The following is a 58,167-nucleotide window of genomic DNA, read 5'->3' as shown; positions in this document are numbered from 1 at the left end:
GAGGAATATATTCGGAAATAAGAGAAAGACAGACATTGGAGAACAAAATAGCTTCAAATAGTGGCCTGAGTGATGAGGGTCACACAGACCATGGCTCAGATTCATGAGGTGGGTGTTTGTTAACAGTCTGAATGGCCCAGGGGAAGAAACTGTTACTGGGTCTGGAGGTGTGGGACCTGATTGACCTGAGGCGCTGACCAGAGAAGCGGGTAAACAGATGGTAAGCTGTGTAAGGGCTTACCTATGATTTTCCTAGTTTTCCTGAGACAGGAGGATCTGGCAATGGTCTCCAGGGTGTCAGAGGGCAACCAATAATTTTTTTGGGTGGTGTTGATTACCCTCTGTACAGCCGTCCTGTTGTCAGTAGTGGACTCTGTCTATCAAACACCCAGTGTGGAGGAGATGCTCTCCACAGAGGAGCAGTGAAGGCCAGCAGCAGCTTCTGGTCCACGTAATTCTTCCTCAGGACACGGAGGAAGTGCAGCCGCTGCTGGGCCTTTACCAGGGCGTTGGTGTTGTGGGTCCAGGTGAGATCAGGGGAGATGTGGGTGCCCAGAAACCTGAAGGTGGAGATAGATTCAACCCATTCCCCATTTATAATTAGAGGGGAGTGGACCTGTCTGTGTCTTTCCATTATGAGTTCTTTTGTTTTAAGGATGTTCAGCTTTAGGTTGTTTTCGGAGCACCAGCGGGAAAAGTTCTCTACCTCCGCCCTGTACGCTGTCTTATCTCCATCAGAGATGAGTTTAACCACGTTGGTGTAATTAGCATACTTGACAATGACGAGAGTTGGCTTGGTTGGTGTGCAGTTATAGGTGTACGGGGCGTGGGATCTGGTGCTGGATGACAGTCGAGGAGAGAGGTTGGGGGTTGGACTGATTGAGGCTGGTTTGTGAGGAAATCTTTGATCCAGGAGCAGGTAATAGGTGGTCCAGTTTGGTGGTGAGGATGTCTAGTATTATGGTGTTGGTGGTAAACGCTGAGCTGTAGTCCACGAAGAGCATCGTCAAGTAACTCTTCCTGTTCTGCAGATCATTTAGTGCTCTGTGAAAGGTGATGGTGTTAACAAAGAACTTATTTTAAATGGCATCTTTAAGCACTTTGTTTCTAATAGCCTGTTACAAAAAGACAGAATTTGTTCCCATTTCTTTTGTTGAATGTTTGAAAAATGTCAAAGAAAATGCAGTTTGACAAGCATGAAAAACTATTTTTACAACAACAATTTTATTCCAAAACAGCTATTGTCTGAGAACCTGGCATACTCAGCATGGTGTGCAGTGTGTCCTTAAAAAAGTAGCGGACAAAGGAAGTGTCAGGCCTAAAAAACTGCTGTAAAACACCCAAAAGAAGTGAAAATAAATAACCAATCGAGTAAGAGTTTTAATTCTCTCACTCTGTCTGTTAGAGACACGTTTTAATGGTTGCAGAGTTGTTACAAAAGAAGAAGATGTGGTTTTGTGGGTGAGTCTGCATGCAAAAAGATTCATCTTGCTGATTTTCTTCTTGATTGGAAAGTGTAGAGCTGTGAAGGTGTGTGTGTGTGTGTGTTTTGTCTGTCTGTGGGTGTTTGAGTATGTTTGTGAGTGTTATGCTGGTGGAGTTTCAAAAGTGATAGTTGTTATTAACTACATGCTGAGTGTTTTCCATTTATGTTCCAGTGCATTTAAAAAAACACCAACGTGTGCACAGTGTGACATTTTAAAGAAGAAGAAAAACCTGACTCTTAGTGACAATGTCTTGTACGTACATTGTAGTTACAATATTTATAATTTCATTGTTAAAAGAAAGCATGGCCCCTGTCAGTTCTGAGGTTTTACGTCCCAGGATAACAACATTTTGATCCTTAGCAGGTCTCAAAATTAGACAAACCAAATGTCAGGTGAGCTACAACAACAGTCTTCTCATGAGTGGAAATTCTCCCCAATGCTCAGTTGAATTGTAAAACAAAAAAATCCAAGGGCTGCATCTCAGACTCTACAGGCCTCGGTTAGTATGTTATATGTTAAAGTTCATCACAGTACAATTAGGAAAAGTCTGAACTAGTATGGCTGGTTTGGAAGGACTGCAGGGTGACAGCCGCTTCTCTCGAAAGAGAACCTGGCAGCACAGCTTAGGTTTGTACCTGAATAAGTTACAAGACGTCTGGAACAATGTCCTTTGGACAGACAAGACCAAAGTGGAGCTGTTCGATCATAATGCACAGCACCACGTTTGGAGAAAACAGAACACAGCATATCAGCACAAACACCTCAAACACTGTTGCTTGGTGGTGGAGGGGTGATGATTTGGACTTCTTTTGCAACCATGGGGCACTGGGGATATTGCAGTCATTGAATTGGCCATTAACTCAGTATAGCAAAGTATTCTAGAGTCAAATGTAAGGTCATCTGTCTGAAAACTAAGTATTGGCTGAAACACAATCAGGCAGAAACCACGAGGATTTCCCAACCACAGCAGGAAATCTACAACTGCATGGCTGAACAAGAAAAGAATCAAGGTGCTGCAGTGGCCTGGCCAAACTCTAGACCTCAACTTGATTGTGATGCTGTGGTGGGACCTTAAGAGAGTTGTGCATAAGCAAATGCCCAAACCTCAGTGAACTGAAGTTACGTTGCAAAGAAGAGCGAGCCAAATTTCTTCCACAGAGATTTACGAGACTGATCAAGTGGCACAGAAAATGATAATTGGTCGAAGAGGTTCTATAAGCTATTAAATATCAGCGTGTACTCTGTTTTTCTGCATTTTGGCCTAATTTTAAATGAAACCAAACAAATAAAGTGAGAAATCTGATCTTTGCTGTGTTACCACTGAAATGAAACTAATTTAAAAACCTTTAAGAACATTAAAAGTGACAGAGGGCGTACTTTCTTTCTGCCATGACAGCAATTGTATAATTACAGTCATTCAGTTTTGTATGGTAAATGTTTTAATGCACTCATTTGTTCTTACGCAATCTGATTTCTAATAACCTAAAACCACAAACAACATTTAATATGCTGAGAGCGAGATACAGTCTTTTGTGCTCCATAAAAAACAGAACCCAACCCTGTCACTAGGTGTCAGTGTGTGACAGAGCATTGCTGTGCTGTTCCCCTGCCTCAGTGAAACCTCTGGAGTTGATCTGGCACAGACGGGGAGATCACAGGATCTTAAATAACTGAAAGGTAGCTTGCTGGCAGCAGCCTGTTCAGACAGACACATGGACAAAGATTTTAGAGTGAGAAGTCGTTCTACGATCTGTCTCAGGGCACTAACTGAAGTCATGAGATTACTCTTAAACAGCTCAGCAGAGCTAAAAAAGAGTGTGTGTCACTGCAAAAAACCAAAACAAAAAACAGCTGACTGGAAAAGGAATCAGCAGGAAAAGCGAAGGTTATCAAATGATACGACCAAATATCCCCAAACAAAACATTGAGCAGATAAAGAACTTTCACATTCAGCAGTTCCAGTCGGCCTTGCTGCCGAGCAAATCTGTAACTCTAGACCATCTTTACTGCACTACGCTGGCAGCTGTGGCAGCACGAGGCAGCTGTTAGTGCTTCATTTGATGACTTGGGTCACTTTTTTCCACCGGTGGCATGTTTTAACATAAAATAAAAAGTTCCCAAAAACCAGGCTGCAGTGATCACCACTATGACAATCAACAACCTGAACGTCTAACACACACCATCAATTCGCTGATGAGTTAGATGAAGTACGTGTTTATTGCTTATTTGGTGTTAAACAGCTACAACGATAACCACACGACATCGTTCATATACAAGAATACAGGAGTATAAATATAGAGTATTTGTACTACAGGGTCAAAAAACACAAGACACACATTCAAAAAGTCATTCGCTCACACATCCGTGCAAACCGGCGACCTCACAGTGCGGTTTGCACTTTACACACATTCAGTCACTCATTCACAAATCCAAATGGAAGACCAGTTCTGCCTCAAAAACAGGGCTCAGTCCCCCACGTGAAGTCTCTTTAGTGTTCAGAGTGTCGCCTGCACTCGAGGTCCTACTTCTGCTCTCCAGAGCCGACGCCGTCGTTCTTCATTTGGAATAAACAGGAGTAGAAGGGAGGGGTTCGAAAATGGACTAATCCTTCAGGAGACAGCTCGTCTTTGTCCCAGTTTGACCCTCACTTAAAGGGGACGTATTATCCTTTATAAATACTATTACAGCGGTGGGCCAAAGTTTTAAAAAATGAGTTCAATTTAGGTACAAGTGATTAATTCAGATTGTTTCAAACACTATGTTTAAGATTATGATGTCACAGAAAGGGGATATTTTAGGTCCACAAACCTGTTTGTTCTCTGGCAACCAATCAAAGGAAAGCTGGCTTAACTGGAGGGTAAAAATAAGGATGAACTGACCCCCCGTATCTGACCTGAAAATCAGTCCAAGAATTTAGACATGGAGTAAGAAAGGAGCGTAACGCTGTTCAAAATAATGAAATGCATGTTACCGGTGCCAACAGTAGCAGGTTAACTATTAAAGTTTCCTGTGTTACCTTGGAAATATCCTGCATGACCCGTGAACATGTTAAAACACAACTGAAATCACCAACGTCTTCCACAGTCTGTAGAGGAACTTTGTCACACAGTCGTAATACGCAGTTTTTTTGGCACAAGATGAGAAGAACTTTGTCTTCTGTAGCAAATACAGAGCAGGAGGGAAGGGGAGGGTCCAGGGGAAATGCAGTGCTGACACTCAACACCACAAGGGTGAAGCAGAGTCCATCAGTCATCCTGTCCCTGATTTCATTTGTTTATAATGAAAGATGTTAAACACGCTACACGCAGCACCTTCCACGTGACAGCACTGATGTTTAGACAGCACAACGAATGAGACACAAAGTCATGCGGGTGTGCAGCGCTTCACTCTCCTCCCATTGTTTCTTCTGCCAGTGAATCCACTGAGTCTTAAAGCTGCGCATGGCGAGAGTTCGCGCCACGACGCATCCTCGTCACACGCTGTTGAGGAGCAGGATGGACGTGGCGGAGGTGGGAGATGTGATTTCGGGGTTAATGTAGTGGGGGTCTCGCTCATCAGCGGGATCCTCATCTCGTTCTTGCGCTACATTCAAGGTCAGCTTGTTCAGACCGCTCTCCACTGTCGCCTCTGCTCCTTCTGCTCTGTTGCCTGGAAAACACGCAGGAAGAAAAGTGCAAGGAAAGGTTCAATTAAATCAGGGAAATTATCCGACATAGAGTTTTAGACAAAAGTTAACCAGCAACTTCTACATTACGAGTCCTTCACAAGGACTCCTACTTTTATTTTAAACCTGTAACATCCTCTGCCAAAATAATTCCTCAGTCATTAGATTTGCTTTTGTTTGTCAGGAAACGTGCTCAGGATCAGGTTGCACATCAGTGCTCAGTGGGACACACACCTCTCTCCTGGTCGCAGTCTGGAGAGGAGGCGCCGCTGCACTGGCTGCGAGGGCCCAGGAGAGGCGAGGCGTGCCCGGAACTGCACACTGAGTCTGGGCTGTGAGAGCCAGAGGGGCTCGCTAGCTCCAGGACACCGGTGGGGCAAGAGGAGGACAGGATGGAAGAGGAAGAGGGACAGGAGGAGAGATAGGAGGATGAGGAGGGGGTGTGGAGCAAGGAGGACGAGTAAGGTTGAGGCATGTCGACGGGGGTGGAGGCAGAGGTGGAAGGCGAGGAAGAGGTTGCTTGGGGCGAGGAGGTGGAGTGCGAGTCGGCCTCCTCCTCTGAGCTGCTGTGACTGCCCTCTTCGTCGATAGACACTGACACCACTGAAACACACACACACACACACACACACACACACACACACACACACACACACACACACACACACACACACACGGGGATGTGAGCTTGAAGACACACACATGCAAACGGCTCAACAAAAACAAAGAAATGATAACGCGGCTCGATGACGCGGGTGACTGCCCATCTCCGAGTGGGCGTGGCACTCACTCGACAAACCGTCCGACTCCATCTTGAAGTTGGCGATGTCGTCGCTGCCGCCGTCGCCTTCTGCTCCAACTCCCTGCTCCCTGGTGCCCATGGCGAGGGAACGTCGCTGGGCGTGGATCTCCTCTGAGATGCTCTCCAGGTTGCGCAGCGCCGTGCGGTACTCCGCTTTGGCAACCACAAGTTTGGCCTGAAGCTCGTCCACATGACGCTTTATTTGCTGTGAGAAATAAAACAGTGTTTCTCAGCAAAGACACCTTGTAATAAAACACAGATATATAGATTATGTTTACTCCTTCGAGTCTATGAGTAGGTGATACATACCTCCAGATGTAGGTAATACTTCGCTTTGAGTTCAAAATACGGTCTGCAGGGGGAGAAGAAGAAGAAAAAAGTGAGAGGGGGAGGAGAGAAATTTAGCCCGCTGGAAGAACAACCCTCCTCCGTGTGCAGTCACATTCCACGTCTCTATGGAGGGAGCGCAACCCAGTACTGTCAGCCAACACACAAAACATCTGGACTTCATCAGGTTACAGAAATTTCGCTTCCCCCACTTCTCGAGCGCCACTTTAGCTCAGTGGGTGAGCAGGCAACCACTTGCACCATGGCCAGAGTGCAGTGGCCTGGGCTTGAATCTGACCTACGGCCCTTTTCTGTGTGTCTTCGCACTCTGTCTCCTCTGTTTCCGGTCTATCTTCACTGCTAATCTATCCAGCAAAGGCAAAAACCCCAACACGCTCGCATAAAAGGTTCAGGCGGCGGCAAACTTATGAGCAGCATTTCCCAAAATCCGATCACAAACCTCGATTTGTTGATGGAGCGTTTCAGTTTCTTCTCGAGCTGCCTCATGTGGCCTATGCAGGAATTGTGGTTGGCTGCTGTTTTCTTGTGCTCTGCTTCGCTGCACGTTCTCGCCTGCTCAGCCTCCATCACCTGAAACGACCGAGAAAAAAAACGCCTGAGGCTAAACCGCTCGTTCAGGATGGAATTTTTGGGCTGTGCTGCATTTATATACTTACTCTCTGTGTGGCGTGGTTAAGCATTTCCTGCCAGGCGGAGTCAAACTGCCGGGTGTCCTCCTCGAGCAGCCTCTCCTCGGCCAGGGCGATGGTCTCCTTGGCTGCCCGCAGGATCTCCACCGACCGCTGGAATTCCTGAGTGGCCTTCTGCGCTTCAATCTGAGCCTGGAGTTCAGGGAAGGACAAGCAGCGGTCAGAACTTATTAAGTCAGACTGGAAACCAAATGTTCCACCTAAAAATACAATTCAGGAGGTAAATATTACTGCTAACATTTCACACATTTCTGATGTGAAACAGCTCACTGCCTGCTCCATATTTTCCCTAATAGAGTACCTTTGCTTGGCTCACTGGTCAAAATAACGCTCATTTATCATCTACTGGTTCTCGGTGCAGTCTAAAAAAAAAAAAAAAAAAGAGCTGCTTATGCTTCTTTCCCTACTTGCTTTAAGCCAGCTTCATCCTGATTGGTTGCCCTTGAAAAACAAAACCAAAAGATTTGAAGAGCTGTGTTCACAGCCAAAGCATGGACTGTGTATAAAAGATGGACAACGGCACACCTCCACATGCCCTCTCATGCATAAGTGCCTTAACTTTAGCCGGTAACTGGGAAAAAAACCCTCTTGGTTCTTCTTAGATTCAGCAGGAAGGCTAAAGCAGCGTATTGTTATTGGTTAATGATCTGTCAATAATAAAACATTAGCCAATGGGTGTGCAGAGTCCCAGTGTCTTTGAGCCAGAGCTGTGTGCCCAAGATGACCATGTTAGAGATATGACATCATTAAGATTAGAAAAATCTACACAAAACTGATCTTGAAACCTGAAACTTGGCTCATAGCTGAAACTTTATCCAGAGTAGAAGAATGACAAAAACTAGAGAAAAGCAAAACAGGTCCCTTATAAATCATAGTGACAAATGACTTAAAATTGCTTTCATGAAGTAAAAGTTCACTAAGTTCTTACATGGTATGAATGAACCAGGAGTCTTTGTGTTGCCTGTGTGTTTAATTTAGGACCCATACCCGCCCTCGGCCTCCCTCCCCTCACACCTCTAACCCTGAACCTGGTTCTGCTTGAGATTTCTTCCTCTGAAAAGGGAGTTTTTCCTTCCCACTGATACCAAAGGCTTACTCATAAGGAGCTTGTCTGACTGTTGGGGTTTTCGCTGTATTATTGTTGGGTCTTTATCTTACAATATAAAGCAACCCGAGGCGACTGTTGTTGTGATTTGACGCTATATAAATAAAACTGAATTGAATCGAATTGGTTGAGTCCTTATGACACCCAAACAGGCCAACATTCATAGAAAAAGACAACTGAGCCTTGATCCAATAGACAAACAGAATCTTTGTCACTGAGGAAATCTGACACACTGTCAGTGGGCTCCTCCTGCCCACAGTCACAGTTAACAGGAGGGTTATTCTCATCACGTTGGACATATTTGGACCCACTCAGACAGGCATAACTCCAAGGTCATTGCACTGGCTGAATGCTAACACGAAGTAGTTACAGTAACTCCAATTCAATGTCCTTGAAAGAGAGAATAATAATAATCAGGGAGAAACTTTCCCTCTGGTGATTAGTATTTAACAAGTGTATTATTAACAGTACAGCAGTTCAGAGGGACATATTTCATGCTGCCTGTCTGTCGGGTTTACAATGGAACCAAACCTGCTCGTCTACTTTGTGTTTTTATCTCAAAGTGTTTTCAATGGACGATTGTTTCTACTAAATGGTCCTTTTAAACTAAGAAGTAAAGCTGTGTATTCATGTTAACACTTATTATTATGTTAACATGAATGCACAGCTCAACGTCTCAAACATCTATTCTTTAAAATCCAAGAGCGATTTCTCTACCAGCGTTTTCCATAAACAGATGCAGACGCAGAGGAAAGCAAAACCCAAGCTGAAACACATGAATTGGTCTGTATGAATGTAATCCTGCTGACATGACGTCAAGGATAAGAAACTTATGTCACTTTTAACACATAGCCTACACATTGAAGCCTATACTTGGATTTACATTATAGAAACAGTGAAAACAATTATTTTTCTTACTTATTGTGAAGCTGAAATGTAACACAGTAACACTAAAGTCACTGTGTAATATACACCATTACAACAAGAGCACCGGGTCACCTACATGCTCAGCCATGAGGTGAAGCTCCCGGTTTACAGTTTTTGTGCTTTTGTTAATAACAGAGGAAGTTTGGAGCGCTACAGTTATGGAGTCAGCAGCTCGTTGGCCATGCTTAGCTGAAACAATAATACCACTCACAGCTGATGGTTGAATATCTCGGAGGAAAGAAATTTCACTGTTGATTTCTTGCAACAGTGGCATCCTGTTACAGTGCCACACTCAAATTCAGAGAGCACATTAAAACAAGACAGACTGCATGGCTTTGTGCTTGACTTCAATCCTGTGGCAATGAGACTGAAACCACCTGAATTCAAAGGCAATATAGTGCCATCAAAATAGTCTGTCTATGATAGATAGGTACAAGTACAGTACCTGCTAACACTTTTCTGGAGGGGCTTTTTGCCTTTGATTAATAGGTCACCAGTGAGAGGTAGACAGGAAAGAGGGGCAAAGAGAGTAGGGGAAGGCATGCAGCAAAGGGCAGCAAGTTGGACTTGATCCCAGGGCCACTGCAACATATAGCCTGCTCAAGCAGTGAGCTGAACTGACACCAACCTTCTAGCAAGTATACACCTGTATACTTTGAGTGACTGAAAACAATGTGGACAACAGCAGTGTTAATGAGCTACAAAAAAAGTTGGAGTATAACCAGGAGATTTTCTCTGTCCTTGTCCCTGATAGCAACGCACTTCACGTTACTAAGGTCAGTGTAGTCACACAAGCTGTTAACCCGTGTAACGTCGGCCATGTTTAAGATAAACCCAGCAGTGATCAGAGGTCTGCTCCAACTCACAAAAAATGTAGAAAATACAAAATCTTTGGCATCAATTGTCGTGACAGTGTTGTTGCTAAGGCCTGTGAAAGGTGACGAGAGAGAGAAAAGAGGCGGAAGATAACAGCTTTTTATTGCGCGCGATCTGCTATTTCAACAAAGTGGTAAAGATGAATCCTTCCTCTTTGTCTCTCATCGTGACCCATTTCCCAGGCTCTAAGAGCAGGGAGGTTGAGGGGGGAAACAGAAGGAGGGTAATAGATATTTAATGAGGCAAAAACAAGAAGAAAAACAGAAAAAAGGAACTGAAACATTAAAACAACATCCATCAAGATGAAGACAGAAAGAGACACAAAAATACCAGAACTTCCCAATCAGAGCAGCTTTTCTCGTTGCTGGCTTGGTGGTGTTTCCATGAAGTGTCAGTGCTGTGTGAATTTCTGCCTTTTGCAAAAAGCCTGACGAAAAGTCTTTGTCACCCTCGTGAATAACGTGTCAACGCTTGAGAACACAATTTGCCATTATCTTCATGGCACAAAAGCACACTGAGCTTCAGACACCACGCACATAATGAATGGGCTTTGTTATCAGTTAATTAAGTTGATGTCATAGAGACCAAATCATGTGACCCTCAGAACCAAACAATATGATGTTCTTTGGATCTGAAATAGCCTGGCAGGCTGTGATATGCACCATGGCTGCGTGTGTGTGTGTGTGTGTGTGTGTGTGTGTGTGTGTGTGTGTGTGTGTGTGTGTGTGTGTGTGTGTGTGTGAGAGACTCATTCATGTGTCAGACACAGTCACCCCGTCTGATGTCTAAGTCTCTCTAAAGACATCCTATTTACAATTTCAAACGGGTGAGATGGTTGCAGGGCTGGGAAAGGTGGAGAAAGGTGACTAATACCCAATGTGGTGAGGGTGGGATATGCAGGGCGTGGACACAGACAGCCAGACAGGCAGCGGTGCAGAAGTGAATGCTGGGTAAAAGGGACAAAAGAGAGGACAGTGCAGGAAAATACCCCCCACCCACCCCAATCGTTGTTGGAATGTAAGGGGGAAAACATGGGGGGCGGTGTTTGAGGGGATGTAACTGGCTTATGGGTGGGGGTAGATGGAATATGTGTGTGTCTGTGGTGGAGGGTCAGCGAGGTCATGCATGAGTCCTTTTAAAGTAGGTCGTGTATTAAATATTAAATATTTGTCTATAAATCATAACCAGACAATACGCCAGTTTAAACCCGAGACCGTTATCGGCTTTGCTCTGTTTAAATCACCCAAACACACGCGCGCACACACACACACACGCACACACACACACACACACACGCACGCACGCACACAAGCAAAGGATTTTGATCCTTTCGTGCAAATGCCGGTCCCATCAAAATTCAAAACCTGCAGTAATCCCTGGCTCTCACGTGTTAATACCAGAAGCAGATGCCACCTGCAGGTATTTTGTCACAGCGCAACAGAGATAAGCAACATACACACACATACGTACATTCACACACACACGTGTACAAAATCTATTTCAGTTTGACATGCAAATGTCAGCCTTCTGATGCATGACTCATAAGCTCCTGCATTGGCTAGGATGGAGGGGTGGAAGCTTCAACAGCCTGGAGCAATAAATGAGATGAGCCACTGCAGAGGGAGAAGCACAGACTTGGTGTCCTAACCTTTAGGTTGTGTTGCCCTGCTTTGTGTCTCCCTGCAGCAGTGCTGCAAGCATGACAAGTACTCCCAGATCCAGCAAAAAGAAACAAGTCAGGCCATGCAAAATGTCGCAAGTCTATCACCACGCAGAGACTGCGTGTGCGTGCGTGCATGCGTGAGACACTAGCTTAAGATGCAGAGCTGTGACTGAGTTTAAATATAGGCGTCATGTGACCGTACTCCCTTTAAGTAGATAGAAGCGGCTCTGTTTAAACTTCTCATTGTTAATCCTCAGTAATCCTGCCCTCACACTGTCTGCTGACCTTGGAGTCACTCCCGCTCACTCTTGTGAATGTGTGTGTGTGCATGTGTGTGTACCTGTCTTGCCACTTTGCGGGCCTCCCAGTAGGGTTTGGAGTCATCCACGGCTCGCCCGATCTTCTTCACCTGCTCATCCAGTTTAACTGTTGCCTCAACCAGCACTGCTCGGAACCTCTGACGGAAGTCCTTCACACACACACACAAACACACACACTTAGAAATGAGGAGAGGAACTTATCGGGTCACACTATTAGGTTGGACATGGTAGACTGTTCAAAGCACCACTGTGTCTTCAGTGCAGCGTTACAGAACAACAACTGTGGTTATTATTTATATCTGTGTAATATCAGGCCTTATTGTGGTGTGAGATTTCCTGTTGCCCCCATTAGTCATACCCATATACAAGAGCATGGTTTACCCATGTAACACACAACTGTAGAGTGTGTAAACTATATTTTGTTTTCTTTGTTTTATGCAGTGGGTGTGTCAGCTCTCATTGTTGCTGAGCAGCATTGCTTATGTTTTTTGGTGGTGACCCACTGAATGAGTATGAGTAAGGATGAAGCATTACTGCAGGAGGGCCCAATATCCGTGTGCATTTATGCAGCTACTTTTGTGTGTCTGTGTATGCTTTAATTTGCTGAAGAGGGGTTTAAAAGCAGCTGCATCCTCTTCACAGAGCACAGATCGACATAAATGAGCGGTTAAAGAGGGAGAAGGGAGAGGGCGCTACAGGAAACACACTTCCTGTGACATCATCGCATTTCCTACGTCCTGTTCCTGCAAAGACGGGTGACACGTCACAGAATCTACAAGGTAAACTCTGTGAGCACGCTGCTGGCCTTACATACTGCTCAGGAAACTAAATAGGGGCCCGATTGTTGGAACTGGGCACGACCATACACAAATATAATGTTTGTGCATTCAAATGCCAAATGTTCAAAACTAGTTTAATCAAACAAATTCAAGATTTATTGTAAACAAATGGAATAACTGCGGTGTGAGAAAGTCTTGAGTCACCCCTTATTTCTTTATATTTTACTAAGAAAGTGGGAAACGTGCAGAGGTTACTGAAACATCAGCAAACATCATACAAGACAACAAAAGAATGAGGTAATGTCAAAGACAAATCTACTGAGAATAAAACTTATTGGATGACTCACTTTTTTTGTTTGAGTCACCTATTCCACGCTGCACCGTTACACTGAAACCTGGGGTTTCCCCACCTGTCAACACCTACTTTAAGCCCTGCTATGACCACCTTTACTCATCATCACAGTCTGAACTCCCTTACATAAGCATACTGGCCATTTCTTTGAGTCGTCTTCAGGAATAGTTCTCCAGGCTTGTTGAAGGACATTCAAAGCTCTTCTTTGGACGTTTCTGCCTTTTGTTTGGTTCTCTGTGAGCATGATCGCACACTGCTTCAATAATGTTGAGGTCCAGGCTCAGGGGAGGCCAATCCATGACTGATAGTGTTCTTTCATTGTGCGCTTTTCTATTCAGGCATGTTTATAATGCACTATCAGTGTGTTTGGTATCACTGTCATACTGAAAAATGAAGCTGCTGATCACACACTGTCCACTTTTCTTGGTGGTAGTTTTCTGCATTCAGGGCCCAAACATTTCAACTTAACTGTAATTTATTTATATAGCTTCAAATCACAACAAGAGTTGCCTTAAGGCGCTTTATATTGTAAAGTAAAAACCCTACAATAATACAGAGAAATCCCCAACAATCATATGACCCCCTATAAATGACTGCTTGGTGGGAAGTAAAAACTCCCTTTTAACAGGAAGAAACCACCAGCAGAACCAGGCTCAGGGTTGCCATCTGCAATGACTTGTTGGGGTTGAGTGGACCAATACAGGACAAACACACGCCGTGGAAGAATTTGGATTTGGATTCATGTCTCCATCAGTCCTGTTGTCACTTATTTTCAGTGGCAGCAGGGCCAGATGCATCTCTCAGGTCCTGTTTCAAGGCTTTTCTGGATTTAAAAAAAATTCCTGAAAGATACTGCGTTTAACTCAAAGTTCGTCTGGGTGGATGCTCCCCATAAGCAAAAGACCAGAATACTCTAGAGACATTCAAGAGGTGTGTACCCAAGATGATATCCCTTCAGTGACATCATACAGAGCCAAGAGTAGAAAAAGCTTAATTTAACTTTTCCATACAATAACTGCATTATTTCAATTCACCACAGCAAATGTTATATGTATGACAAAAAAATAAGGACATGTATATTAAGCTCGTTAAGGCAGCTCAGCTCATCAGGAGCTGACAGATTCAATTGTTCCTCTGGGACAATAATAAAGAAGACTTAGTTATCGCTTCATAATAAAGGTTAAAATTTAAAATTCTGTTTATTTTCTATGGGAGGCTCATGATGGCACGCATCACAAGGGCACAGTCCCACATCTGCCAGACATAGAAGAGATTTAACGTTGTGTTGGCAGGCAGAGTCAACTGTGGATTTAAACTCTCCGCCCCAACTTACTCATCCTCTGAATCTACCGTACATCATTTTTAATCAGCTCCAGGCTGCAGGAGGACCCCCTGCAGCCTGCCAGGGGCTCCTTCCATAGTCCTTAGCTCCTCCTTAGCTTTTTTTTTGTTGCCTCCAGATGCATCCATGTTTCTTCTTCTGTTTGCTTGTGTATTCACATCGATCACCCTACTTATAATGCTGTTTCCTGTAAACACTGCCAAAGCTGTGAAAAAGCTGAGCTTTCCAAAAAGCACCAAGAAACAATACGTTAAAAAATAAAATCAGGATACATATATATATATATATATATATATATATATATATATATATATAAGTTAAAATTCAGCTGGAAAACATGGATTAAAACATGGATTACAGGAAAATCTCTCCTCCTGTCCCTCTCTGTCTCTGTGCGTGCTGTTACGGTCATTCCAGCTGTGGTTTGCTGGGTTTGGATGTGAGCGCAGGGCTAATGAGAAACAGAAGAGGCCTACTTTCAGGAAAACAAAAAACTGAGGCCTCGCTCTGGAATGTTTTCACTTTTCCTCAACAGTGACCCAGCTAGCACACACTTGAGCCGAAGCTGCCCCTTCTGTGTGCCGTCTGCCCTCCTGCAGTTGTTCGCTTCACTTTACATCCTTTATTCCTCCATAATGTGTCTGATTCCTGTTTCTGTTCAGACTCCTAAATGAACGTGAGTGTTATGAGCAAATAGATGAATTTCACCAACCGCTCCACGGCAGTGTTTCCGACTAAGACCACAGCTGCACTAGGAGTTTATAAAGTGCAGGGAGGGACAGTTCCTGCTTCAGTTTTTCCACCTCTTCCCACTGATGCACATTTAGTAGTTTTCCATCTTTCGAAAGCTTTCCGTTTAGACTGTTTTAAAACAATGGCACCTTTGCTAGGCAAATCCCTGACACTACAGTGGCAGAGAGACAAATCTCACAGCGCTGACACGATTTCTCACCACTTTAGAGTTTTAAAAAAAGTGAGACTTAGTGACTGCTGGGTGGGTGCCAGAGCTCGGCTTACGCCCTGCTCTCGGTGTTTGAGGGGCAATAATTCTGATGCCAGCAGTGTGTGTTGTTGGGTCTCACCTCCAGCTCACTCTCCCAGCGGTTAATGTCGTCTGTAGACTGGTTCAACTTCTCCAGCTCTCCCTGTTTACAGAAAACACACCAGTGATGGAAAACACACACACAGAGAGGGAGAAAGGGAGGAGTGTGATTAAATAAGACTGGCAATCCTCAGGCTGTGACTCGTGTTAACCAAATTATTGAACTTACAGCTCTCAGTAGGTCATTTTGGAGACAGTCAAAATATGACACACACACAAACACACACAAACGCTCTGACATTTTTTAACCTACTGTCACTCCACATCTGGAATCATTGTCCTAACCCCACCTTACCTGTATCCTGGGGTCCACTTCTTCCTCCTCGTCAGCACCCTGCAGGTCATCCTCACAGGTATTCCCATTTCGCTCCATTGTCGGAATTTCTGGGAGATTTCTGGTAACCAAACGAGGGTCTTCGGCGCAAACTAAGCGCGACCCCGGGGTGCTGAACAGCACAGGAGCGATCCAAACACGCTCTAACCTTTAGCGCGGTGCATAGCTGGGCTTTTTAAAAGCGGGCAGCGAGTTTAAAGAGACGTCCACCCGCGGGAAGAGCGGACACGCGAACTACAGCGGACCACAACCTCGCGGAGGACGAGCTGCGAACGAAGAAAGCGTTTAACTACAGCGAGACCTACGGCTACTTCCGTTTGGGACATTCAAAATAAAAGCGGCGCGTAACGTTTACGTCTGCAAGCCGGACCTGAAAGGGGGAGGGGCCAGGCACGTGTCTTATTACAAAGCTGTTAGCTTAAAAGTGGCGCTGCGCGTGAGTTTATGTTTGATGGATACTTGCTCTCAGATTATTTATCTGGACATTATATTTTAGTTACTTATAATCTTACTGCACAAGCTTTTTAAACCAGATACAACAGATGAAAGTACCGATAAACGTATTATCGATTTTACCGATAAACAATCACATGCATGATCTGTTGATGTATGCTCAGTCATCCAGGTAAGGACATCCCTCAAGGTTGATTTTGTGTATCTGGACTTAACGTTTTCAGTGGGAGAAACATTTTGTCACTTATACAAGTGACTTCGTCTGTCTCAGCTGACTACAGGTTTGCCCAGCCTTATAAACAGTCCATTTACACAATGACTGAAACTCCCACACTGAATGAACAGTGGCCTTTGACGCCAGTTTCTTGATCATTGCAAACTGTCATGACCATTGATCTGCAACCACCGATCAATGGCTGTATCCCAATTCAGGGTCTGCAGCCTAAAAGTACGCAGCCTTAACGGCCCACAAGGGCCGCGTACTCAAAGACCGCTAAGGCCGGAAGTGCGATGCTTGTAAAATGGGACGGTCTAGCCTCCGTCGCGCTGCCCAGGTTGCCTAGCAACCATGATACTAACAGCTGGAAACGTTTCATACAGCTTTGTTTGACAGAAATGAAGGAGAAAATCTTTTGTTCATTTGTTTGTTTGTTTCTACATGAGCTTTGATCATTCTCTGTAAGATTAAGGTCAGCTATTGGACGGCGTATATTTTAAAGTAAAGGCTTTAAAACCAAGTTAGTACAAACGTCACATAACTTTGCCGACATGTGGCCAACAGTAATGTTTTAGTGTTCTTCGTTATTAAACATTTGCACATAAATAAGTGACATAATATTCAGTATTTACTTAAAGTTTACTCTTCGGGCGCCCCTCATCCGCCGTTTTTTTTCCGGCAAAATTATCCACACCCAGCGCCGCGCTATGCATTCTGGGATATGTTGGGCCACGAAGTCTACACCGCCACATCCTTAAAATTCAGGGAAATTAAGGACGCATTTGAGGGCCGCAATTCGAGCAGCCTTTGAATTGGGACAACCTTCGTCGCGTCGCTGCGACATAATCGGCCTTAAAATGCGGCCCATAAGGCTGCAGACCCTGACTTGGGATACAGCCATTGACCACTGATCATTGGCCATAAGTACCAGTTGGGGAATTTTACTGACCACGCTTTACAGCTGTAGGTCATTTTAATTACTTAGGATCTATAGCGGTGGGTAGCTTAGCAGTGTTGGTCAAGTTACTTGAAAAAAGTAATCAGTAACTAATTACCGATTACTTCCCCCAAAAAAGTAATCCTGTTACATTACTGATTACTTATTTTCAAAAGTAATTAATTACTTAGTTACTTTTTAAAAACACGATTTACAACCTGAATAGGTAATAAAGCGATAGATCTTTCAGCCCAATTCTACTTTTTCTGCATAATTCATCATACAAAATGTAATCAAATGGAAAAGTCCTTTTTTAAAACTTGTTTTATTAGTTTTAGTCTTTTAACTTTATGCATCAAGCAAAAAAAGTAACGGTAATCTAATTATTTTGCAATAGTAATCCCTTACCTTACTCGTTACCCGAAAAAGTAATCAGATTACAGTACTTCCCATCTCTGTAGCTTAGTCTATAACCCGGGCAAACATGAGGCCTGGGGGCCAGAATTAGCCAAGCAAAGACTCCATTTCGGACTACTGGACGGCTTTGGAAAATGCAAAGGACGGCATAAATACTTTACCTTTTAAATGTATTTTAATTTGTTTAGCAGCTTTTTCTTCTGGTAATTACCAGAATTACACGTCTTTAAAGACGTTCCCTATTGCCATTCATACTACAGAGTAATACTATGTAATACTAAGTAAATATAGGGCCAGTATTGCTGATAACAATACAGATACTGATACTTTTCATCTTTAAAGACAGCTTAGCAGTGTATCATGATTTATGACTCATCAGAAGTTTGCAAATTCTGAACACACTTTAATGTCTACTAAATCACTGTGATTCTACAATAACGAGTTAACACAATAAAAACACACCTTTCAGCGTTTTATGCATTTTGAAACTGTTTATTTTTGGAGACCTGATATGTAAATGTACCTGTCCCTAAAGCACAACGTATGTTGTTTACATGTGCTATAAGCTATGAATAAAATAGACCTGACAGTCAACACAAAAAGACTTACCGTTATACCGTTATATGTATATTTTTATATATGGTATATGTTTTAATTCACAAAGAAGTGACTTCACACAATTCAGTGAACTTAGAGGATAGAAACAAAGTATCGATCCAAAACCAGCATTGTTATTGATACTATTAATATTTGGATTGATCTGCTCACCTTTGCCCATGAAATAAAATATGTTTAAAATCCCTGGCTTGTCATAACACAACTGATCTACAAAGACCAGGCACTGAACAAATGATACAGAGTACAAAGTACAGTATTTGAATTGATAGTTAGATTAGACATCCTCGCCACAGCCTACTGGTTGGGTAGAGGAGCAGAATGCTCTCCTCACCATGCTGCAGTCCGGGCGGACCTTTGCAGCCCTCAAATCATCTTCTCTCACTCACACTTCTGGTACTGCCACAGTCTTTTATCCTCTGCTATCTTTAAATGTTTTTATCCCTATTTTTTTTTAATATAATTTAATTATTTTATTAATTGATTTATGGTTATGACTGGAGGAATACTTATTTTTTTAAATGGTCTGCTGGATATTTGAATTTGAATAAACAATCTATATCAAGTAGAGTCAGTGTAGGAAAGTTACATTCCCACTGATATGATCTGCAGTAATCCAGTGGTGTTATATCTATTCATTTATTATTATTCACTTATTCTTTCAAACCACACCCTGCAGATACATCCCCATACTGTAATATTAGTTTATCACTGAATATGATTTGTATTTATTTAACATTACTGACTGAATCAGATTAGCAGGATGCTACAGGTGGGATTTGAAGTAAGCCATGTGCTGATAATATTCGGTCATGTCAATTTTAAAACAAATATAAATAATTGTTTTTTGTCGCAATCTACCAAATTTCCCCAATATTATTCTTTTATCTCAAACAGACTTCCTCTTAGACCCGTTCCAACTTGACATAGCCCATTATGGGAGGTACAACAGTTACTGGTTTCACGGGTGTCGCTCGCCCCCTGTTGGTGAGGACTCCGTGCACGGAGCAGGCAGAGTCAGACTGGGCGGCGGGGGGCACTAATGGAAGCGGGCTGGATTAATGGAAACACTGTAGACACACTGTTTATGCAGAAGAGTGGTTCCCAGTACTGTGTGGGCTACATGCCAGTATAGTTTTTAAGGGTCATCAGTAAACAGAGAAGAAAATGGAACAGTTTGGAAATATTTTACACTTATTTTGGCTGCCAGTAAAGCTGATATAGTGCTTATTTCAGCTTATTATTATAGCAAGATCAGTGCTTACTATGTAAGACATTCTGACTTTTAACAGGTTATTTATTTTGTGGCTCTTTTTGAGTTTGACTGACACATACAGTTCCCTTTGTCTAAAACAGATATTGTGAAATGAACAAATGTGATAATTATGGCTTAATCATTTTTAATGCAAAAATGAGTCAGCATTGAGTCTGTATCAGGTGAGCTATTTCCATTATTTAAATAAAGCATTTTTCAGTTTAACTTGTGATTTCCTGCCTCTTTGGAGCTAAAACAGGCCACCTAAACTCACTATTGAGCATCAATATCAGGACCTGGTACGGTAGCTCAAATAAGTCAAAAAAATATAGCCCCAAAAGCAAATGTCCATTACAGAGGACATAAATGAATAGGCTGGGTCTCGGGAGGACATACCACTTCATGGTGGGACATAAATCTAACAATTGACCCCGTTTTAAGATGACGGGCGCTCACGTGCTTTCGGTCACATCAGGTGGCCTTCAGAAGAGATGCAGTTGGCATAATGTCGAAAATTGGAAGTCTGTTTGGATGGAAAACCGGAGAAAATGTGTGTGTGTCTGTGTTTTTATTGCTTGCACACTAGAAACCAGTAACTGTGTCATGGCAGCAATGGCCCATTAATATATGATGACCTCACACTCTTTCATATGGAAGTATGGCAGGACTTGCAGGCTGTCGCATGATCTCAGCTCTGTGGGTGATGAGAGCAGGTTAAACGCTTCGCTGGCGTTGTCATCCTCCTGTGCCAGCAGTGAGAAAGTTAGGGTTAGGCTTATACCGTCTCCGTTATGGACGGCTGCCCGGCTCCACTCGTCGTCATCGCGTTTTCTCCAGCGTCCTCCTGCGTATGCATGCATGCGACCGAAGGGCTGATTTCATAACGTGAGGAGGAAGAGAGGAATGGGGTTCTGAGCACGGATGAGCGCCAGACCCCGCTAGGCTGTGTGCGCCAACAGCGTTATCTTTATTCCCGGGCCATGCAGAAGGCGCACTGAGGGAGATGCGGTATAGTGGAGGCTGCTGATGCTGCGGGCAAATCAGCTGTTAGGCCTATTTTGCGTCTTGAGCATCATCGCCGCGACGGCCAAAGAGACAGAGACACCAGGGACACCGCAGAGCGGATAACAGAGGATGGAGTTCAAGCATCTGGTGGAGGCGGCGGAGAAGTGGTGCTCCGGTAACCCCTTCGACCTCATCTTCGCCGAGGAGGACGACGAGAGGCGGCTGGACTTTTACGCAGAGCCCGGCGTCTCTTTCTACGTGCTGTGTCCCGGCGGCACCGACAGCTTTGTAAGTGCTCGATCTCCTGCAAGGCCTCGTCTCTGCGCGCTCTCTCCTAGGTGTGTCGAGGTTCGGCTGGAGGTGCGTTCGGCCCGGGTTTTCTAGCTGATGGATGTGGGAGAGGAGAGGAGGGGATGATGTCATTTCAGTTTGGGTGCACCTCACCCACCCCTCCTCCAACCGCCCTTCTTTCCCCTCAAAGTGTATATGTTGCTTATTTATCCAACATATAATCAACTCTGCTATGGGCACAAAACAGGAAAGCCTTATGACTTTCATAATAAAAGCCGTCGCCATCATGTGGATTTTGCGACACTAAACAGTTCATTTTTATTTCTAAATTGAAATTGATTTAGAAATAAAAATAAAAGCTTCCTATTTCGAGCGTTTATGTTTTCCCCTTATTTGAAGGCAATTTTATTACTTGAAAAACTTTAAAGGCCAGTGCTTGTTGTCACAAATGCAAAAAATATTTTACATTTTTGCCATCATGCCTTTATTTTGAAAGAGTTATTGCTGCTGGGTTTCAGGTTAAGCCTACTCTTATTAGAAATGTTTGTCTAGAGACGGCAAAGTTTACCAGTTGACGTTTTATTTCTAACACTTGATTTACTTTGACTAAATGTGCCTCCTTAGAAGATAATCCAAACAGCTGTGACTGCTATGAAACACTGATTCCTGGTGTTTTCTCTGAAAAGGTCCTAAATAAAAGGGGCGTGGTTGAAGAACCACCCATCCTTCCTTCTCTTCATTACTTTTCAAAAGTGAACTTAAAAATAAGACAAGAGTGAGAAATTTTTAGCTCAGTTTCTTTGCAGTTGAATGTTGTGCTTCGAAGCAACTGCCATTTTTTGATGGGGCCGCCGTGACTCGTTTGGCCCCCGTGCCACCACATTTTTAAAAATCCTGGATACGCCCCTGCTAAACAAGAGACTCTGCTTTAAAAACAGCGTGCACTAACCACTCTAAAGAAACTAGATGGGCTCATTAAAAGCCCCAAACCTCCAACCACACTGCAGCTATGCTGTGAGCTCAGTGTCTTTGTAGCTCCAGCGCTGCTGTGATCAGCCACATGCTGTCTTGAAGCATAGCTGTATCATATATCAGTGTGCTGCAGTGGTGGCGTTATGACTCCTAAAGCCCCAGAGGCCAGGCCCGCCCTCCTCGCTCCTCCTGCTCAGTGACAGGGGCCAACAGGGCGGGGAGCAGATGGTGATGACCCAGGAGCCAGGGCGTCTGCTCGGTCAATATCACATTATGTCCCTGTCTGCGTTGTGTGTGTTTGCAAGCATCGTCTGGACTATCCTGCAGACAGGAGAGCAGCATTAGAGCCGGGGTTTTCCATAGCTGTGCGTGAAGAAACTGTGACGTTTATAGCTGCTGCACAATTAATTACCCAGTCTCTCTGACACACACAGACACACATAAAGCGCAGGTGCTTAAATGCATCATGTGACTCGATGTCTTTTAGCACCAACTTCCTTTTTTCTCTCTGTTTCTCTCTCAGCTCACAGTTTTCTACAGCTTTTTAATCTGGTGCTCGCCAACTGCTGCAGGCCTGCCACTCTCTCTCTCTGTTTTTAACACACACACACACACACACACACACACACACACACACACACACACACACACACACACACACACACTAACAGTTCAGCGTCTGCTATGCACATTTAAATAAGCTTGAATAACTCTCTGTCTCTCTGCAGGACTCTTGAGATCTAGTTACTCTCCCCGCGATCAATACTGCTATGAGCAGGACGTCTCACATGCTGTTTTTCTCTGATTCTCTCTCTCTCCCACACACACACACACACACACACACACACACACACACACACACACACACACACACACACACACGCAGGGCATCATCTTGTCACCTAGCTGCACCATAACAATAACCATAACGATAATTTGTTTCCTTCCCTGTAATTTCCCTCTGGATATGATACAGTAGTGTTTGTTTTTAGCAATCCACATCACCCGTTGTGGCGTTCAGCTGCTGAAAAACAAGAAGAATTGAACGTTCCACGTGACTCCACAGACGCCCCTCTGCTTATCAGAGCTGTAGCTGCCGTACAATCAATTACAGAGTCACGCACACAGCTGTGCTTGGTGGGTGGGGTCAGCTGTTTCAGTGGAGACGCTGGCTGATGTGAGAGTCCGTCCATCGGGGTTGAAGTAGAGCGCATTCCCAGGAAAGTCGGAGCTGAAGAGCCGTTTGCGTGTTTACATTTTCAAGTCGCACCCCCCCATTCCCCCCTCCTGGGCTGTTTCGCACCATTTCACATGAATCGCTCTCTCTCTTGACTCTTGCAGTTCTTATCTTGAATTTTCACTGAATCATCAGCAGTGATGACATTAAGATAGTTTTTGATGAGATTTTAAGGGACTAATCAACAGATGACGCAGTATAATGAAGTACTCAAGGGATTTCAGTTTTCAACTGAGATTAAATTTCATTGTCTTTTTCCCCAGGATGTTAGGATAACGATGATCACTGTACCACAAATGCTGCAATAACCAACCAACCAACAAAGCCTCACGGCTGCATGTAAAACAACTTTTTGTGTTTGTTTTGCATCTGCTCCTTTTTTGCCATGTCATTCTGCACATTTGATTTGGTTTAGCGGACGACATTGCCTAATACATAACTTAACACAGTGGCCTTTAGACTCTAATTAAACTATAACTATAAACATGAGCCAAATAGAGCAGCTCCAATGGGCTTTGTCATCAGTATTTATCTAACAATTCCTGTAAAGGCTTTGAGGTGGCCGACAGTATGTGCTCATGAGGAAGCTGATTTTAATCAGCGTGGAACTCGTACATCTGATGTATCAGATTTACATGGTGATAATTCACCGTGCTTTTGTGCTGACCATAAACACACTCGCTTCCATTTCCATTGAGGTGTGCCTAAACTGTCAGCCCACGCTGTAAACTGATCCCGACTCGAAACTGCACCTGTGGTTTGTGCGTTTTGACCTAAAATACAGACAATGTAAGGCAGTTATTGTCTTTATTGTAGCTTGCCATCGCCAGTGTATGAATGTGTGTGTGAATGTGTGAATGACTGAATGTAGTGTGAAGCGCTTTGGGGTCCTTAGGGACTAGAAAAGCGCTATACAAATGCAGGCCATTTACCATTTTATTGTCTAAGAAGATTGTATCTAATTCACAGAGATGGGAATTGTGTAGTAGTCTGATCTCAAGAAGTCTGTACAAAAGCCTCAAGCCACCCTCATCTGATTACATTTTGCTTTTTAGGAGCCAAAAATGTTTTAATGTGATCTTGAGTAGCAGTTCTCCAGGATTTCTTTGGACCTCAGCTGCTTTTTTACTCACTTTCAGTCCAGTCCATGTTTCATTTTCAGAGGTATGTTTTTAACACTGAGCATCAAAAACAGAACCTAACTCAAAGGACAAACCAGTGTCACCCCTACATGTGACAGGACACTTAGCAAAGAACCAATTTTAAATGGCATCTTTAGGCAGTTTGTTGCTAGCAGCCTGGAGGAAGTCATGAGAGCGGCACAACAGTGAGCATCTGCGGCCATCTGTGAAACACGGTGGAGGCTCCGTCATGATGTGGTGCATCATTTCAGCCAGTGGTGTTTGGGATCTTGTCAAAACTGATGGAATTGTGAAAACAAAAAAGCACAGTGAGATTTTTATTTAACATAAAATACCAACTAAACTGTATGTAAAACATATCTGAAGCATGGCACTGATCCCAAACACACTGACCATGCGGTAAAACACAAAATCGGTCATGATGTAAAGTCTGAACCTCAACATTACTGAAGCAGTGTGAGGAAGTAAAAATCCCCCCAAAAAGCAAAAGAAACACTGAGGATTAAAACAACAGACCGTGTATCAACACAAAGATCATGACAACATGTCTTTCTCAGATTTAGTTGCATTGCTCTGTTTTTTTTTCCTGTGCTGAATCTCCTGTGACTCAGTTTTGCTCACTTATCCATTAATTAAGTTGTGTACAGCCCACATGAGGCTACACCAGTGGAGGAAGTGTGACACTGTTACATCATGTGCTCTATTGTGTTTAAAGTGCATGGACAGAAATTGAAAGATTTTCATGATCTGTGTGTGCAGCATGTGTGGAGTGAGAGCGAGGACTGCCTTCCCTTCCTCCAGCTGGCCCAGGACTACATCTCATCCTGCGGGAAGAAGACTCTGCTGGAGGTGCTGGAGAAAGTCTTCACATCCTTCAGGCCTGTAAGGAACAGAAGCGGGGATGTTCCCGGGGTCGCGTTTCACTTTTGGTTTTTGTACCCAACACACTGCATCAGCCACGGCTCTGTTTGCTGCGTCTTTTGCAGTCCTGAAAAATTCTGTTCTCTCTCAAAATCATCACAACACATACTCTTAGAAATCAGACATTTCACTGTTGGCTTGTTTATCACTCGAGGATTTTGTGCATTTGTGCAATTTTCTTGTCTCTCAGGAATAAGAGAAATGATCTTTATTTCCCCAAATGTAAATCTGAAGCAGTTTTTTGGTAAATAACATATTTAAAAGGTGTAACAAGCAGTAATCAGTTTTTAAAAATCATTCAGTAAAAGGACTAGATGTTGTAGTCCCTAATACTGCTTTGCTTTAAATGGTGAGAATCTTGAGGGATGGCTGTTATGAGGAAAGGCAGCCCAGAAACTTTACCAGCAGCACACATCGTTGTGTGCCTCAACTTTCGGTCTTTTACCCAAGCTAACCTGCCATTTTTTGGGGGGGATTAGAGATCTGATCTAGGTTATCGTATTAAGATTTGGGACACATCGTCAGTAGTGGACCTTGGATTCATCGGGTGTTTCGGCCATTATCACTAGACACCCTCATCCAAGGAGGCCCTGCCAGGGTTGATCAGGAGTGTGTCACTGGTTTATGTGAAATTGTTATTTGTCTTATTCTTTCTTCTTTTTAGTTTCCTACAGTTTATTTTATCCTATCTATTCACTGCAACTGAGAAATAATACTTAACTCTTTAGCATTTATAGAGCCTAACTTCTTTAAAGGGATAGAAAAGGTGATGGAGAGAAGTAAGACAAGAGGGACAAGATAGGAGAGCTGGAAGGGGGGCGCCCGATCTGGCTTCCCACACCTCCCCGCCGGATCGGGCTGTTACTGCTTGGAGGTTATCATCACAAAAACAAAAATCCATTTATCTATTTACTTAAGTATTGCAAGTTTCACTACTCTTAGCGACAGCGCTTCTTTGCCGTCACAAATGTGAAGCAATAATTTTGTGTAAAATGCATCTGAAATATATCAAATCAAAGATTTATTCAAATAATTAATCATGAAAGAAAATAAATTCGGATTAAACTGAGTGTATATCAATCAGGTGAATTTCATTTGAACAGCTGTCGCTAAATTTAACGCTTTACACCGTACTTACACAGTAAGAATATCTGTAAAGGTACAGTACAATGTACCGTTTTAATTTTTTACGGATATTTTCATGTATTCTATTCCACACATTGAATTTAACATTTACCATTTATGGAAGCCTGCGTAAAAAAATGGATAATGTACTAGCAGAATATTACCAGGACATTTTTTGCCTTTTTTAAAAAAGTGTATGTAAAAAAAACTGCATGAAAATGTTTAATTTTATAATATTTTAATCAATGTTAATAAATAACTCTACAAACCTGAAACTGGTGAGGCTTGGAGACACATTTAGATGATAGTAAGTTACACAAGAGAAAAAGGCGTTTTGTATCAAGTCACAACTGGAGAAAAAGTCAAAGAAATGAAAAATGTTTAGTTTCCAAAAAAAGCTTTACATAATGTGTTACTTGTTTCGAGGTAGAGTTGGGCTGTTCCTGCTGTTTCCAGTCTTTATGCTAAACTGAGCTCACTGCCTTCTGGCTGTAACTGCACAGACGTGATAAGGGTATCATATTATATAACGCTCCCACTGCAAGGTGTGTTTTTCAGCAGTGGATCAAGGAATAACTGAGCAGAATTGGAAGGATTGTTTATTTAGTGGAAGAGAGAGAAACTAGACCGCTGACATAAAGGCTTCTTCTGAAAGACACTGAGTTTGTTTGCTTTGTGATGTTAGTTAGCAAAAAAGAGAGAGAGACAACGTAAACACACTTCATGGTCTAACACTGCATTCTCTTCCTCCCTGTCTCTGTTAGCTGCTGGGTCTCCCAGACTTAGAGGACGACAGTTTTGAGCATTACCACGCTGACATGGAGGGGGAACCCGGGCCCGACCACCAGCAGATGGGGGTCAGCCAGCAGTGATAATGCCCAAGGAGAAGCCCGGGCCTCAACACATTAAGCCCAATCACCTAATGACACACATTCGTACATATTTAAAGTGAACTTGCTTTAAAAAAAACAAAAAAACAAAACAAAACAAAAAAATTGCACCGCCATGTTCTTGAATGTCTCAGTGGCTTTGCTTCCCAAAGAGTGCACGCTGCGGCACTTTTTTTCAGCCCCCTCCCCTTCGCCTCTCAAAATAAAATGAACACACTTACACAAAAATTTGGAGGCTACGTGAGCAGTAGCCATGTACAATGCAAGTATCTCAATCATTCACCATCTGGTTAGTTAAAGTTCCACAGCACAGCAGTATTACATCAGCCTCAGCTGTTTCTTACGCAGGAATACAGTCAGATGTTACCGCAATACCCACTCCCCCCCCACCACCAACCCCCTCTCAAACGGGGAGATGAATGTTGCAGATAGCCTGCTTTCTTTACCTGACATACGCAGGGGTGAAAACTAACGGTTTGTGGCAACATGAGGCAATCGGCGCTCTAGCAAAGTTCATTTTCCACCTCATGGAGGGAAAGAGGGAGGGAACTGAAAAACGGCTCTCAGACCCTTCCCTGTTTTAAACACACGCTTAGAGAAGTCATATAGGAAACCGTTTTAAAGACGTTTTACAGTCGCTCCTCGCGTGGAAATCAAAGTGCGCAGCTTTACAGTAGCATGGAACCTTTCCCCCCCCACCCACCCCCATCCCCAAGGTGTGTTTGTGTTAATGTTTCCAAATGCAGCACACCTCAAAAGACTTTCAAGTCACTTTATGAGGATGTTTTAATCATGTAATTATGGTATGACCGTCACAGCTATGACCCATGCTGCAGCTTGATAAGCCCTTACCCAGACTGGGTGTCCCAGACTGCCCCCTTCCAAGTTCTTGTATCCAGTAGTCTTCCTGGTTGTTGGTGGTTCACACTTTGCCCTCTTTTCTTGGCAGCATCTGAGGAGATACCTTCTTTAAAGCTTGTACATCATCATAAATGTAATAAGGGCACACACCCAGACCCCTGAGTGGTATCACAGGGAAGGGGGAACATATTTGTTGTTAGCCACCCTCAGCTTAGCCTTGTTACTTTCTAACCTCAGTATTGTAGTGTCACACCTGATGCACTGCAACGCATCAGGCCACCCACGCCCACCCACAGCTGCCTTCAACCACTAGATCTACATGCAAGACTCTTTCAGACCTTTTACCCATTTACTTTTTTTTGCTTGTACAGTTTTGTCTTCTTTGTTGCCTGGGCGTTCCTCATTCAGTGTATCTTTTGTTTGTCCTCATGTGTGTGAAACTGGTCAATAAACAGTGTGAACAGAGTGTCCCGACAGCTGTTTTTTTCTTTAATCTCAAACAAATATGGAGGGCATTTCATATCAGAGTGGACTGGTGACCTGCTGCTGTGCCAAAGGCCTGCTGGTGTTACTGGGGTTGACGTCACGCAGCCACTCAGGGCCGAGTTAAGCTTCGGACTGAAAAAGGAATCGCTGACAGGAAGTAGTGGTTTAGTATTCAAATTAAAAGCACAGAAGTCATTGCAAAGGTGCCTTTTTCTGTCTTGTCACCACGTGCACATTTATAGGATACATTTGAGTATTTGTAACAGTTATAGAGGCAGGGTTGTGTATTTTTCTGGTTAAGATTTCACATAGGGGGAAAATATGAGCTTACCCACAAAAACTGCTCAACAGTGAATGAAATTGTTTAAAATCTAACATCAGCTGGACAAACTATGACAGTAAAATGCTACTTTTCAAAATAATACCCCTAGAAGTGAAATTTCCAGCAAAAATACACGCAGCAATAAAATTCAGTAGTTACAATCCTGGTAATTCCCCCTTTGACGGCAGGTACTGTACTTCTTATTGGGTCAGTTGTGTGTCACTCAACTTCATGTAATAAATTAAGCTGCTGCAAAGCGTGGCACACAACTTGTGTACAACCTTCATAGAGTAAATAAAAGGAATCACTATCTGTCAAATTGAACAATTGGATGCTTTTACTTTGAAAGAAAACGTACTGTGTTCGGTGGAGTTGATTACGGCTGACAGCGTTGGCTTACCGGAAGAGGAGGGAAATCCCTGCTTATATTTTTCTTTCCAGACACCACAGTTGAACACAAAAACAAACTTGAAACCAGACGAGCTTTGGGGTCAACGCTTGTGCGTGTGTTCTCGGCTAAAGCGAAGAAACACAAACCTTGTTACTTAAGAGATTTTCTCTCTCTTTTTTTTTTAATACATCTGTTGTTGGAACAAAGGGGGAGGACTTTGAAACGAAGAGGAAAAAGAAAAAAAGAACCTTTGGAAAGGAATTTTTGCGTCAGTGAGTGCGCACTTTACGCACAGTGCGCACTGTGAAACTTTGACATGTTGAATAACCTCGGCTGTATCGCTGCATACTTGTTTGGCTGCATTTCCTTTGTTGTTTTCGACTCTCCGGGGCTCGCTGTGATCATGTGTCGTGGCTAAAAAAAACTTCTTTAAGAAAGAAAAACGCACTGACAAACAAAACCCCTAAAACTTGCGGCAGTATGGGGGCCAAGCAGAGCAGCCCTGTGTTTGACAGCAGAACTCGAGCTTATTCCAGCTCCGATCTTCCATCTGGAAATTCCAGCAGAGGAGAAAGGTTTGCGGGGTTCAGGTACACAAATGGACCCGATGGCCCAAGAATCCGGTTCACGAGTGGAGGGCCAACAAATTCTGGGCTCAACATACCGGCCGGCGGCAACCAGAGCCTCGACGGCACAGATGGTGACGATGAGGGCCAGCTGCCCCCAGAGGGACACCGGCTGCTTATAGGGTCCCTGCCGGCCGAACTGTCCTCACGCCTGCTCGGGGGTAAGGCGCAAATTTATAAAAGTACACCTGGAGAGCCCAGGCCCATTATTGCTCAGTGCACACTTGGATTTTTAATGCACTGATTTCCTCTTTGTACTCGAGGTGCACTTCCGCAGTGTCAGTATAGCTTTAATATCGTTTTATGCAGTGCATTTCGCCTTCTCTGATATTACCACTCATTATTCTAACGATTCTAATCAACATTTAAAATCCTGCAGCACACAACTGCCCACACTGCATATCCGAGCTACGTTATTATGACTTAAATTTCTATTTAATGTAAGGTACCCTATCATTATTTCTCAGTTTCATCTCCAAAGTTGTATGTGTAATTTTGGTGTCAGAGTTACTTATTATTTTTCCATTTGACATGCGATACCTGGCATATGGTTAAGGCCGTCTGATGACTGAGCCCTTTGTTTTGCACTTCTGCACTTTTATTCCAGCCACAGGTGGCTCTGCTGCACCACGCTTTCTTTTTTTTCCTTTTTTTTTTTGTTGGGGGGGCTCTTTCTTCTTCTACTGCTTCTTTGTTTTGCAACACCAGCCTGTTTTGTCACTCTGGCTATGAGAGGGAAGAGTAGTGCACTATGTAGGTCAGCAGATAAGAGCTTCCTGCTGGTTACATATTGCTTGACAGAAACACACACTTGCACACACACACACAACAAACTTCCTGAATCCGCAGGTCTTGCTGTTTCTCAACTGAAGGGGTGTCTCACTGGGCCCAACCTGCAACAAAAGCGGGAGTCAAACTAACATAACGTAACATTCAGAGAGCCTTTAAACACCAGTGTTGCTGACAGCTCAAAAGCTGTTTAAGCACAGGTTGAATTGAGTTTTCTAGGTTTTTTGTTAGAGGCCTAAAAAGTTGTGACATGATCTCCATATCCAGCTGTGTTCCTGCCCTCTTCTCTTCCTTTTTCCTTACCGGCATATAATTCCCCCGATGAGGAAATGTAATCATTAATCGCACCATCAATAATCTTCACTCACGAGAACCACATGACTGGAACTCTGCAGGTCTGAGACTTTATCTCAGGCCTGGAGGTAAGCTTATCTAACGTCGAGCGGTTCTTGGCCTATTAATCTTTGTGCAGCTGTGCAGATACAGGGGGTCAGAAGGAAGCAAGCGATCGGCCAATCGCATGTTTTATAGATGCTTTTGCAGTAAAGATCACATCTGTGTTTAAGTGTGCGCTTGCAGTAAGTTTGCAGCGCTGCAGTGACATCTGCAAACTGTGTGAGGTAAGCAGATTGTTAGTTTATGGGAGATTTGAGTTCGTGCAGTCAAAAGGTCCCGTAGGTCACAAGATTAAGCACAAGCCAACAGTCCCACGTCCTGCCATGTGTACATATCAATATGAGGTTATGAGCGGTGCACTGCCACATCAGGGTCCCTTAATGTTTTCTCTTTGCGTTTTTTCCCCTCCAGGCTTCCACTGTCCCGTTTGCTCCAAGTTCATGGCGTCGGATGAAATCGAGAAGCACCTGCTCATGTGTTTCAGCAAGACGCGCCTCACCTACAACAGTAAGACTGAGGGGGAGATTCTGAACGTCTTCAAGACTGTTATTTTGTTGCCCACTGCTAATTATTAAATGAAACTGCACGTGACAAAGCAAGATCATTAAAATTGTGTCCTTAAGTAATGTAGCAATTCTACATTGTAATAAAATGCTGTAGTCGTTTAAGGTCTCAACCTGCTGCACTGATGTACAGCTGTTCTAAAGGTTACTGTAACGGCCCTGGCTTCTGTGGTTACAGCTAACTGATATTTACAGTGGAAACCATGCGTATGGTCGCCTAAAAGCCCACTGAGCTAAACCAGTGCCCCTGTTTTTACCTTTTTAAAATAAATCTTTTTGTACTATAAATATAAGCGCTAGAGCCTGACTGATAAGACTGTCAGACCAATGCCGATATTTGGTGATTTAAAATCCCGATAAATAGGCACACAAAAAGATTTCCATAATATTTGTTGTTTCTTTTGTTTTAAGTTCTTACAAAGACAAAATGACAATGCGATTTAAAAATAATCTTGCTTTATTTTTACAAGTCGCCAATTACTTGTTTTCCCTTGCCCAACGCCTCTCGGATAATTGTCCCGTTTCAAGTATTAGAGTGCCCCCTGGTGGACAACCTATGCCACGCCAACATTCGTAACATGGTTGAAGGGTGTTTCTCCCACGTTGTCTTCAGTTTTTTTTTTTTCAGTTTCATTTTGCGACAATTATAAATGCTGAGATAATCCTAATGATAGATCGACAAATAGCTAGAATCAAAATATCAATTTTCCTCGAATAAATGTCAAAATATTTTTCAATTTTAGAAATTTAATCATCATGTGATGTCTAAGCTTTATCTTGTTTGTCGTTATTTTTCCTCATTTTTAATTCTGACATTAGAAACCACTGAAATATAATTATTGTAATGGTCATTACTGTGTAAGTAGCAATTTATTGGTGCAAAAAGCTGTAATGTACTGGTGTTTAGTTTTCACCTCCATTATTAAACTACACCTTCACATTTTCATACAGAGGAACTGGAGAATAAAAAGTGAAATTACATTCAGCCCAAAAAGCAGCACATTTCCGCACAGATGATAGCAGGTATTCTGGTATCAAAGGTTAAACAGATGGTTGTGCGGGATTCGGTGAAGTGAAGATTCGATTTGGTGTGCGAGGCAGCTTTTTGCTCATTTGGTCTGTGTTTGTATTGTCTTTCTCAGAGGACATCCTGTCCAGAGACTCTGGGGAATGTGCCATCTGTTTAGACGAGCTGGAGCAAGGAGACACCATTGCCAGACTGCCTTGCCTCTGCATCTACCATAAAGGGTAGCTAATGTGCACAAACACACACAGATAAACAGAATCAGCTGGAAATACTTTGACTAATGCATACAGTTAATTTTAAACCTGTAGTACGTATATGCACAATATAAATAAACATACCAATTAATGCTCAAAAGGCCATTTGTTGTTGTTGTTGTTGTTGTTGTTAGATGGGAAGATAATAAAGCACTCATGTTTAAACCTATAGACTACATTAATGTAAAGCCAGCTTAGAAAAAAAATACAGAAAGCAGTTTAAAAACAGGCTGTGAAACTTTAATGCATCCTGTAAAATACTGCACCTCTTATTGTCTATGCATTTTCAAAAAACTAAGACATAAGTAGTTACGTAATAGTGGCTAGCAGCCAGTCTAGCAATTTCACCCTGCTTCTAATCTTTAAGATAAGATAGTGTAATCTTAATTTTTCTTTCTTTCTAGCTTTTACCATTACCTGGTCTATTTGATTATATAGCACCGACAAGTTTGAACCTGTCAGATTAAAAGAAAAAGATCCTGTAAATGGAAAGCATTCTTAGTTTTCTCGCAGAAATCATAAAATTATGAAACTATTACTTGCAGCTAGTCTGGTGATATGTAAGGTGCGTTCCTGCACCTATAGTTCGTTCGATCTGATCCAAATCAGTTGATAAGTTTGGAAACTTGTAGCTTTTTCCTGTGGTTTGGTTTGTTTTCACAAAGAAAAACTCAAAGCAAACTCTGAACTAAAATACGTCACAACAAAAAGGTCTGGAGCAAGAATAGTAAATACTGGAAGAAGGTGCTGTGTTGTGGTCTTGTGGATAACATGAAGAATTTACATTAATTTCACAGCTAGTTGCTAACCCAAACCCTGCGTTTGTGTATTTTGGACATTTATGGTACCTTGCAGCATCCCAGAATGCAAAACCTACCTGGCTACAAGAAAGCATTTAACTCAAACCTGCAGCATACACCTTGTAGTTTGCTGGGATCACACCATAAACTAACCGCTGTGGAGTTTGTTTGGAGGTGGACCTCCACGGGTCTCAGTGCGGTTGTTTTGGTGTGCGTTGTGTGTGTTCTTTTGTTAGGTTGGACTAAAACCAGGCTAGCTGTTTTTCCACTTTTCGAACAAAATGATGCTAACTTGTCACCAACCTTAGCAGAATATCCCTCACTGATCAGTCCGCTTTGGTGGTTTTATAAGCATTTAATGCATTAAAGCATTCAAAAAGCAGATGTTACAAGGAAACACTATACAAATGTTTTCACTATTTCATATTGACATTTCCTAACAACAGGCTCTTTTCTTTTTAATCTGCATGTTAGCACTTTTCTTAGATGGACACCTATCATCAGCTGTAGAGCTATGTATGTCCCACAGTTAGCATGTAAAGGCTGTAATATGTACAGAGAGATCCTGCTGTTCCCTTTGTTGGTGCAGGTGCTCAGATCAGATCTGGGCTCAAACGTGTACAGAAGGTCGTGAGAAAGCCCCATTCCCAATCAGGAATGGGAATTTAGTTAGTAGTGCTACAGTTTTGTTTAGGAACCTTTAAGCCAGCGAGAGGAATAAACAGTGCCAACAGCGACTGGGTGCTGTCCCCTCTGCAGGCTTTCAGAAGGTGACCAATCGGGAAAACTTTCAGTGAAGTGGGGCCTGAAGGAAGCCTGGGGATAGCATGAGCTGTTCCATGCAGAGGCTGGACTAGGGGGCCGCATAACAATCTGAGATAAGGCCAAGTGTTTTGACTGGGAGCAATGCCAAGATACACTAGAGGAGTCCCAGAATAAAAATGTGGAGTTGAAACAAGCATAATATTTACATTAACCTCATTGGTTCTAAGAACAAGAATTACAGCTTTTCCATATAGATCCTAAAAAATAATAATCAGTGAGAGGAACAAAACGATACACAAGCACATTGGCATAAGTGAATAAGTTCTTCATAATTGTTGTGATAATATTTTATTTTCCATTTTTAACTTAAAAAATATACAAATTAAAATATACATAAAAATATTTTGGTTTTTTTTTTTTTTACTTCGAGCTGGTTCCATTTGTTGTGTTCACAAACACTAAATATGTTTCCAGCTCCGTTTGAATCAAGCCTCCTTGTTACTGTTGCAGGTGTATAGACGCGTGGTTTGAGGTGAATCGCTCCTGCCCGGAACATCCCAGCGACTAGGAGCTGCAAATGTCCACTACCACAGTACATCACTGGGATCGACTGTGTGCCCTGACCTCATCCCAACACTGTCTTTTCCAGTCACGCATCAGCGCTCCTCAGGGATTATAAGACATTATTGTGTGCAGAGTTTTCACATTGCCTCATGGACTTTGGATATGCCTCCTTAGGTGAAGTGAAATGTTCAAGGAGCCGCACCGGTGGAGTCATTTCAAAATATGTGACATCCCTCGTGTCACCTACTGGCCTAAAGAAGATTCATGAGCTGGGCTGTGTTTTTGATTTGTTTTTTTTTTTGTTGAGCTGGGCGTGGTTTTTATAGGAGAGGACTTCTAAGACCGACATCTCTTCAGGAGGGACGGAGGCCAACAGACTGTGGAGAGAGACGATGAGAAGGCTGATGTTGTGCAATATGAAAAGCAGCCACAGGGACTGGGGAGGAGAAAAATGTCTTTATCAGCTTTAAGGGATGATTGCAGTGTTGACGTAAGGAAGCAGATTTCAATGTTATTGCAAAATAGGCTGTTGATATTGTTTGGTAAACAATCATGTGTCATAGACCAAGCAGTCTAACGTGAAATAGTTGGACGATTACCACTCGGCCATTTAGAACCACATTACTGTGATTGCGTAGTTTAGTTGTGGGTTTTTTTTTTGTTTTGTTTTTTAAAGTTGGGTTGTAACATATCTAATGGTGATTCATGCTCGCTCTCTCTCTTTCTCTCTCTCTCTAAAAGAGTGCCATAATGTGCTGCTATGTGATAGACTGGAAAGTTTTTCTATAACCTTTGAACCTTTTCAGTCAATGTTCTTTCTGTTTGTACTGTGATGAGTTGCACAACAATAAATGTTTTGTCTTTGTGTCTTTTTCCTGCATGAGAACTGTTAATGTACATTTGTGTCTTTACACTCGTCCTCCAATTAAAAAGTCGTATAAAGTGTGAAGTTTGCATTCTTTCCAACCGACAGCTGTACTTACTTACAATCACGCAAAGGTATTACATAACATCTGCAGTTTATCCCGCAAACATTATTTTGTTGTTTTAATTGTTGAGAAAAATTAAAATCTTAATGGCACCATTACTTTTGACAGTAAGTACTAAAACTAGCAGCTTCAAAAATGCAAGGATGATGTGTGATACCTGTTTAGAAGTCAGTGAGCAGAGGCATGAAGAGCCAGGAGTTATTTGTTTGTCTGAGGACTTGCAATCTTTTCATTGGTTACAGAGTGTTTGGTAATGAAATGTATGCGTGCCAGAGAAGGTATTTTCATATGAGGGCAAAGGACAACAAATTAAAATATGACAATACTTGCTGATGATAGTAGTTTACCTCCACCAAGATTAGACAGCTTTAAAACAAAATTTCTAGGAATCCTGAAAGTCTCCTTACGTGAGTCCAAAAAACGAATCCACATACTACTGTATGCATGTATACCTCTATCTATCGATCTAAGTTCAATCAAACACATTCGGTGAGTTAATGGTTTATACTTGTGTTGCAATCAACTTTTGGATACATTTTCAAGGAGGAGCATTTGATATGATGTAATAAAGTAGATAAAATGCAGCTGTGCCTTAGTCACATTAAACAGTAACCAAATGTAATGTTACTATAATAATAAAAATTAAATCTAATAAAATGTTATCAACTATGAAACATAAACACCTTTTCACAGCCCATGTGTAAAATGAAAGGACCAAAATAGATCCCAAAGGTTGATTCTGTTCATCTGGACGTAGAGTTTTCAGTGGGAGAAACATTTCGTCACTCATCCAAGTGACTTCTTCAGTCTCAGCTCTCTATCAACTCTCTACTCATGGCCATTGATCAGTGGTCTTTGATCAGTAGTTGTTTGCATATTAATGATCAAGGAACTGACCTCCCACCCATTGTCCCTTCAGTGGTGCTAGTTTCAGTTGTTATACAATGAACTGTTTATAAGATTGGGGAATCCTGCAGTCAGCTGAGATTGAAGAAGTTACTTGGATGAGTGATGAAATGTTTCTCCCACTGAAAACGCTACGTCCAGATACACAGAATCAGCCTTTGGGATTTACTTACCCGGATGATTGAGCATGCATCAAGATATCAAGATAAGACCAAAATAGATGGGAACAAGTTTCAGTAATTAGCCCACAGTACTATGTCATTCTCAAACCTTTATAGAAATGTTTCACTGGGTAAATCACCTTAAATGAAGCTCATCTGAACCTTATTTGTCTGAAAGTACTTTTGTGCAGGGACCTGTAACTGTGTAATGTTTTTCACTGCAACCACAGTATAAACCTGTCTTCTACAATCACTGGTAAAGACCAAAAGTTCTTCCAGATGGGGCGGGGCTATAGGAGTGGGGTGGCTCTGACTTATCTGAAATTTGTTTGCTCCTCTTCTTCACACACATTCATTACTTAAGTAGAAATACAGATAGTTGTATTTAAAAATGCTCTAGTAAATATTAACATACTCATTCAATGTCCTTACTCAAAAGTTTAAAAAAAAAGTACAGGCTCTGAAAGGTACTCTAAACAAAAATAAAAAGTAGCTCTCTGTATTTTTGACAACTAATTAAAACTCATGTTATATTATTATTCTTTTTTTTTTTTTTTTTTTAAACTTAACAAAGGCAGTAAAAATGTGGCTGTATTTGCTGTTGTCTAAATTGTAGATGGGTGACTTTGGCTACATCGAGGTTTGGCAGGTGTGGAAACCCTAAAATTACCTGAAAAGAAAGACGTAGAAACAAGTGACAAGTTGTCTCGGATTGGATTTTCTGAATTCCTATGACTCCCACACCCCACCAACCCCCTGTGCCACCCCATTAAAAAAAGAATCCCGGAAATGCCCCTGCTTCCAGTTAATATTAAGAAAATTCTTCCATGTTGCAGCTGGAAAGGAAAGATTTCCTGAAATCTGATTTTGGAAGTCTCATAAATGAAAATCAGAGGTTACCTAAAGTATAGGGTCTAAACTATAGGGTCAGGACGTCTTACAGTATAATTCACTAAGGAAAAACTTAAAATCTGGCTGCATCTGACTAAAACGTACACACGGACGTGACGTAAACACGTCTGGCGCTGAATTGATGACGCCACGCGCCTAGAAGCGAACCTTCTGCGACAAAGTACACAGCGGCTGTATTATTCAACAAAGTTTCTCTTTCTTAGAGTTGCGAATTGCGTTTTTACCACATACGTGGCCCAATAACACGGATTTATTTACATTTTTAGGTAAGTGTTTCCGAATTTTGTTCACTTCTTTTCATGCAGGGCTCACTATTTCTCCTTCCAGATTTTTCCTTGCTAACCTCAACCCAGACTGCCCCGTTAGCAGCAGGCTTACTGCCTGTTATGACTAACACGAACAAACGCAGAGGTTTTATTGGATGTAATTTATAATATATTACACATTTGCTACTGTTGTAATGAAACGTATTTATTTGCAGCTTAGGAATCAACAACTTTGGATCAACATGTCGTACATGCTACCACATCTCCACAACGGCTGGCAGGTCGACCAAGCCATCCTGTCTGAGGAGGACCGAGTCCTGGTTATCCGTTTCGGACACGATTGGGACCCGACATGTATGAAGATGGACGAAGTTCTTTACAGCATCGCGGAAAAGGTCTGAGTAGTTTAAAAAGGCCACTGTTTGCTAGCTTATGTTTCTTATCTGAACTCCTGTAGAGGGCGCTATTTGTGGGGGTTTAATGTAATATTACCTGAGTGTTAAGCTGATAAAATTTAATATACTTTAAGGTCAATACGTGGACTATTTTACCATTTATTGTAACATTTAAATAAGACATAAAAACTTACAAATTGAAAATATATGCTCAGCATCTTTGGTGGGGTCTTATTCTGGGATGTAGTGATTTTTCTATCCTGCAAATAATCATTCTAAATGCAAGTCTTTCTCTTACTGTTAATTTCAACTTAAGAGGTGAAATTTTGTAGAGCCTATAATTTATACAAATGTAATGCTGGCACTTCCCCCCCCCTCCCTCTCCTGAGTCGTCTTTGTTTTGGTAATTTTGTTTGTTTTCATGGTTCAGGTTTTTCCCAAGTCTTTGAGTTTCAGCAAGTTACCTCCAGTAATTTGCTGATATATGTTAGTCAGTGTGGCAACAGTTTTTATTCTTTCACTTGTAAACTCAAAACCCGGAGGGAAAAGTAGCCATAAAAGACAGTGTGACTTTATTAATTACTCAGTTCAGAGAGCCAACTTCACCCATGTTTCTGGGTCACTCCTTGAGAGCAGTGTTATGGATACAACAAGTCAAGAAGAGGGGAAAAAAGTGCACTTAGCTACATTTTCGCTATGATAACTGCAGTGTCAGTGCAGTTTGATTCAATATTACTGAATTCTCCCATAGATTAAATTTAGTTTTGTTTTGGTTTTTTTGGCCTTTTAGCCTTTAATGGATAGAGACAGATCGCTAGACAGGAAAGTGGACATGCAGCAAAGGGCCACAGGTCAGACTGGAACCCAGGCCTGCTGCTATCTGGCCACAGGCCTGCTTACCAACAGAGCTAAACCGGCGCCCCTGTTTAGTATTTATTTATTTATTTAAACCCACCCAGATTTTTTTTTCTTTGAGACTTTTTAATGCCTCTTAAAGGGGCCCGGAGGCTCCGTACTACATTGACTGGTCATGGAAGATTATTGCTGATTGTACAACCAAGGCTTTTGCTAGAGGATTTGGCTCTGAGGTAGCAATTTGTTGATGATTTTCCAGATGTAACCTTGCTACCCATAAGAGCAACACTTTTCTTCTTTTTTTTTTTTTGTGTGTGTCTGTATTTACTTTGTTTTTCTGAACTCATGGTTTTTATATCTGTGCCTTGACAGGTTAAGAATTTTGCAGTCATTTACCTGGTGGACATCACAGAAGTACCAGATTTCAACAAGATGTACGAGTTGTACGACCCCTGCACTGTCATGTTCTTCTTCAGGTGAGGCTGTCAGTGCCAGCTCTGCATTCTGTCACTGTTGTTGTTATTTAGTAGACTGGCATTGCTGAAAGGCACTCAGGTTATTCATTATTAAAGCTAATCAGATTAACAAAACTGCAAAATCTTTTTTTCTTGATAAGTGAGTGCAGTCATTATCCTTACATAAATGAAGTGTACAATCCACTTCTTTCAACACTAAAAGTGCTCAGCTGTGCTCTCCTGGACTCTGCTTCACATCAACCTCACAACACATTAAATAAACAGACCAGAAGACTCTACTAGAAAGGTATGAGGGTGCGTGGGGGAAAACACCAGATACTGATATTTTAATAAAGAAGTTAACATACTCTGGGAATACTTTGAACAAGAGGACACATCTCATGCATGACGGTCCCGAGAAAACTTAACCGAAACACTGGACACGCTTCTCTTAACGCAGCTGTCCCCGCAGAACAAGCAATCACTTTTTGATTGTAAGGCGACAAGGTACCTGATGGGAGGCAACCTTTATGCAAACAGTTGCTGTTCGACTTGAATGAGCAGTCACACTCTGAGAGATTGCCGTATGTTTGTAAATACGTGCTGTCTAATTTGTAAATGCAGACAGGTTGCCAGCATGTTGCCATCAGTTTGAATGAGTCTTAGGCTACGTCCACACGTACCCGGGTATTTTTGAAGACGCAGATTTTTCTATGCGTTTGCACCTTTCGTCCACACGTAAACGCCGTTTTCGGTCACTGAAATCGGAGATTTTTTTAAAATTCCAGCCAGGGTGGATATTTTTGAAAACTCAGTTTTTGCATTTACGTGTGGACGAGAAAAACGGAGAAAACGCAGCGTCAAAGGTGTGCGCCTTTTTTGACGTCACACTGTGCGCCACGTTATTGTTTCGGTGAAATGAATTTCTACAATACTGTTACTGGTAATTGTACTCTCTGCAGTGTTTAAATGCTTACATATACACACAGTTACTGTCCCTCCACACATACGACTCGGTTCTGCTTCTATGCCCCAGCTTTGTTTACTTTTTCCCACCGAGGCTTCTAGACTTCTGATTGGCCAACATTTCTACACGGTCAGGAATATATCGCCACCTGTTGCTTTGGCATGTTCATAGCAGCGTTTTCCTTCATTTCTGCCTTTACGTGTGGACGGGATTATTTTTTAAAACGAAAACGGAAAATCTCCGTTTTCAAAAATACCCGTGTACGTGTGGACGTAGCCTTTGTCAAAAGCTGAAGGCAAGTCGACTCACCTGGCTGCCAGCTGGTTGTATTCCTATAGTTTATGCTCTGATCATCATCAGGAGCATCATCTATCAGCAGTCTTCCTCATGATTGTGATTGGCTGTATCAAACTAGACAGATGGACAGTTATTTGTTTTTGACTGAAGACCATAATTATAAAAATTAAAAGAAGAACACTCGTAATAATTCACATTATGTCACTGAAATTTCAAAAGGAAAAAAAACAACAACTTCAATTTTTAGTTTTAATCTGTTTTCCACATTAGAACACAGATAGAAACCCAGTTTTTAGTATTTAAATGTGATTTAAAGGAACTTGACATCAAACTTCATTTCATCCCATTTTCAGGAACAAACACATCATGATTGATTTGGGCACCGGTAACAACAACAAGATCAACTGGACAATGGAGGACAAGCAGGAGATGATAGACATTATTGAAACTGTGTATCGAGGAGCAAGAAAAGGCCGAGGTCTGGTAGTGTCTCCCAAGGATTACTCTACAAAATACAGATATTGATTCTTCTTTTACTTCTCTTCTCCTTTTTGTTGGAGTTCTCTTTTTTTTCCATCCCTGCTGTTTTGGACAGAGACTACAAATTTCAGAAGTCGAGGATTTTCTTTTCCAGTATTTTCTTTTTGCCAGTGAAAGAGGACGATATTGTTGTTATTGGTTGTGTATTTGTTACTTTGTGCCATTTGGGGTTTTTGTGTGTGGGTATCAGTTTAACTCGGTTCCTTAATGAACTGATTATTGTGCTTTTTTTAAATTTTCTTGTGTGAAATGAACTGAACAGATCACACACAGTGTACACGGCCCATATATTTAAAAGTTGTAATAAACCTGGATTTTTACTGAGATTTTTTTCCTGAGTAAAGTTTCTGTGGCTGGTAAAGTTTATTTATTTTATGCTTTTTTTTTCTTCCTGTAAGGAGGACCACAGCCACACAGTGGCTGCAAGATGGGTAGAGACAAATGAGCTTCTAAGTAATGTGTTGATAGCTTGTTGAATGGCTTTGAGTTAGATTTTGTCTAATTAGAGTTTTAGCTCTGATGACCACGCTAGACGGAGAACAGGAATTTAAAAAATGCCTAAGGAGCTTGGAGCTTTTCTTTCCAAGCTCCTTACACTACGATGACCTGGATGACTGAGAACCTTCACAGACAAAAAAACTACGTTTTTCTGTGTCCTCATGTTGAAATCTAATCTCAGTATTTCCCGACCTAGTTGGGTCCACAGGCAATAAACACATAAGTAAATAGTTGAATATCTAACTATTTTAATTCAAACAATTAAAATATAAAGTGCAGATTTTCAATTTTAACACAGTGTTTGACAGATAAGCTGAGCTGAAGATCCAACCTATAGACCTAAAATACAATTCCCTGATGTCTCCACTAGATGGAGCCAGAGCTATTTGGAAGAAGACTGCATCGTTATAACGTTACAGGTTCCAGCCTTACTGCTGAACATTGGTCAAGTGTGCTGTCACAATGACCTAATTCCAATTGTCCCGGCACCCTCCCATTCAGTAACTAGTGTAACTCCGTGTGGATGCCCACTTGGAGCTGCAGTAGTGCCTCGTTTAAGGGATAAGGGTTTAAATGCAAGCTCTGGGACCGCTTTGTCCTCACACAGGAACAGGAGCTTCCACTCAGCACCTGCAGCTAATTCTACTGCTGTCAGATGGATGTGTTAACATAGTCCTTCATCTGCTGTGCTTCACTTTCATTCATCATTTACAAAAATCCGACTTGTCTTTAATCTTTCTTGTTATTAGTATTTATAACAACAATAAGGCAAATAAGAGATTAATTTTTTAGCACAATACAGAATTTCACTAAGTATTCCTCTTATTACTGAAATAGATCATTTGAAATAATCATAACTCAAACGAATGGGGCCAACATCCAGGCATACAAACTTAAATAAAAGATAAGACTTTTTGCTCACTTTCACAGTTTAAATGATTAAAATTTAACTACTTAACTAAAATATTACCAGACAGCAGCACGGCAAACAAGTGCTCCGTGTGTACACGTCACAAGGATAAAAACTAAATTATGCACATTTTACAAACACTAAACAGGATAAATCAAATTATCAAGCCACATGTAAAAATACATAAATAAAAAAATAAACACTATTGCTTACACGAGCTAGAAAGATTACAATATACAGGAAATCGCTGTAGTTTCTGTCAGTTTGATCACATTTTTTCCATTTTGCTTCACATCTGTAGAAAAGTTGGTTTGATGTAATAAAAAAAACAAAGAGACGAAACTATAATAACCCTGGGACATGTTCACACACTGAACTGTTTATGAGTGTGATGTCCTGTGGGAAGAAGCATTTCTTGTGTCAGCCTGTTTCGGAGCTCTTTAGCGCCTGCCAGACGGGAGAAATTCACATAAGTTCTGGACAGAGTGTGAAGTGTCTGGGATGGAAAAATAACCCTCAGAGGAGTCCTGGTTACTGTTATATCTCTGCATTTACATTTTAAACCAAAGTATATACATTTTAACACAATTAAAGCTTAGATGGATAATACTTCTGTTAGAAAAACAACAACACTTATAGGTCTTCATAGTTGCAAACTCCTGAAACATCAAGGGTAAGAAAATGAAACCAGGGTTTGAATCTTCCACAGTCTTTGGTTTTAATCTCTATGCAGCATTTAAAGAAAAGGGGGGAAAGAGAGCGGTGAGGAGTTTGAGAATAAGAGAATCTCATTAGTATCCTTCAGCTGTCAGCTCCATGTTTTACAGCTCCTTCCGGTTGGACACCGCACACCAAACGGGAGTCCAATTTGCCGAGTGACAGACGAGGTGAAAGGAGGCAAACTCCGTCTCTCTCCGTCTGTTTCGTTTTACGTGAGCGTGTTTGGACCGGAGACACAAAGAACAATCCAGAGAAAACAGCCTGACCTCTTCACCTTTAATCTCACAATCAGGGTGTGTGTTCGCTTCCAGTTCACTGCACTGTATATTTCTGCCCAGTGTGTTGGGCACAGAGAGTAGACAGCTGGCCACTGAAAGGAGATGAGTGAGGACCGAAAAGGGCCAATAACTGCTTTGGCTGCTGCCAAAACCAAACACTCTGACCACACTGACATAACATGTGAAATATCTGTTTTTCAGGAAACAGAAAAATGCAGTGTTTTTAAAGCTGCTGTTGATTTTTTAAGCTTAACATTATGAAAGCTAAAGCCAAGAAGTAACCTCACTGCCTTAATTTGTGTACAGTGGCAGGCCTGAGAATATTTGCAGTTCAAAATAAACTAATATCCTCATACTAGTCTGTGTTTATAGACCATGTTGGGAATCTATACACACACCCTTAAGGCCTTGCATGTTCTTTCCACTTAGATTAGCCTGGCATGGCTTTGTCTTTGTCTGGCCTGTCCCTGCAGGGCGCGCACACCATTACTGTGCCACTGTCCTCATATGGAGCACGGGGCCAAAGGCCAACTCCATCGGTCCATTATAATTCACATTATCATGCGTTGTGTTGTTCCCTGTAACTGTTAATCAGCTCAGCCTCCGGGGAAAGTGGAGGGAAACTCCAGTCTAGACGCACACAGTGAAGAGCATGTAGTGGAGTCGTTGCTCTTATGCACTATACAGGGAACGTGCACGCACTAAAGCTGCATTAATCCAGGATCTGTTTTCAGCTGATAGTGTTTAAAGTGGATCTGCACAAAGAAGAGTGCAGCATGCAGACCACGAGGATCATCTGGGTGCCAAGGGGGAAGACACGCTGGCATCTCTCCATCCCTTTCTCTGCTCCCTTTCTCGTCTGACACTAACCATGTGGATGGAGAGGAGGGGGGCAATTGCCAATTTCTGGGACACCCCATCCCCCTAGCCCTGCAGCTTCCCCTGTTGGCACTGATTCAGATGCACACTCATACACAAATATTGTATTTACCCATTTCTCTTACCCGGTGACAGTTTGGTCACAGCCTAACCCAAATGTGTGCCACATGACGATCTGAGCCACTGCTCTCAAAGTTAGCATCAACTGTCATCCTGGGTAAAGCACTGCTGACCCCTAAAGCTAAACAAAGATCTTTTAATAATTTGGTCCACAGAATGAGTCAACATGGCCTTTTCAACCAGATTCAGACTCATTAGATTTTACAAGCCTAAATTAGATTCTTTCTCTATAAATTTAAAGTGAATTTTGTTTTACTTTTGAATTATCTGTTGTATTATGTCACGTTAGCTATGTTTGCTGTGCACACTTACAGTTATGGCAGTTTTGTTTTCACCATACAATAACTCAAAAAATTGTACATAACCTTAAAATCACTGAATTTCCCAGAGGAACCCAGCATAGGGATTAATAAAGTTTTATCTAATCTATCTAATGTAATCTAAAATCAAAATCAACACCTCTACTATGCTGCTAGGTAAAGAGCCAAGCTAGCTAATGAGACAGGCTAGCGGCAAACAGTTCAGAAGAATTTTAAACAGATGAGATTGGCAAATTACAAAAATTAGTTTTTGTTTTGTCCCCCACCCCCACCCCCACCCACAACAAACAAAAACAAATAAGAAAAGCTAAAATATGTTATCAACAAGCTAGCATTTTAGGTAACATCTTAGCTTAACTAGAGCTTAGCTTAGCTTAAATAGAGTGTTATAAAATGCACACACTTATAAACCAGTAAAAGGTAGAAAATGGTAGAAGTATTATTTGATTTTCTACTTTCCACAAGGTTGTGAACCCCTTAATTTTTTTTATTAGCTTTAACTGGAATGATTTAATCAGGTCAAACAAGAAGGAAATACAATAAATCCAGATTGCATTTGAAAAGATGTGAATTTAATCCTATAGCTGTAACATTAAAACCATTGAATCTTAAAGTGGACATTGTAGACCCAGTATACTGGTTCCTGTTATTCATGTATGTGTTTTGACATATGCCACCAACCCAAATGTCGTTGCAGACCAAATCAATACATGTATGGAAAGTTAATTAGCCATACACTTTTTGTTTATGGTTATTAAGACACATGGAAGATATCCATCCATGGTATGTCAAATAAAGTTATTTAAAACTAATATATATATATACATATATATATATATATATTTTAGGGGTGCAACGATACACAAAATTCACGGTTCGGTTCGATACTTTGGTGTCACGGTTTGATATTTTTTCGATACAAAAAAATGTTCATGCCTTTTTAATTTGTCATTTATTAAAATTATAAATATATATTTTAACTCAAAAGTACAGTTTTTAAATTTAATGTTGCTGAAACAACAAAATTTTAAACAATTAAATAAATCTATCTGCTCAAGAAATCACTCATCTTTGGAAAAGAGAGTTTATTGCAGAGAAATGGCTCTTTCCAAAATAAAAGCTATACTATACGCTTCTTCTGGGCTATATTCTCAGCAGCATATTAAACATATCAGGTCCCCATAAGGAGAATCATGTGCTAACGGCTGTCTAAATGACTCGGGTAAAGTTTGTAGCATGCATGCTTGTTGTTTTTGTTTGCTTCCACTTGTCTTTGCACTAGGATGATGTTGGCGTAAATGTGCAGTCATATTCGTTGTGTTCCCACTAGTGCTGTCAGCGTTAATCTCGTTAAAATGACATTAACGCCATGACGCCGCAAATCTCTGTTAACGAGTTACCGCGGATCGCCCCGTGCGTGGGGCTGGGCGGCGTCAACACGTTAACAAGCTAACTGCGCTAACACACTAGTTCCCGCCAATGTAATTGAGCATTGCGTGGCACATCCAACATACTGTTTTACTTTTGTCCATGACGCGCTTACCTTCAGGGTCATACGTCACATGAAAACCAAAATAGTTCCAAAAGCCAGATCTGAATGAGGGTGGGGGAGGTTCAATTTGCCATGTTGCAACGAGCTTAACTTCTATCGCTCAGTGGATCTGCGCTTGACAGTGCAGCCTAGGCGGAGTAGTCGAACGCAGATCCACTGAGCGCTCAACACAGACAGCATCGTCAGAAGAAAAGTTGATAAAATAAATTAAAAATTTTGTATTGTTCGATACATATGCGTACCGAACCGAAAGCACTGTATCGAACAGTTCAATACCAATACGAGTATTGTTGCACCCCTAATATATATATATATATGTATATATGTATATATATATATATATATATATATATATATATATATATATATATATATATAATGTACATATGAAACATATTAAATAAATAAATAGTATTTGTGGAACTTCACTTCTTTTTGGTCCATATTTAAAAAAAATTTCTTGCTTTTTGTTTGTCAGCTCTCCTATGAACTATGTTCTTAATTACAAATATTTTGTGACTGTGCTGCTGCTGCCACTCGCAGTCTGTGTTTATATATCTGTACATAATCATCCCGTCATCAAGCCTCCATCACTGCAAACCCGCGACCTCGTTCTTGCTTGTCCTTCAGTTCACTCTCTCCCCGATCTCCACCTCTCCTCTTGGGTTATATCACGGGCTCTTTTTACATAACTGACACAGCAGGGAGAGTTATCAAGTCTCATCTCCTCCTCGATAGCTTTAGTTCTCTAATTTCTTCAAGGGAAATATCAATTCAGAGACCCGATGGAGAGACAGGACTGTTAGATTTTCTGAGAGAAGAGATGATGAGCACTGGCTTATCTCCAAACTCTGAATCAAGATACTGTTTATTCATCTGATATTTTCTCCTCTTCTAAGATCGACTTATTTGTGTGGGCTTTAGGGTGGGTTTGAGTTTTGGCCCCATTGGGGAATTACTCAGAGTGAATGAACCATTGCCCACAGGTTGCAATAGATTAGCAAGCGGCGATCAGTCATACTGATTATAACCCTAAAGAAACACAAACCTTACGCCATCAGCCAGCTCCTCGCCCGCCTCAGTTCATAAACGCTGACACACTTAGCAGCTGACTGTTGTGTTGGTTTAATTCCTTCCCCCTCCTCTTGTCTGCCTTTTCCTCCACTTAGGGACCTGTGACTAAATGGATTTGCATCTCTTTTTCTGCATCATTCCCAAGGGGGTGCCATCCCTCCATGCGGGACGGTTTACTTAACTCAAGTGAAACAGATACCAGTGTGTACGGGAGAGGAGGTGTGTTTATGCAGTCTGTCGCAATGCTAACACACCTGATGTACTGTACACATGCTGAACCCCCCATCACCCCGGGCTTAATGCACTCACTCCATTCATGGCAGCCACTTCCATTCAGAAGCTTCAGAGCCAATTAGCACCTGCACAGTTCTCACAGGAAGACCAGGCCTCCTGCTACATGGGAAGTGTGATGTTGTGAAATGCCCCAGCTGAACCAACAAAACCAATGCACGTGCTGGTACTCGTGCACAAACGCCCCAACGCACTTGCACAAGTACAAGAGTGGAAAAACTCAATTTCCCCCCATTTTAAGAAGTGGCTCGTGGGTAATGTGTGCAGCAGGATTTGACAAGCAAGAAGCAATCCAGTGATTTTACACATTAAGCTGTGCTCAGGTGTCACTGCTCAGCCTGTAAAATGTTTGTGGCAGCAAGGGAGGAGCTTTGAGAGGTGTCAGGAATTTGTGATGTTGTAGGGGTTAATGTAGCTTTCTAATTTTTATTTATTTTTGTGAACATCTCAGGGTGGATTATGTGAAAAGAAATTTATTTTTCACTGTCCCATAAAAAGGATTACATAATTGTGGAGGAAATAAACAAAACTAAAATACACGTCTGAATATAATGTTTTACATACAAAATTACACTGTTCATAAGTGCTCAGTGTTCTCGCTTTGGACACACAGCATATGTCCCCATACTTTTATGAGCATGTCGGGAGTGACTGCAGTCATGGCTGCTGTTATGCTACCTACCAGCAAACACGTGAAACTCATGATTTCACTCTTTCTAACAGTACACGTTTGGACATCAGATGATTTCTTCTGATGCATGCTGTCCTAGAGGGTCCTAGAGTCCTAGAGGGAGCTACAGTCATGCATCCTTTCAGGCTTCAGAAAATCCATCCATCTTCTGCTTATCCAATTTAGGCTCGAAGGGTAAAATGTGCGGTACACCCTGGAGTATTTACCAGCCTTATATTCTAAGGTAGAAAGAGTTTGAACAAAGTACAACATGGTGTTACATGTGATCTGAATATAACATGCAATCAAGCTGTTAACATGACTGGGCCAAGCAGATAATTAGCACAGAACGAAATAGTGGACGAATTGTAGCCTGTGGTAGTAACATCATACTATCATACTTCACCACACAGTCTGTAAATTCTTTCTTACTATCTTCAAATTCCAGTGATTTTTATTCTAATGGTGAGATAAGTAAGATCTGAGTGGGTTACATATACGAGGACACATACACATGCACTCATAGCTGACGTCCAAGTGTTTTTATCAGCTACTTAGACACACAAGTATAACTTTTCCTCATTTACAAGAAATGAATAAAGTGATCAGACATAGTAAGAACGTGGGCGGAAAGGGATGTTGATTATTAAATGCTGATGACTTGTTAAAGTTCCTAAACAGTGGGTCTGATTACAAGCTCATAAAAGTTTCTGTTGTAGCCCTGTGGGGATAATAAATTACTTCCACTGAAAGGATGTTATCTTGTAGGGTACACATATTTCATGAGCTATGGTAAAATATGAAAGTTTGGAATTAAAGACTCGTATTCACACAATATGACTGTTTTGTCACGCACTCAGAAATAGGATTAAGTGTCCCTACAGGTACATGCTACACCTAGGGATAAATACAGAACTGGAAGGCAATTATGTGTACTCTTTCAAGTATAAACACTTAAATTCTAGGACCAAAAAACAATTTCTAGTTTAAAACTTCTTTTTGTATTTGGGTATCTCCTGGTAGGGTGGCTTGGTGGAACAGTGGTTTTCACCGTCGCCTCACAGCAAAAGGTCCTGCGATTCAATTCTTCCTGTGCCTGTGTGGGTTCTCTCTCAGTTCTCCACAGACATGCATGTTAGTTATTAGCTTTACAAATTTGCAAATCCAATTTACATCACTAGTGACAGAATTTGGCTAACTTAATACTCAGACAACAGCACTGGCCAGCTCATGATGATTACATCATCATCTTTAAATCTAATGGAAAAAATACAATTATATACATTCCACTCTTGCTGGGAAACATGTACCTTTTAAAAAAAAAAAAATTTCCTTTGAAAATCAGACTAGAAAAGCTCTGTACACTTGCCAGTCCATTTCTAAAGGAATAAATGAGTAAAAATATATAAAACAGATTCACAGATACCGCTTAATACTACTTTGTACCTTTTTTTTAAGCATCTGATTTTGGATATCAAGGTACAAAATTGTCACTACAATACACAAAACTGCAGTAACAGGGTACAATAAGATGAATAAAGAGTGGACAGTAATGTGTAGGGCCGCCTCCTGTAATAATTCACACATGTGAAGCAAATATTAGCATGCTGTAAATGTTCCACTGTTTTAGTACATTAGAAACACATTGATGCGTAGAGGTATTAAAGGAGTCTTTGGGTAAATGTTTGCATTGGCGGTTTTTCAGAAGCTGCTTTTAGAAATCTAAAGGCAGGCTAATATAGAAATATTTAATTCTCAGGAATTATTAGCTATTAGCCATCTTCAGTGAGTCTAAACTGTGATGTTTTTTTCCTGTTGCGCAGTGGGACAAAGGCAGAAAAACCTGCACAAGCCTGAAAATTGATTGACAGCTATACCCTCCTTTTAAAAATGCTGCTGTTTGCTTTCAAAAGCTCTGAAAGCTTCGGGTTAAGCCCTGTTCTTATCAAACAATCGCCCGTCACCCTCGTTCTCTGGCCATTTTCATCACTCCTTCTCCTTGTTCACTGTTTCCTAATCTCTGCTTCTCTGCCTTTACATCATCTCTCTCTCTCTCTGCCTCTTTTTTTCTCTCTTTTCCTCCGTTTGAGCCGCTGTCCCCCTATCTGCCAGCCTGTGCTGGTACATCCCCTTCTCTCTGCCTTTGTCAATGTATTTTGCCCTTATAAGGAGAGAGCACAGGCAGACTGTACTAACCGCATGAGCTTAGCGGGGGTGTTGCAGGGGCAGGAGGACCACGGCAACTGTAACGGCAGGGTGAGATGGGAGGAGGATGGAGGAGAATGGATGGATAGCTGGGGACGGGGGGGTGAAGCCACCAAACTTCTGTCAATGACCACCCCTTCACCCCCACCCACCCCCCAAGTGAGATGACAGAAATAGGCACAAGAGAGGAGGAGGAAGGATGAGAAAGAAGAGGATAGAGGCTGTAGAGAGATGATGGTGAGGAAAGGCAGGTGAACGAATGTGGGAGTCGGGAGGCTTGCACGTCAGGTCGAGGCTTTAAGAGGCAAAGAGCTTCACAACATCGTTTACCTCTCATTTTAAAAGCCAAAAGTTGGTCCACGCTGATTATATACGTTCACAAAGCTTCCATTTTCTGCTCTAAGCAGTATCTGCATGATGCCAGCTCACCAGCTGCCCACATACTCATCGATACAGAAGTCTAAAATTCAGCTGGTGAGAGTCATGGAGGGAGAGTGTGGGCTTCAGTGTGGTGCATGTCAGTATGGTGCAACGTGACTGGTCCAGGACTCAGATTTTGATGAGAGGAATAAGGCGCCCTTTGACTGGGTGAACCTGATCACACAACACAATTGAGTATGATTACATAACCTAATTATTCAATCTCACCCCAAATGAAGGCAATATATTACAGGCTGTCATATGTAAAATGTAAATGAACAGCATGTTAAACAACTTTCCTGTTACTGCTGTATTTAATTTTAGTTGGGTTTTTTTGGGGGGGGTGGCTGTAGCTCAGGTGGCAGAGCAGGTCAGCCACTAATCAGAAGGTCGGTGGTTCGATCCCAGGCTGCTTCCTGGCTGCATGCCAAATATCCTTGGGCAAGATACTAACCCCGTGTTTGCCTACTGGTGGTGGTCAGAGGGCCCGGTGGCGCCAGTGTCCGGCAGCCTCGCCTCTGTCAGTGCGCCCCAGGGCAGCTGTGGCTACAACGTAGCTTGCCATTGCCAGTGTGTGAATGGGTGAATGACTGAATGTAGCGTAAAGCGCCTTGGGGTCCTATGGACTAGAAAAGCGCTATACAAATGCAGACCATTTACCATTTAAGCACTGATGTTTCTTCTTCCTCTTGCAAGTGATTAGAAATAAAGTAAACCCTTCCTTAATTCAGTAGACTTACAGTCTTTGTTGGTAAACCTGTCCTATTCTCATATGACCAGAAGTTTACGGTGGCTTAAATTAGTGTTGCTATTGCTGTGTCATTGATCTTGCTGAGGGACTTCTTTGGGGTTAACAACTCATTTTTTTTCTACTTAAAGTGGACATGAAACGCTACATGTACAAAAGCTAATTTACAGTACGGAGCCCTGCTCTCAAAAAACGTTTTTCCTGGTGTTGCCTCTCTACCATAGGGATGAGGAGGGATATGAATAATACGGTCATCTCAGCCATCTCAGGTCAAAATTAACCTAAATAAAATAATAGTGTAGGGCAGCACGGTGGTGCAGTGATTAGCCTTCCGTGACCGCAAGAAGGTCCGGACTTTGACTCCACCATCTGGCCGGGGCTTTTCTGTGTGGAGTTTGCATGTTCTCCCCATGTTTGCATTGGTTCTCTCTGGGTTCTCTGGCTTCCTCCGTACCCTTTTTTGAGTTGGACAAGGCAATCAGCTATGTCCCTTGGATTGTCCTTTGGGGTTTGAATTGGGAGTATGGGGTGTCTGGTTCCTGTAAAACCATTCCAGGGGCTTTGTCCGCACAAAAAGTCGGACTTTTTTCCTGGTGGATATTGGACTCTGCCAGGGCTGCCCTTATACATCTATTCTGTTCATAGGGTCTATGGACAAGATTTCTGGGTGTAGCCAGGTGACGAAAGGCTTCCACTTTGGTGGTCTCAGAATCTCATCTCTGCTTTTTGCAGATGATATGGTGCTGTTGGCTTCATCAGGTGGTGGCCTCCAGCTGCCTCTGGGGCGGTTTGAAGCTGAGAATCAGGACCTCCAAATCTGGGGCCAAATCATGGTTCTTAGTGAAGTGGAGTCCCCACTCAGAGTCAGGTATGAGTTAATGCTCAAGTGGGGGTGTTTGAGTATCTCGTGGTATCATTCACGACTGAAGGGAGACAGGAGCTGGAAATGGACAGATGGATTGGGGTCACAGTTGCAGTGATGTGGATGTTGGATTGGTCTCAGAGCTGAGAATAAAAATTAAGCTCTTGATCTACATCCCTACCTTCACCTGAGGTCACGAGCTCTATGTAGTAACCAAAACAACGAGTCAACAATACAACTTGGAGAAATTAGCTTTTTCCGTAGGATGGCTGGTTTCTCCCTTTGAGATAAGATTAGGAGTTCAGACCTCTGAGAGAGGCTGAGAGTGGAGCTGCTGCTCCTCCACATCAAAAGGAGCCAGTTCAGGTAGTTCAGGCATCTGACTAGGATACCTCCTGGGTGTCTCCACGGTGAGGTGTTCCAGATGTAGGACAAATCAGAGCTAGATCCCTCCTCATAGGCTCCTTCATTTCAATTCAATTCAATTTTATTTATATAGTGCCAAGTCACAACAACAGTTGCCTCAAGGTGCTTAAAAAGAATCTAAACATGTTGTGACATTTCTGTATTAAAGTCTCCTCAGCTCATATTTCCTCACCACAAGCATCACCCCACATTTTACACCTAATGTGAGTTGTGCACTTTACATCTCCTTATAATTCATGAAGCAAGCCTTTATGGACACTTAACTCAGACACCACAGGCAGTCTGTGTCATTCATGCAGTGGCAAGCAAGACAGGTCGACTGACCTAAAAAAAAAAAATCAGACACTGTATAAATAATCCAAGCTGTTCCACCTTGTGTCGGTTGGCAGTTATGCTACGGTATAAATATTTCACCTCCGTATCTCTCTCTGTGCATCGTGGACTGGTCTTCCCATATGGAAAAGATGTATATAAATATTATAAAGTTTGTATCTGTCTTGTGTGAAACTTGTTTGAAAACCAAACAAGAGTGAAAACAGATATAAGATCCCGAGAAAAATTATATAAATGAAACTTGTATGTTTTGGATACTTACAAAAACAATATATGAAAGTGGCCACTTTGATGAGTAAATCATATAAGTCTTAAATGATTCACTATATGAAGTAGGCCACATTTGATGCAAGTCTTTTATAAGTTTTTTCTATTTCTTTTCCATATGGGAAAGGCCCTTTTTTGCCTTCCAATCAATGTAGGAAAACAGACTGCGAAGGCTTTCGATTCCACGGATGAACTGAAAGGAGTTAAACATGGTGATTACCAGATGCAGAGCTTCAAATACCTCTGGGCAGCTTAGCAAACTAAGAGACTGTATACAGTAGGTATCTTTGGAAGCAAACTTTCCCCAGAAGCTTATGCAAATTGACTTACTCATCATCCTCCCTCGGTATCCTTGGATACGAGTTATTTATTCATTTTGGTCTCCTTCACTGCAGAGCTGCTGCCTCTTGGAGCAACGCACGCAGATCAGGTGATGATCATGTGTCTCAGCCGGGGTCTACACTCTCTGCTGTTCACACACACACACACACACACACACACACACACACACACACACACACACACACACACACACACACACACACACACACAGAAAGACACTGATCTGAGTGAGCCCTTTTTCACAGTGTGCTGAGATTTGAATTGATCTTTTAGCCGGTGAGTTCAGCTGGTTGTGAGGGATCAGTAGGAAGCCTCCCATCAAAGACAATGTTTATTAACAGACAACAGGCAAAACTGACTCTCCAATCCTCTCTGGTTTCAAAGAGAACATCTGCTCCTGTGCATATTTGAGTCATTAGGCCAGAGGGTGGTGGTGGTCGGGCTTGTTACAACTGTGAAACTGGAGTGTTTCACTGTTTGAAAGCCTTCCAGATCCTGTTAATGAATGATCAGAGTCTTTTCTGAGATGAGAAATTAAAAGCGGTGGTGCTGGTTGTAATAAGGGAAGAAGAAAATTCAGAAAAACCAGTGTCATCACGCTGACACTGCTACACACCGCCATCAACAGATGCTATTTTTGAAGCTTCATTTTCGAGTGTAATTCCCGAGGATACTTAGGTTTTTGCATTTGGGTCTTTTATTGCGATGCTGGATTGAATTTACTGCACAGCTCATTAACATTGGAGTAAATTTCATTTACCTGAGTAAGGAGGGGAACCAGACACTGTTACTAAATAAATCATAACTGACCAAGGTGCATCATCATAATAAGTCTCACACCAGGTTTATAATAACCTCCCACTCAATGAGCTCGAGTGACTCATGAAGACTCTCTGACGTTGATTCTTTTTTCTTAAGCCTCACAGGAGACAAACTCTCCTACCAGCATTGTGCTGTCAAGCTGAAGAACTTGCTCACTACTGATGAAAAAAATGGTGATGGAGATGGTTCTTCAGCTAACAGGAAGCACTGCAGCCCTACGTCCATGATGAGCTTTTTACTCTGTGGTGGACAACACGTGGCACAGGTGTATCCTGATATATGCACTTCTGCCATGACTTTCTTTGGGTGTCTGCCTGGAGACTTTAATGCTCATAGTCAATACGCTTTAGATTTTCACATAAACCGATGAGCAAAAACATGTTGAAAAGTCAACTAAATAAGTTTCACGATGATGTAAAAGATGTTTCACGTCTTTTCAGATCATTTAAGGGGCCAATACATCTAAACTGTCTAAAGTTTATGCAAATAAATGATCTTGCAACACATACTGAGACATATATAGATGATATAAATGTCTTTTTTACAGTATTGTCCAAAAATCCTGCAACACACCTCATTGCTTTATATTTTGCTTGGGAACAAAAAGGAGAAATGGGTGCAAACATACATGGAAATACAGTATACAAGACAAAAATGACAGCCACTCTTCCACTGAGACCTTTCTGGTGAGGCCTTGGTGAGCAGATGACAAACTGAAGGACCAGATACATCTCTCAGATCCTTTGTCAGGTCTTTGCTTTTTTTCCCTTCTTGTTTCTTACAGACACGACTTTCTGACACTGTTCATTGTTCTCATCCATTGAGTTATGACCCCTTTTTTTGCTTGAATGAAATAGGTCAGTGTTAAATGACCTATTTCCTCACCCCCCCCCCCCCCCAAAAAAAAAAACCAAAAACATTTTTCTAAAATTGGTCAGATAGAAAGATGAAGCTAATTGCTAAAAACTGCTGCTCAAGCCCTGTTTAAAAAATATACTAGAAAGTCTGGCTAGTGTACTTCTGTTACTGGTCCCAAGCCCAGATCAATGGAACAGCTGCACCAGGAAAGGCAGCTGGGAATTGTAAAACCAGTATCAAACAGCAGATCTATTTAATGTGGCTGTCTCGTGGGAAATAATGAAGGGGCTGAAAGTGCCTCGTGTATACTGTTAAGATGTATTTTAGCTCTACAATAAAGAGAAAATTTACCAGAAATTATTTTATTTTTGAAATTAGGTTGAGCTCAAGCCAGCGTTAATGTGATTATGGTGTTAACATCATTGTAACGAGATTAACGCTGACAGCACTAATATGCACACACACACACACACACACACACACACACACACACACACACACATATAGATATAGATATATAGATATTTTAACCTTTCAACCAATTTCAGACATAAACTGACGACTTTTATACGTCATGACTGACCGAGCAGACGGAGCCCAGAAAACAACCTCTGTAGATGTCTAATGCTTGGTGGCAACATTTTTTGGGGCCTGCTAACCTTCATATCTGGTATGACTATGCAATACTATATATGATGTTATAAATGTGTGAATGTATTGTGAAAGAGAAGGTGTGCAAGCTGCCAGCTCTTGAGTGTGTTTAAGTAATGATGGAGAATATTTGCAAATGTGAAAGTAGAAGAAAGAAGAAGACCTTCTCAGGCAGAACCACACAACAGGAAGACCCCCTGTGTACTTGTTAGAGGTTCAACTCTGGTTTACATTTAGGCATGCAGAGGTGTGAGGAGTACAGCTTTGGTGTATCTTTACTGGACTGACTCACAAAGATCCTTTCCTATCAATAATGTACAAAACATTAAAGGTTTGAAAATGTGCAGAAAGACAGCGCTGTTATTTGCTGCTCTCTTTGCTATGCTAGAAGATGGTATTATTAGCTACTACAATGCTAGCATGCTACTTAAGATGAAAGAAATGATCACACAGATAGCTGTGCTGCGTAGACCTCCACCAGAAATGAGTGAGGCAAGTTTTTTTTTTATAGTTACCTCAAATGTCAAATGCTATTTTGACATCTTCCATCTGATTGGCCAAGTCAAAGTTTGGCTCACATTTCTAGGGTTTCGCTTCAACGTTTGCTTTAACCTCTTCAATGCTTGGGGCACCTGTAACAGATACAATGCGTGCAGTCCCATTTTTTTAAGGTTGCCAATTCTGTCACATTGGTCACCTACAATACCAGTAAGGTAAGGTCTATTTTTAATACCGACACAACAACACATTGCAAAACTGTCATCAAGGTTCAAGTGGTCTACATAAGTTACACATCACAAAAACAAGTTAACAGCGTCAATATTATTAGCCCCCTGAAAAATGGATCTTTTTATTGAGCCATAGCACAAACCACTGCTGTGTAGTGATGTGCTTTAATTTTGTGATGCTCAAAACTTTTAAAAGTTAAAAGCAAGGGTTATCTTCCAATTTACACACAGTACAAAACTTCAGCACGGGTTTGAGCTGTCACTTGAGAAAGCATCATGTCAGAAACAAAATAAATCAGTTTAGACTTGAGAAAAAGAATAATTGATGCTTACAAAGCA

The 58,167-nt window shown here is 41.9% G+C and overlaps 4 protein-coding genes across 4 annotated transcripts; 3 read left to right on the top strand and 1 right to left on the bottom strand.

Moving 5' to 3' along the window:
* Window positions 1-3,685: 3,685 nt before the first annotated feature.
* Window positions 3,686-16,125, bottom strand: LOC146549601 (SH3 domain-binding protein 5-like). The gene is made up of 9 exons (XM_085262523.1): window positions 15,752-16,125; window positions 15,437-15,499; window positions 11,902-12,030; window positions 6,958-7,122; window positions 6,741-6,871; window positions 6,263-6,305; window positions 5,942-6,158; window positions 5,386-5,754; window positions 3,686-5,135 (listed from the first exon to the last, which is right to left on the bottom strand). The coding sequence occupies exons 1-9, from the start codon at window positions 15,827-15,829 to the stop codon at window positions 4,960-4,962; spliced, it is 1,371 nt and encodes a 456-aa protein (XP_085118649.1). The 5' UTR covers window positions 15,830-16,125; the 3' UTR covers window positions 3,686-4,959.
* Window positions 16,126-20,470: 4,345 nt separating this feature from the next.
* mturn (maturin, neural progenitor differentiation regulator homolog (Xenopus)) lies at window positions 20,471-28,594 on the top strand. The gene is made up of 3 exons (XM_085261771.1): window positions 20,471-20,977; window positions 25,091-25,213; window positions 27,142-28,594. Exons 1-3 carry the CDS (start codon window positions 20,819-20,821, stop codon window positions 27,247-27,249), a joined length of 390 nt encoding a protein of 129 aa, XP_085117897.1. The 5' UTR covers window positions 20,471-20,818; the 3' UTR covers window positions 27,250-28,594.
* A 624-nt stretch (window positions 28,595-29,218) lies between these two features.
* LOC146549599 (E3 ubiquitin-protein ligase znrf2-like) lies at window positions 29,219-36,056 on the top strand. The gene is made up of 4 exons (XM_085261770.1): window positions 29,219-30,114; window positions 31,550-31,645; window positions 32,844-32,949; window positions 35,058-36,056. The coding sequence occupies exons 1-4, from the start codon at window positions 29,808-29,810 to the stop codon at window positions 35,113-35,115; spliced, it is 567 nt and encodes a 188-aa protein (XP_085117896.1). The 5' UTR covers window positions 29,219-29,807; the 3' UTR covers window positions 35,116-36,056.
* Window positions 36,057-38,185: 2,129 nt separating this feature from the next.
* txnl4a (thioredoxin-like 4A) lies at window positions 38,186-42,180 on the top strand. The gene is made up of 4 exons (XM_085262917.1): window positions 38,186-38,345; window positions 38,561-38,740; window positions 39,968-40,071; window positions 41,668-42,180. Exons 2-4 carry the CDS (start codon window positions 38,588-38,590, stop codon window positions 41,837-41,839), a joined length of 429 nt encoding a protein of 142 aa, XP_085119043.1. The 5' UTR covers window positions 38,186-38,345; window positions 38,561-38,587; the 3' UTR covers window positions 41,840-42,180.
* The last annotated feature ends 15,987 nt before the right edge of the window (window positions 42,181-58,167 follow it).

Source organism: Mchenga conophoros, linkage group LG22 (genome assembly GCF_057382185.1).
Source record: "Mchenga conophoros isolate Kocher_MC1m ecotype Shallow Benthic linkage group LG22, M_conophoros_male_GT1.1, whole genome shotgun sequence".
Taxonomy (NCBI): domain Eukaryota; kingdom Metazoa; phylum Chordata; class Actinopteri; order Cichliformes; family Cichlidae; genus Mchenga; species Mchenga conophoros.
This window is presented reverse-complemented; position numbering and strand designations above follow the sequence as displayed.

What these genes read in the sequence shown, in the direction of transcription:
- LOC146549601 (XM_085262523.1), bottom strand. Translation starts at nt 15,829, where the DNA reads ATGGAGCGAAATGGGAATACCTGTGAGGATGACCTGCAGGGTGCTGAC. An exon ending in GCTGGGAGAGTGAGCTGGAG is followed by an intron (nt 12,031 to 15,436) that starts GTGAGACCCAAC and finishes GTGTGTGTGAAG; the next exon opens with GACTTCCGTCAGAGGTTCCG. An exon ending in AGTATTACCTACATCTGGAG is followed by an intron (nt 6,159 to 6,262) that starts GTATGTATCACC and finishes TATTTCTCACAG; the next exon opens with CAAATAAAGCGTCATGTGGA.
- mturn (XM_085261771.1), top strand. Translation starts at nt 20,819, where the DNA reads ATGGAGTTCAAGCATCTGGTGGAGGCGGCGGAGAAGTGGTGCTCCGGT. An exon ending in CCGGCGGCACCGACAGCTTT is followed by an intron (nt 20,978 to 25,090) that starts GTAAGTGCTCGA and finishes CTGTGTGTGCAG; the next exon opens with CATGTGTGGAGTGAGAGCGA. An exon ending in TCTTCACATCCTTCAGGCCT is followed by an intron (nt 25,214 to 27,141) that starts GTAAGGAACAGA and finishes TGTCTCTGTTAG; the next exon opens with CTGCTGGGTCTCCCAGACTT.
- LOC146549599 (XM_085261770.1), top strand. Translation starts at nt 29,808, where the DNA reads ATGGGGGCCAAGCAGAGCAGCCCTGTGTTTGACAGCAGAACTCGAGCT. An exon ending in GTCCTCACGCCTGCTCGGGG is followed by an intron (nt 30,115 to 31,549) that starts GTAAGGCGCAAA and finishes TTTCCCCTCCAG; the next exon opens with GCTTCCACTGTCCCGTTTGC. An exon ending in GACGCGCCTCACCTACAACA is followed by an intron (nt 31,646 to 32,843) that starts GTAAGACTGAGG and finishes TGTCTTTCTCAG; the next exon opens with AGGACATCCTGTCCAGAGAC.
- txnl4a (XM_085262917.1), top strand. Translation starts at nt 38,588, where the DNA reads ATGTCGTACATGCTACCACATCTCCACAACGGCTGGCAGGTCGACCAA. An exon ending in TTTACAGCATCGCGGAAAAG is followed by an intron (nt 38,741 to 39,967) that starts GTCTGAGTAGTT and finishes GTGCCTTGACAG; the next exon opens with GTTAAGAATTTTGCAGTCAT. An exon ending in ACTGTCATGTTCTTCTTCAG is followed by an intron (nt 40,072 to 41,667) that starts GTGAGGCTGTCA and finishes TCCCATTTTCAG; the next exon opens with GAACAAACACATCATGATTG.